The sequence below is a fragment of the Coenobita brevimanus genome, chromosome 78 (genome assembly GCF_032717465.1).
Source record: "Coenobita brevimanus isolate Jiangsu-jjx chromosome 78, ASM3271746v2, whole genome shotgun sequence".
In the NCBI taxonomy this organism is placed as follows: domain Eukaryota; kingdom Metazoa; phylum Arthropoda; class Malacostraca; order Decapoda; family Coenobitidae; genus Coenobita; species Coenobita brevimanus.
Genome location: NC_137031.1, coordinates 45,968,730 through 46,040,818, shown reverse-complemented (window position 1 = coordinate 46,040,818; position 72,089 = coordinate 45,968,730). Strand labels below are relative to the sequence as shown.

Sequence of the window (72,089 nt, the reverse complement as noted above, 5' to 3'; positions counted from 1 at the left end):
GTGTTCTAAGAGTCCAGTGCCCTCCCCCATCCTGTTATTTTGGGTTTTCGATATCCTCTTTCTAGTGCTGCATTGTTTACGAGCATCATGAAGCTTGCAGAAGCCTCCAAAGGTCGAGGCTGTGGTTCGTGTGTCTACCAGTCTTCCTGTCTTCCCTCCTGCGTCTCTGTCCATGGCCTTCAGTTAGTCTGGTGAATTGGCAGCAAACAACGTTGATAGAACTGATAACTTTATTTGGCCAGGGATCAGTGTTATCAGTGTTGGTTTCTGTGTATTCACAAGATGATTTTAAATATTAAGTTCATGGAGAGAAGAATGAGAGGCGACAGGATTTTTTTTTTTTTTTTTTTATCCGCTATATCCCTCTCATCCCTTGCTATCAAAGTCTATCCCTCACTGATCCTAGGCTGTGAATTCCGTACCGCTCTTACAGATATCCATCTGAGAAGAAATTGGTTACCACATAATCAACGCAGGATTCTTTCTCATCTCTTACCAAAAACTCGGCCATTTGCAAGATATCCAATTTATCCTCAGTGTTTACATCGCAGAAAAAGCTGTATTGCATCCGTTCACACATTTTAAAATAATTGTTTTCTACTTCCTTCTATTTTTTTTTTTTCTTTTTTTTTCACGCCTGAGTTCCGCGTAGTAAAGCTTGTCATTTTGTCTTCTTGTCTCCTTATTTTTAATGGAGTTTATTTATCAGTTTTAGACTGTACTGCCCAGGGCGGTCCACAGTTTCTATATTTTTTTGTGTGGTTTCTGATACTGAATAGTGATTTCATTTTTATTCTCTTATATCCACGTCATCCAAAGCTAAAGCAAAAAATAATAACGTAAGCACTGTGTTATTTTTCTTTCATTAATGGCAGATTCCTTGATCACGATGATACCATCATTAATCACCATTATTATCGTCAGCAGCAGCAGCATTGTAATAATCATAATATCAGAGGAGCGAGTTGCATCTACTCACACACGTCAGCAGCAGCAGCATTGTCTGTCTATCTATCTATTGCCAGACGCCTTAATGCCGTAGGGATTGGCCACAAACAAATCGCCTGCATGTCGCCCTGTCCCCCGCCATTTCGTTGCCCTGCTCCCATCACACACACACCCCTCTCTCTCATATACCTCTCCACTCCATCCCTCCATCTCATCCTTGGCCTCCCTCTCCCTCTCCCCCACTCCACCTCACACACATACACTCTCCTCGTCAGCCTCTCACTCTCCATCCGCTCCACATGTCCAAACCACTTCAGTGTGTTTCTCCTAACGCTTCCTATCACATCCACAGCCACACCACAACTCTCCTTCACTTCCTCATTTGTCAGTCTGTTTCTTCATGTGACTCCACATGCTCCTTTCAAATAACTCATTTCCACTGCTCTCACTCCTGACTTCTGACCCTCCAACAAGGTCCAAGCTTCACTTCCATATGTATCTACCCACACACGTCAGCAGCAGCAGCATTGTAATAATTATATCAAAGGAGCCAGTTGTATCTACACACACACACACACACACACACACACACACACACACACACACACACACACCGCTCGCTGGTGCAGTGGTAACGTTCTCGCTTGCCAACTGGTGGACTGGAGTTCGCGCCTCGCTCAGGTTGCGAAAAGTTTCACTGACGAAGAGGGTGATTACTGTCCCCCTTGAGCAAGGGGATGGGTGTGTGCGTGTGTGAAGGTCACAGCCTTGCCCTTAGATCGGACTATATGAGCTCTCAGCTCCCTTCCGGGAGGGTAAAAGCTGACGATCACGACCATCAAGTGATCCTGACCGACCCGGTTAATTACTGTACACACGCGAATGTAAACCACTATATTAGCACTCACCGAAAACGCACCACACTCATGCGCTCGTCATTTAATACTTCAGTATTATCGGCTTCGCCTTACGTTACGGTAATTTACCTCAGCCCATGAGGAGAAAATAAAGAACTCCAATATTCTTACAACAGTCTGTCCTATCATAACCATCCTCTTTGATACGGCTTTAATAGAAAACGTATGTACTCCGGTTTCAAAGGACTGGCTTAGCAAGAAGTCAGTTGGTGGCTGTTCTCTTATTTTCCAAGGCTGTACGCATCAAAAACGAATCTAGCATAATAGTATAATATAGTATAATAATAGTATAACAGAGGTCAAGTGTATTTCACACACTAGTGATTAATGTTCAGTCCATGGAATCCATGTCATCCAAGAATATACAGAATAATATATTGCAGGTTATTTATTATTTAGCCATACCAACAAGTAAAAGCTACTATTATTATTTTCTTTCTAGTAGCTAACGAAAATATATGGCAAGGCTGAAAAAAGGGGACAATCAGAATATCCTGGTCATCCTTCCCCCCTCCCGTCCGCCTTTGCCTATTATACAGAGAGAGCATAACGGGGGGTCATATTTTACGTGGCTCTGGAGATTTCGTAGCACCTGTTCCTTAGCAATTTGTTCTTCACATTGTACCTTAATGCCTTCTTGTATGTTATCGATGTAAAGTAGATATTAAAACGATACACAGTAAGTGACGTACAAGAGAAGGTTAAGGTTAATGTAAAGTAAATCGCTAAGGAAGAGGTGCATGCTACGAAGCCTCCGTAAAATGGGCAGTATGCTTTGTTGTGTTTGCATTTTTACCCTTACCTATTTCGTCACATCCTTGAGTGATTTCTTAACTCTTACAGTCTTCGGCCCTTTTGCTCACTGCTTCCTTTCTTTCCTCTCTTCCGTCTGCCATTTATTCTTTCCTTCCTTCCCTCCTTCTCTGTTTCCTTCCTTCCTTCCCTCCTCTGTTTCCTTCCTTCCTTCCTTCTTTCCTTCCATATTGTTTCTCCCTCCCTCCCCGATGCCATTCTAATTATTGTATTCTTGCTACAACCAGAAATTTACGTTCATCTTCCCTGAGACTTTTCGCACTGGAGAGGTTAAACGCTGTTCCCATTAACCCCCTTACTACAGAACCTCTCCCTGAAGCTGAGAAAAAAAAAAATCGCTTGAAAGTAACGAGAATAATAAAGTAATAAGGAATCGTGTTTAAGTAAAAGGTTCCCAGAGAGTCGGAAATTAAAGAGCGAATTTACATAACGGAATATAAACAGGTGCATCGGGGACAGAAGTTTGCCTGATATTTGTGTGTTACGTACAGAGAATAGATGTGTGCAAATGGAGTGTGTTGCGCCGCAGCAGATGAGAGATTGGTGTTTGCTTAGTTTCACATCTTCTCTGCTTTTTTATAAGTCAACTGGTATATATGTGTAGTAAACGCAGTCAGTTAAGAAAAAAATAAAAAGTATACACACATACGTTCACACACACACACATTTTGCAGCACTATAATATACTGTATATATTGACACTTACACACACAGCACACAATGGCAAACACACACACACACACGCACAGAGGGAGGGAGAGAGAGAGAGGTACTAGCTGCAGACGGCTTTTTACCTCGTGCGTCTGACCTGTCAGCCTACATCCTTTACATCTCCTCTTATCTCTTTCCTCACAACCCCCCCTCCCTACCTACTGACATCCCCACCTCCTCCACTTGTCGTCTCACCTCCCTCTACACTGCCACCCTCTAACCTCCCCTCCTTCTCCTTCCGTCCCCACCTCCTCTCCTACTCCTCAGTCCTCAAGCTCCCCTCCATTCCTCTCCTTCTTTCCCCTTCATTACTCACCCCACAGCCTCCCCACCCCTCTGATTGTCGGCTTCCATCCCCTGTCTTCTCTACACCCCTCCCTTCCTCATCTCCTCCAATCTCCATCTCCTCTACTCTTTACATCCCCGACCCTTCTTCTTCACAACCTTTTTATTTACTTCCTATATCCTCCCTGTCCTCTTTCAGCACTTGTCTCCCTTACGCTAACCTTCCCTAACCTCCACACCCCTATTTCCGTAATCCCTCCTCTTCCTCACTACTTCCTTTCTCCTCCTTACTCCTATATCCTTTCCCCTCTTTCATTCTGACTACTTCCACCATACCATCACCACCACCATCATCTCATCTTCCCCAGCCTCCTCATCCCATTCTCTTGCCTCTCCATTCTCTTCCAAGGTCGACGTTTATTTACCTCATGCCCCTGTTTACCCAGCTCTGTAATTAGGGACCTGGATGCAAACCGGCCACTGTGCTTTGTATCCTGAGGGAAGTCGGGCAAAAATTTTATTGTCTGCTTTCATGGTCCTCCAATAGTCGATAAGTATTAACCTAAGTTGTCTGTTTGTCTTTCTTCCATTCTTTCTTTCTTCCTTCTTCTTATTCCTCTTCTTCTCCTTCTTCTTCATATCATCAGTATCATCATCAACATCAACATCATCATCAACATCATCATCATCATCATCATCGTCGTCGTCGTCGTCCTCATCCACATCCTCCTTCTCTCTCGCTATCACACGACATTTTAAGCTTTCCAGTTTTCATTTTTTTTTAAATCTCATCCTTCGTCGTCCTCGTCTCTCACCCCCACTCCTCCTCCTCCTCCATCTCCTTCTCCTTCTCCTCCTCCTCCTCCTCCTCCTCCTCCTCCTCCTTCTCTCTCTTGTCCCCATATTTCTCTTACGCATTTCATTTCTTCCTCCTCCATCCATTCTTCTAGTCTACCTCACCTTTTTCTTTCCCTCCGTCCCAAACCTTCCACCTCCCCCTTCCCCTCACCATCAACCATAGTCTCTCCCTCCGTTCCCCTCTTCCCATACTTCCCCCTTCTCCCTTTCTCCCCATCTCCCTCACCTGCTTCTCCCTCAGTCCCCTTCTCTCCCCTCCCTCCCTCTCTGCCATACTTTCTTCCCCTCTTTTATATCCTCTTCCTTCTCTCTCCTACAGCTTCCATCCCCCCCCCCTCTCTCATCCCTCACTCCTCCTCCCTCCCTCGCCCCCTTCCCCTCCTCTGATATTTCACACCTTTCTCCCACCCCTTTTCCTCCTCTCTTCCCACTTTGTATCCATTTTCTTCTTCCCCACTCTCGTCCCTTCGCCCTCCTTATCGTTCTTCTCATTCCCTTCTTACCTCCTCCTCCGCCTTCCTCCGACCTTCCTTCTTATCCTTCCATTCCCCTCCGCCACAGTCCTCCCCCCTCTATTCCATTGTTTCTTACTCCCTCCTCTTCCACCCCAAACCTCATTCACCTTCTCCCTGTCCTTAGCCATCTTTTTACCCTTTCCTGGTTTCCCCTTCACTCTCCCTCGCCTTTCCTATCCCTTTCCCTCATTTTAATCCCCTTTTTCCGTTCATGTTCCCTCTCTTCCCTATCTTTTTCATCTCCTTCCTCCTCTCACCCCATAGCCTCTCCCAACTCCCTCCCCTGCCCCCCTGCCCGTGATGGATTCTTTCCCCGCAGCAAAAACAGGAACTTCACCTTGTATTTTATTTCTGTTTACCTTCCTTACTTCCTTCTCTACTTCCTTCTTTCCTCCTTATTTCTTTTCACATTTCCTTCCCTCTTTATATTTCATCCTCTTGACCTTCCTGTTGTGTGTGTGTGTGTGTGTGTGTGTGTGTGTGTGTACGATATATATATATATATATATATATATATATATATATATATATATATATATATATTATATATATATATATATATTCATTTATTTGTTTATTTATTTATTTATTTGTCTTCACTTAACTTTCTACCGCTTTCGCTTTGAATAATCGTTTTTTTTTCTTTTCTTTGTTAATTTACCTTCCTCTTTTTCTTCATTAGTACCTTTATTGTAGCTGCTTTGTAGTATCCTTCAGTACTTACCCTCTTGTCTTGTATCTTTCTCCCCTCGCTTCTTCCATTTTTAAATCCTGCCCTCTTTGTTTCCTTTCCTCGGTAATTAATTTATGTACTTCTCTTTTCTTCCTAAATTCGTTACCTTTATGTTTGGGTTCTTGGCAAAATAATTTTTAGTTTTATTCATCTTACCTTATATCTTCCTTCGCGCTTTCCCATCTTATATATATTACTCTTTTTGTGTCCTTTCCCCTTCGTTACTCTTTTTCCACCTCCTCTCCTTCCTATTTCTCTTCCATACCTGTGTGTTTACCTTCTTTTCATTATAGTCTTACCCTAATTTATCTCTCATACATCAGTACCTACGTAGATCCTGCTCTCGCTGTTTCCTATTCTTTTAATTTCTTTGCCTTCCCCTTTTTATGACTCCAAAAAATCAGCACTGTTGTTCTAATGGATTCTGAGAGATAAAGCTCAGGATTATCAGATCCTTTTTGGTCCAATTGACTGAATCCAGTAAAAACAGCTTGCTTATTCCATGTCTTTTCCTTGTATGTATTTGGTTTCGTTACGGTAGTTTTTCTTTATTAGTCTTCCCTGTTCTTAATTGTAGCTTTCCCAGTCACCTTCCTCTCGGTTTTAAGTCTTACCCATTTTGTTTCCTTCTTTCCTCAGCATTTGTTCCCTTCACCTAGCTTCCTTCTTCTTTCATTCTTGTTACCTCCCTTCATCTCTCCTTCCCTGCTTCCTCCCTTCTTCCTATCATCCTGTCTTACATCCGCCTTCCCTCTGCAGTTTGCAATCTGCACCTCTCTCCTCTCCTCTCCTTTCTTGTCCTTTCCCTTCCTTTCCACTCATTTTCTTTCATATCCTATACATTCCTTTCCTTGCCCTTTCTTCCTCTCCTTTCCTTTCTTTTCTTTTCCCTTCCATTCCTTTCCTTTTCTTTCCCTTCCCTTCCTTTCATTTTCTTTCCCATCCATTCCTTTTCTTTGCCTTCCATTCCTCTCCTTTCCATCCTTTTCCTTTCTTTTCCACTTCTTTCTCACCGTTCTTTCCTTTCCTTCCCTTTCCTTTCTTTTCCTGTCCTTTCCCTCCTTTTCTTTCCTTTCTATTCTTTCCTTACCTTTCTTATTTTCTGCTTTCCTTTCCTCTCCTTCACCCTTCTCTGTTTTTCCCTCCTCGTTTCTCCTTCTTTTGGTCCGTTCCTCCTCCCTCCTCCATTCTCTCTTCATTTCTTTCTCCCCTCCGATCTTCCCTCTTTCTCACTGCCCTGATCCCTCATTACACGTAATCTCCCTCCGTCTCTCCCTGCATCCACTCGTGTTCTCTCTCTCTCTTTCTCTCTCTCAATCTCTCTACCCTTCCCTCCCTCCCTCCCTCCCCCAATCCTTTCTCCATCTTCCCCCACCATGTTGTTTTTCCCTCTCTTCTTCATCCCCCCAATTAGACCAAGACACCAAGTGAAGCATTAAGCACACAGTATATCACCGCACACCAACATACACCATTTTCCTGTTTTCTTTCTGGGGATGTCTGGGGTGCGTTTAGTGTAATTTCGAGCAGTCAGCCTCTCATTTGAGCTCACGTCATTTCTGTTGTAAGAATGATGATAGATGTGTGTGTCTGGGTACGGTTTATACGTCTCACTGCTTCAAGCTGACGTTAACCCTTCAGCCAGAGGACGTATCTTATGCCGCACCCACAAGGCCGGCCTGATAGTGTTTGTTCCCTGCTGTCACTCGCTGAGTTATTGTACAGTTTTCAAGGATGGGGGTCCAGGTCTAATGAGGGAGAGGGGCAGGAACACGAATTTTTACAAACTGGGAGCACCCCATCTCGAACCAGGTTTCACAAGGATGGTACCCCCGAGGGCCGCCCTTCACGTTCCGGTCATCCCCAGTATGTGCAGCCATATATATATATATATATATATATATATATATATATGAACTCGAAATTTTTCACAGTGGTAGACCCCGACTTGGATCCGCTTTTAAGCAGAGTGTAGCGTCCGAAAGCCACCCCCTGTGGGGGCGGCCTGGTGGGGGGATGAAAGTGAATAGTACCGTAGTGTTTTACCTACGGTAACGAAATTTTCCCCAGTGCTAAACCTAATCCCAGACCAGATTTTAGGCAGGTTAGGTCCCCATTGGGCTGCCCCTCACGGGGAAGCGTCCCTAGAGGATCCACGGCAACGTCGGTATGCATGGCCATATTTCTGTTTATTTTGTAGGAAAACGAGATTTTGTGCAGTGGTAGACGTCCACGCGAACCAGGTTTAAGGCAGGGTTGAACTCCCTTCTTCCCCACAAGGGGTGGCCACTGGAGGGGGGAGGAGGTCAACACCGGTGTACACGTCCATTGCTTTTTATTTTGGAAAATGAAATTTTGCACCCTGGTAGATCTCCACCCAGACTATGTTTTAATCAGGGTAGTGCCTCGGAGATCCTCCTCCCGTAAATGATTATTTCTTTCTCCATAGGAAATTGGGATGGCTGCGTTTATCGGAGGTACCCTTTGCCTTTGTTCAGTTTATTCTTGCTCTTTCAAAGCTATTTATTCAACTCTGGAAAGGTCTCTCGTATTGAAGGAGCCCAGGAAAGCTATTCCTAACTTTTCTAGCTCAAAAGGTCCTTGCAATGGTGAGTGGCAGCGTCAGGAGAAAACTGTACTAAATTATGAAAGACATTATGACAGAGAAGAGGATCAAGGTTTGTGTCAAAAAGGTGGGCCAAAGCTGTGAGTTGAGCCTTGAGATGAAAAACTGAAGGTTATCTGTAGTGTTATTAGAACCTGGATTGAAGGGAGGGAGGGGTGGGGTGCGGGGTGAGGGGTTTGGGGTGTGGTGTGTGATGGTGTGAAGTGTGAGGGGTACAAGGGGCGTGAGGTGTGGGATGTTGGGTGTGAGGTCGTGAGTGGAATGTGATGTGAGTGTGGTTTGGTGTGAGTGGATTGGGGTGTTTGTGGTTTGATGTGACTGGAGTAAGGTATGAGTGTGGTTTGGTATGAATGAAGTGGTGTGTGAGTGTGGTTTGGTGTGAGTGGAGTGGAGTGTAAGGGTGATTTGGAGTGAATGAAGTGGTATGTGAATGCGGTTTGGTGTTACCGGAATGGGGTGTGAGTGTTGCTTAGTGTGAGATGAATGTGGTGTGTGAGGGATGCGTTGTTGGATTAGTGCTGTTTGTACTTGTGTGTGTTTGTTTACAAGGTGGTGTGTGTGGTGGGCGCGTGGGGAGTTTGATTGGTTGGTGGTGGGCGGTGTGACAAGCTCCCCTTTATGTGTTTTAAAGAGGACCGACCCCGCCTCTCACCCCACGCACACTCACGCCTCACCAGCCACACTCAACCCAAATATAATAACAACAACAGCAACAACAACAACAACAACAACAACACACTGACGGGATATACAGAAAAAACATATTACAGACATTCAAACACATCTCGTAAAATACCACATCCAACCAACGATAACAAATATAGCAGTAACAATAAACTAAATAAGAATGCATTCCCTTAGAATAAACACACAAATCACTCGACACCTTATAAAACACACACACACACACACACACACACACACACACACACACACACACACACACACACACACACACACACTGACAAAATATAGGACAAAACATTCACATAACACACTACAGAAATTCTAATCAGTTTCAAATACCATCATTCTCTCGCTGCTGTAACAGGAGCAGCAGCATATATTGACAAGAAACAGTACACTAACATATACTTACACACATACATACACATATACATCCATGTATTATACACGGATTAAAAATAATGCACATATCGTATAAACACAAACGCATGTACCTGGAACAAACACAAAGCACAAACTCAAGCATATCTCGTATAAACACAAACACACAAAGTAAACAAAAAAAATAAAAAATTTAGCACGGATCGTAAAGACACAAGCTCTTCAACTTGCCCTAAAATTGTCATCTCATCTTGAATACTGAGCCGTAACATTAGATTAACAAGAGAAGATAACTCTGGTCAAGAAGAAACGCTATGGAAAGGATGTCGAGTCGTACTATTGTCTCTTTCTGACACTGTGCCACTTGACACATGTTACAAAAGGACGAAAATCAAGGCCAAGTTAAAATTAAAATCCTATGGTGAAGGGCTTGAGAAATATATATGTTCAGAAGCCTCTATCATGGTAACAGCAAATCCATATAATAACAGAAACAATTGAGCAATTACATTTCACGCATTTTTTCATCAAGCTCTCGTTAAACTAATTCAGACACAAATGTATTCAGCAATTACACATTACATAAATCCCAGAAAGCCTCGCACACACACACACACACACACACACACACACACACACACACACACACACACACACACACACACACACACACACACACACACACACACACACACACACACACACACACAGAGAGAAGAAAAACAACAACAACAATAGCAACAACAACAACAACAACAACAACTACTACTACTACTACTACTACTACTACTACAGACACAGTGTTGAGGTAGGTTCTCTATTGGCCACCCATATCTCAAGGCTATGGCGTCAATAAATTCTTGTTTGTTGAAGTGGAAGCCTTTTGCCTTGAGAGGCAGGGTTGTGAGCCAGTTCGATGCCCCAGCCTCCTGTGCAATTTCAACTCTTCTGCACTGATCCGGTGTTAGATGTTCGATTATGTGCTGCAGTTGGTCTTTTTGTCTTGCTTCACGCTCCTTGCTTATCTGTGTCTTTATGTCTTTCTGCCTTTGGTGGTCGATTTCACTCGTCTCAACCTGGGCACAGATCTTCTGTGACAAGGATTCGGTGAGCCTGAGTGAATTTCTGTGTTCATAGCTTGCCACGGCTACTGGATTTATAATGCCAAGGCCTCCCAACCTGGGTAAAAAGCCGTCTCATCATGCAAACCAACGACGGACTCACCAACAACCGCAATAAGAGACGAAAAGAGAGATATAAAGAAGGAAATAAACAATGCAGTAACGAAGACAATAAACAGGATTTTATTTACACTTTAACGCACCGACATTCCTCATACGATTATTCTCTCTCTCTCTCTCTCTCTCTCTCTCTCTCTCTCAAGATATTACAGAAATATGATGAAGTATTAAAAAAAATGGAATATATGGAACGAAATTCAGACTTGTAAAAATACAGTAAGGCAACACACACACACACACACACACACACACACACAGAGCGAGAACCTGGCTCCCTTATCATGTAAATCCAGCGGACACTTAGCGCTATCACACAATCTCGTTTCGCTGTATATCCGGGATGCTGAGGGCGCGGTGTGGTGGATGCAAGCTTGGCGCTGCTAATGTGATCACCCTCAGTGTTTAATGAGGACGCGTAATTAACCCAAGTGCCTGCGAAAATTATAATGGGATCGCTGTGTAGGTGGCATAACTGTATTAAGTGGTAGAGCTGCATATTAAGTGATATGGCTGTATATTACTTGGCACAACTGTATATTAAGTGGCATAACTGTATATTATTAAGTGGCATAACTGTATATTATTAAGTGGCATAACTGTAACATAACTGTGTATTAAGTGCCATTACTGAAATAAGCGATATAAGTGTATATTAAGTGGCACAACTGTATATTAAAAGATTTGATTAAATTAAGTGGTATAGGTGTATTATTAAGTGGCATTTGATAATATGATTTATGCATTAAGTGAAAAACCATGTGTTAAGTGGCGTTTGATATTAAAATTGTGTATTAAGTGGTATATACGTATATAAAGTGGCATTTGATAGTATGATAATTGTGTTTTAAGTGACATAACATCACGTTTAGTTTGATAGTAAACTGTATATGAAGTGGCATAGCTGTATCTTAAGCAGTGTTGACTGTCTGACAACCTTTTAAAGTGTTATAACGATTTTAAGTTGCATTTCGATATGATAACTATATTAAGTGGCATAACTATAGTAAATGGAGTCTGATATGATAGCTTTATATCGTGGCCTACCTGTAAAATAAGTGGCGTTTGATAATACAATAGCCGTGTGTTAAGTGCAATAGCCATATATAAAGTGGCAATGATCAGTGTCATTTAATCCCTTCACTACAAGAGGGTTCGTGGTGACATGGATATAATTTTTTTTTTTAATGCACTATTGCAGTGAAAAGGTTAAACCATTCACACCGAAGACGTCTGTTTATTTTTTAGTTTGGCAAGCGTCACACAATTATAGGCTAAAGTCAGAGGATTGTATTCACATTTCGACAGACGCTTCCGGGCTGAAGAGGTTAATTTAGATGCCTCTCTTGTTCTCATCCCTGTTTTCAGAATCTGTCAGGTCAGTACTAAAAATAAATACCCTAAACTTTGCTTCATTTCAGTTAATATTACTGGAAGAGTTTGCTCATAGACGTGTCACAGAGTTGAACTGGTGTTATTGTTTTGTGTGTGTTTCAGGAGGTGGATAAAGAATAAACACAGATGCAGTATTTTGGAACCATTTCTCAGTTTTAATACGGATCAATATGTCACAGATAGTAGCTACTGATAATTCATAGACAGTGATTATTCGTACAACCCGCCTAAGAAAACATAGTGCCTGACACAGAAAGAAGAACTGCTGAAATATCTGACACCCAATAAAGATCATCGAATCGTCTTTCTTCAGCATCATCATCATCTTCTTCTCCTTCATCTTCTTCAACTACGTCGCCATGTTTGCCTAGGCCTGCTGCACAATCCACGAAGGACTATGTACACTTGGCAAGATCAAATAGAAAAATAAACATAGGTCATATCTCTGGGTAAAGTTGATAGCACAGTAACCCACAAAATCTATAGGTATCTCTCCTGCGTATCTCCTTGTGTGTGTGTCCCTCTCTTGGTCTTCCCTTTGAGTTATATGCTGTGTTATTTCCTTTTCTTGTGTCTCTGTGATTCCCATCGAGTTATTTGTTCTGTCTCTGTCTTACCTGTTTCACTGCTTATATTTCTGTTATTCCCGTTGGGTCATTTGCTGTTTCTCTTATTTCCTTCTGGTTATTTGCTGTCTCTCTCTTCTTTACTCCCAGGTAATTGATGTGTTGCTCTAATTCCCTTCGAGTTGTCTGCTGTGTCTCTTGTTATTTTCACTGAGTTACTTGGTTATGCACAACTCGAGTTATTTGTTGCTTCTTTTATTCCCCTTCAGGTATTTTTCTGTGTCTTTGTCACACCTGATTCACTGTATTTCTTTGCCTCATCCACTGACACTGCTCCATCGGTTTTGCCTGCATCTTTTTCTTATAGTTTTCCAACGACTGTTTCACATTTCCTAGCTTATTTTGCTTTTATTTTCAGGTGATGATCTGATCAGTCATATCCTCATTGCCTCCGTTTTCTTTATCTGTTCCAGAACTTCTCAGTCAGTTTGTTATAATGTTTTCATTTTTTTTTTCAACTCTCACTTAGAATCCATTAACGCTAAATCATTCCATCAATTTCGTCTGTTTCATATAAACTGTATTATTCGTTCATACATATTTTACTATTCCATCAGGATCATAAGGCCTCGAGGCTTAGATCCTCAGTCCATACCATTTTTTTTTTTTCCAAAAAGTTTAGTGTTTTCCAGTATCTGCCTTCATATTCCTGCTTTGGCCTCAGCATCTCACCCCTCTCATCTCTCAGCCGCACCATCTAGTCCACCAGGCTCCTGATTCACTAACAGTCTTACGGCCTGATCCCAGTCATAACTATTATTTTGTAGCAAGGACTAGGAAAGCACAGCGGCTACTTGTTCCACATCTAGTTCTTCCTGCAGTTACACATCTTAAGTTGCGACAGTAAGTAGATAGTAAATATGTTGGAGAATATCACCCCAGTGTTTGTTGTGTCGTGTGGGGCTGCAGATCAGTGGGAGGTGGATTATATATTGATGGCTTAAAATCGAAATGTGGTTGAAACGTTAATTTGCCCCCAACTGAAAAGGTGTGTGTGTGTGTGTGTGTGTGTGTGTTCAGATCTGTATGAGAGCATATGATTGTAAGCGTGATTTGTGTGTGTGTGTGTGTGTGTGTGTGTGTGTGTGTGTGTGTGTGTGTGTGTGTGTGTGTGTGTGTGTGTGTGTGTGTGTGTAGAACATAAATATCTACAAGGACGGCTAATCCTTACAAAAGTACATGGCAGGAGTAAGACATTGAGAAGCTTAAACATTATGGTACACGCCATTAGTTCTCTTACACTGTACCTCTTCTCTGTCACCACATCAGTAACATGAATCATTTCCATAAACACAAGTGCCTTGGTTTCATTTTTCTCTGCCACGGTTTATCCCTTACTAAAGCCGATACGCCAAACTTCTGACCATGTGATACGATATTCCCACCAACACGACCCTCACCATGAATCAGGGCAGCGTGGATTCAAGCTTTAGGTAGCGTGGAGTTAGCTGAGAATGTAATCGCTCTTTTAATTAAACGTTTACAGTACATGGCAAATAGTGGTATCAAAAATTTGGTGCATACTTGACCTCTGTTGAGTACCTTATTTTCCTCAGCCTGTTTAGTCCGGAGATGTGTATGTCAGTTTGTTCATGCTGTCCCTAAACGACTCTGCTCAACTTGGGAGATATTATTTCCAACTGAAGGGGTTAGATTTAGCTTTCATTAATCCTCAGAATACGATACATCTCTTCTAAGCTAAATAAAATCGTCTGTATACAGCAAGAACAAAACGGTACAAGACATCATCGGACAGAAGAGATTAAGTGGTCTGTCTCTGCATTGCTTTAAAAGTTGAAGCTATAGATTTAGTAAATGTGTTATCATCATCAAGGCAAGGACGTCTTTTCATACTGTAGAACAGAAAGTCATCTGGCATTAACCAGAAGAAATCAGAAAAGTCGTTCTCGGATTGAAAGGGATGTCCAGTGATTATTGAAACCTTTCATCTCTGTTTTGCCCTTGGATGTCAGGCTGTTTATTTTGACTGAAACATAAAGTCATCGACGAAAACTACGTGAGAGGTAGAAAGTTATATGGTTGCAAACTTGGTAGGAGGATGTAGGGAACTTTGGTGCACCCAGACGTTGAAGGTTTGTTAGCTGTAGTGGTTAAAGCTTCAACCTTCAGGGATGATGTTGTCGGTAGAAGACACTACACTGACATAAAAATATATATACATGTTATATGTATTGTCGCCTAGTGTAACACCTAGAGGAACGAGAGTATATTATGCAAATACGGGAAAAATATCTGCTATATTTATATATATATTCATTTATTTATTTATTTATACGAAAAATAGAGAAATCTTGTCTATGTTACACCCTCTGATTGCGTCGTATGATTTGACAACTTTAGGAAGGTAGTAAATATCTTATGTACATCGCTGAATTATCTGCTATGGGGAAAGGAGAATATAGGAGTTTTTCCGCAGTGAGATCTATTTCCAAACTAAGGAGTATATAAGTCTAGTCTCTGAATTCACGAAATATCTGGAGAGACTTGCGATGAGACAGACCTGGAATCTGCCTCTTTATATTTCATCGTACGTATTAATTCTACCATTTGATAAGCCCATCATTTTCCTCGTGTGCCACAGAATTTGATAATCTTTTTTTTGCTATTTACCTTTCAGAATTTTTTTTTCCCTCGTGTCTTAACATCTCATTCTTCTCTTCACATTGCTATTGTGTGTCTGTCCTTACTTAGCGGAGATTTTCGTTCTTTTGCAGCTTATTTCGTGTAACACAGTGGAAGGATAAGATAGTAATAAGGCTCTCCGTCCCTTCCACAAAACTATATCTTTTACAACTAGAACACTATTCTAGTGTCACTCCCTTGTTACAGCTCAGCATTCAGAATGGAGAGGGGGGGGGCTATTTTAGGTCAAGTTAAAGTGGAGAGAGTATCGTTTCATGCTTCTCTCCCTCTTTCCCTCTGCCTTCACCCCTCACATCTCTTTCCCAACACCTGATTCCTGTCTTTGCATCAACTTTATTCACACGTTTTTTTCTCATCCTTTCACCACTCTCATTTCTGTGTCCTCACACTTCACCTCGAAGAGTCTGTACGATTTTTTTTTTTTTACCTTCCAACCTGCCTTCTCCTCTATTACATGGCTTGCATGACTTCTTCCTCTGTATCCTCCTTATGGTAAATTCCTTTCTTCTTCACTGCCATAAATAAGGCCAAGCAAGCGACCATCTTTTTAACATAAATCTCATAAGTTTGTGTTCTTTACCATCCTTCATAATCGCTCGAAGTCTCTCACAGGTATTTACAGTAAAATGGCGAAAGTCATCCAACTGACATTTACCGTGAGTGTGTGTGTGTGTGTGTGTGTGTGTGTGTGTGTGTGTGTGTGTGTGTGTGTGTGTGTGTGTGTGAATCCCTGGAAGAAACAGGTGAGAAATGCAGGAAAAACTACACTTTGACAACTTTAACTTTGCTGGAAATTGCCTCATCACCTTGAATGCCGAACTGTATCAAGGCATTACCCTGTACCACTTAGACGTTGATGCTGGTCTTGGAGAAGTGTTATGGGAAGGATGTAGAGCCGTAGTATTGTCTTATTCTGCCAATGGACTACGGGGAATAAGCCAAAAAAATTACGAGAATCACCACCAAGTTAAAATGGACGACCTATGCAAGATCATACGACAGCTTCAGATTAACACTCACTGCAATGACGACTTTAGCCAATTTATTCATGCTACTTGACTAATTTATTCTGGTACGGAGAGCCCAAATTTAGTGAAAGAACTAACGTACGTGCATCGCTTTTAGTTCGGTAAAGTTTCTCTCAAAGCTGAATGCAATTGTCTGAGGGTAGCAAGAGCATAAAGGAAAGTACGTCATGTGGCTGAAGGAGTCAACGCCGATTATTAAAAGATCCTCATGAACTATTTCCGAATCCCGAAAGATCGACCGTTTTCTCAGTGCGAGAGTATTACATAAGGTTAAGTACTCGTAACTCAACAGTATGGCAAAGTACAGCAAGCTTCAGTTACTTAAGTTATACTAGTCCGAAACGAGATTAATTTTCTTATATAAGTCTCCTCACACTCGTAGAGCATAATTCTTTCCAAGATATTTTTAATGTCCGTGGTTCCCTAGATGATTTGTTTCTTGAAGCATTAAGTGGCTGAATTTATAATCATTAAACTATATATAATCCATGGTCTGTCTTGGTATTAAAGTAGTATATTTGTGCATGGCATCAATTCCCTCACGACGAGAGGCCTATCAAACCTGTATGAATTCATCTGGGGGTTAGAATACAGGGTTGTCCCTAAATAACGCCCTTCTTCCATTCCGTCGGCGATTTCTCGTGTGTTTCGGGAACTGCTCAGTTGGCAGAAACAACGTCTGTCCTGCATCTTGTATTCATTCCCTACTCCAACTGCCACATCCATCCTACATATTAGCAGACTGAACCGTCCCCACAACGCTTAAGATTCTGCCAGGTGTCTCTCTAGTGGGACGCTATTTATGTACCACCCTGCACATTAAGCAGTTGCCATTGCGCTGAACGAGTTAAAGCGAGGAATGTAACGGACTTGAGAATTTTTTGGTTCCTAATGTACTTGTAGCGTTAGGTTTTGAGATTCCGTAAAAAGCGTTGTACGTTAAGAAAAGGATTGCCAGTGTTTTTAGGGGCTAGTATGTGAGTGTGATGTGTGCAAGGGCAACGTCTGTGGGAGGTCAGTGAAGCTGGTGGTGGTGGATGACTCAGTAACTGATAAGGAAGCCATGTTAGGTGCGGTTGATGAAAGAGTGGAATTTTTAATGTTGACATGTGTGGGCCCCATGTCAGGAACCACTGGAGATAGAGTGGGGTCTTGTGTTGTGGATTGTGTGACTTCTGATGCTGCTTTTAAGATATTTGTATCTGACTCGTTCTTCTCTGGGGAATCATATGGTGAATCTACAATGCTTACATCTGTCATATCATTTACATGTTTATCCACGAAGGAATCTTCATCTGTCTGTGAATTCGTCTCCGATTCTGTAATATTTACGACTGTAATATTATCCGCTTTTAAATTCAATACTAAATCTAATATTATTGGTATTAAACCTGATGTGGTATTTGCTATCGAGGGCGTAGCATTTAGATCTGTATTGTTATAGACATGTTGATCTGTTGATGAATTTAAAAAATTTATATCTGCTTTATTGACTGCACGTAAATGTGTCGCAGAGTCTGACTCCCCTTTTATATTTAAGATTTCGTCTGTTTGAGGTTTAGTTGTTGAATCAAACTTATTTATGTCTGACGTATTATTTAATTGTAAATATCTCACTGAATCTAAAGATTTTGAATCTGAAGTGTTCTCTACTGACGTATGTGTTCTTGAATTCAATTCATCTATATGTGGAACCTCATCTGTTTGAGCATTCGTTGCTGACTTTATATTTATCATGCCCGAGATATTTTTAGTGGATGTCGGCCAGCCCATGCTGTTCTTCTGGTCACCGCTGAACTGTACCGGGTAGTTCAGGAAGGCATCCCAGTCGTCCCCGTGACCTTGCTCTCCCGACTCACCAGAGGACGGTGACGACGTGAAAACCAGGATTTCTAACTGAAGAGATGAATCGTTTGTTGAAGATGCATTGAGGTTTTGAGAGTCTAGGGAATAATCATTAGAGTGAAAGGATACTATATCAGAATGATAATCGTCTGAAGCGAACTGAGACCTTTCCGTTTCAGATAGCCTGCTAGTGTTTGTGGCTCTGAAATCATAGGAAGAATCTGCCAATGAAAAGTGAGGTACTGATGTGCTGTCAGAAGATGAATTGTCTAAAGGATAAGATGTCATACTTTTGGCAGCAACTGAGGCATTAAAAGTAGTGTTATTGCTGTATTTTGCAGATGAATCACTAGTTACCTGATCACTTTGATCGAATGGAATGTAGTGAATTGATTCAGAGATATAACCATCAGAAGCAGACGTGTCATTCGTAGCTACAGAAGAAGAGTCACTGGCTGAATTAAGGTTTCCATCGGTAATGGAAAAACTGCCTGCGTGATGACTAGTGTTAGGAGAATGTTCAGCTGTAGAATCAGACTTTCCAGCACTAGAAGAGGAACCGTTAACGTGATAGGAACTGCCAATGAAAGGTGAACTATCAATCTGGGAACTATGATCAGAAAATTCGTCTGAGAACTGATTAGGAGAACTATCAACATGGGAACTATGACTATTAGGCTCTTCGGAGAGATCATAAGGCGAACTGTCAGTATGGGAACCATCATTGTTAGCTTCGTCCGTGAGCTCATAAGGTGAACTATCAGTGCGGGAATTATGATCATTAGGTTCATCGGAAAGTTGGTATGTCCGCTGCACACTGGCGATATAGGAGCTGGGTGGCTGTGACGGAGGGGCTGAAGTGGCATACATCCTCCTGAAGAGCGGTGGGACGGTGGTGGTGGTGGAAGGTTCATCACTGAGCTGGGCACGGTGGGCAGCGGACCTCCTGAAGGCACTGGGGTACCGACTGCGCTCAGGACGACGGCACAGGATCATGGCCAAGTTGGTTCTGGAAGATTATTAGCAGTTGGTAAGGAAAACCGATATCTCTAAATGCATGGATCTTACACTAACACTGCCTTTACTTGCCCCGCTGTGTGTGAAACATGAAGGCATGTTTGAGAATTTTTACAGGATGCAGTAAAGTACCATACAAAATCAGGAATGAAAATTATATGACAAGAATGTGGCTAGCTGTTATTGAATGCTGATGACCTTCCCATTTTACGTGAAGATTTACATCCATGACACAATAATGGTCCCAGTCTACCTGATGGCTACATTGATGATATCGTTGCTTCTGAAGAAATCCGAGGCAATAATGTTGGCTTTGTTGCCCCAGCGCTGTCGGAGCCACCTCGTTATGGCAAAGCTCACTCTGTCGGTCAGGCCTCGAACCCCAACATGGGAGCGGAGTAGCAGGTCCCAGAGTGTGGGCGTGAGGTGTGCCATGGCCGCCCAAAGCTGTGGCATAGTCTGGCGTTTGTTCATCTGGGCATCCAAGTATGTTCTGAGATCATCGAGGAGCTGTGCATTGGCCCAGGCTTGAGGGATAGGTGGCCACACCCACTCCACCCTATCTGCAACATTGTCATCCACGAAGGAGAACACCACCTGTTTCTTCAGACTGAGGACCTGACTTAGGGTGATCTGGGGCCCGAACCGGTTGTGAAGCAGATGCGGCCCCAACGTCGTGTTGACCAGCGATAACAGCAGCGGCAGCGCCTCCGGTAGGTCAAAACCAATGGGTGTGCGGTGGACGTCCAGGATGACAGGATCCGGGGAGATGGATATAAAACCTCTTACTCCATTGAGCACATCCACCAGCGGCCGCCACTGCACCAGGTCATGGTTGATCCACAGCAGTTCCGCAGTGTCAGGGTAGTACGCCACCCGCAGGTCCAGGTACCTGATGCACGATACAAGTGACACCATAAATCATACCGCGTATGAGGTGACCTAAATCCTGATGATAATTCACATTACTTTGAAATATACCATATCAGCATGTTTTAAAGGTGTTCACTTAAACATTATCTCTTTAATGCCAAGTTCTGTGTATACATCTAATTCAAGCTACATCTGGGATGGGGGACATGGTTTGGAGTTATTTCACATTATGAACAAAGTCAGTGCTCCATCAAACGCCACCACATTACATGTTATATAACTGTATATAACCTAAATATGGATGAGTGGGTTTACCTGATGCCGTAGAGGAGCTGTGAGATGATGTCCTCGTCCTGACACACTACCCATGTAGACACAACGTCGTCGGTGTCGGTGAGGGAGTAGGAACCAGCGTTGTGACTCCCGGGTAAAACCAGGTACCTCAGTGGTCGCAGCCCCAGCAAACGCCTGTCACAACCATAACCATTAGTGCACAGAGAATCGGAAATATACAGTCAGCACCAAAAGTCCCGTCACCTCTGTTGCTTCACTCTCCATGGACTTGGAAAAATAGGCTTGGAAAGCCTCATCAATCTACGTTACTAGTACCTATCCAAAATTTAATAAAGTATTTATTGTAGGTTGCTACAGACTCCTTTTACAGATTTTTCAAAGTCCATGGAGAGAGAAGCGGAAAAGGTGACAGTAATTTTGAAGCCAACTGTACCTACCAAGGCATGTGTGTACGCAGGGAAGCGTGTACAAAAATATATGTGCAAAATACCTGTGTAGCTAGGCCTGTGTGTGCAGAGAACCATAATTGTACAAAGGCGTATAAATACAAAATGACATGTATAGAAGAAGTTAACAGAGATAGGTATGTTCTGAGAAAGATATTTATTGTGTGTGTGTGTGGGGGGGAGGATGTACTGTACATAGATGTGTGTGCTATACAGAGGTGTATAACTAGAGGTAATCATGTAAGTACTTTGAGTGAGAGGAAGATGTGTACGCCCTCGCGCATTTCTACGTGTTACAGCTAGTGATGTCAGACATTCCTCTCCGCGAAATGCAAACCCCATGTCCATCAACTCTCTTTCCAAACCGCCACTGACAAGGGTACGAGGGTGGTTGGGGTAAGTCTAGAACTACGAGGATAGGGTTTAGGTTGAGGGAGTGGGGGACTGTCGAGGTACGGATGAGGAAAAGTAGGATTTAGCAATATATCTTTAAACGCGTGAGATTAACACAGTATCTAGTAAAGCGTTTCTAACACAATTAATTTACAAGTAGTTTACGAAATTTGGTAAAAATAAACCATTGCCCCTGCTTTCACACACACACACACACACACACACACACACACACACACACACACACACACACACACACACACACACACACACACACACACACACACACACACACACACACACACACACACACACACACACACACACTGCTAATAGAGAGACAGCTTGTCTTTTTTTTAATGTTATTGGCACAAGAATGGAAATGTGAGCTAATATGACAATAAGTAATGCATGCACATGTGTTCTGGTTTCTTTAGGAATCATGTTTTGGGCTACTATAAGCTACAGTGATTATATTCGCACTAAATCGAAGTCATTTATTTATCAGACATATGGAAGTGATAAGTCTCTTGGAAGTAGTACCACCAGTATCAAATCTATATTAGTCGTGCCTGGCTTTAATGCAATATAAAAGTTATGGTACCGACTTTCGTTTGATGTAAACTTCGGCGAATGCAGCACAACGCAGCGAAGTAACCAAACGACCACCTCAAATCAGCGTAATTTCCTCATCACTTACAGAACCCTTACACAAGCAGAATCGTCAGGGTCCGTGGAATTGCTTTGTTCTATGCACGTGGCTCATCAGGTGAAATTTGCAGTCTTGGTATAATGTTCTCTCCCTGCAGCGGCGACTTTTTCATCCCGCCCCCTGTTTTTTTTCTTTTTTTCTTTTTTCGCTGTTTTTTTTTTTTTTTTCGTGTCCGAGCTTTTTCCCCTCGCGTGTCAGTATTCCCCCGGCAAGCACGTTTTTCTCCTTTGTGCCTTTTTTTTCTTTTTTCATTTTCCAAGCGCTAGTAAAAGAATTTCGTCTGACGTTAGATGAAATGAAATACTCAAATTGTCTCAAGAACGAAAGTGCTAAATAGATTATTAGTTTGGTCAGTATAAAATAAGAGTAAGCTATGTGTCTTCAGCATACAGTCAAATTCGTTAACTGAACAGGATTTTACACACTCCAAAAGCTGCCCAGGTAAAATAATCACACGAGCTCGAAAGTCGCAACAAAAACATTACATCCAGGGAACCGGACATAATTTAATTCTTTTGGCGTGGTGTTTGTTCAGCTGACGAGGTTAACTTCCCCTCTCTCTCTCTCTCTCTCTCTCTCTCTCTCTCTCTCTCTCTCTGGTGATCTTACTTTTTATAAGTCACTATTATTATTATTATTATTGTTAAATTATTATCGTAATATTACAAGAACTAAGGCGCACATACTCCTATCTATCTGTCTATTTACCCATCTATCTGTTTCTTTCTTTTTCCCCATTCCACTCTGCCATTCGATGCACCCTATTCTTTCCTCCCCTTCTCTGCATATATTTCCCTCCTTACGTTTATCTCTCCCTGTCTTATTCCCCTTCCCTCTTGCTTACTTTTTATCCAACCTCTCTCATCCACTCTCTGCCTGACCTGTTCCTCCTCCACACCAATTACTCTTCTATATTTAGATATTGTCGGGCCTGTGGTATTTTCTCTTTGCAAGTGAAACATGCTTCAGTTCTCTTACGGAGTATAAACACTGCAAAGCAGGCATGAATTAGTGTGTGTGGGAGGTGTGTGTGTGTGTGTGTGTGTGTGTGTGTGTGTGTGTGTGTGTGTGTGTGTGGTTAATCCCCATGCTTCACTTGTTTCAATTAATGCTTCCCTCTGTGCAATAATCACGTACACTACATCGTTCTTTATTTTGCTTTGCCTTCGAGAATATGTTTGGACAAGAGAGAGTTGTTGGATAGTGATTTACAGTATCAATTAAATGTATATACAAATGAGCCGTTATGTGTTTTAACAAATTCTGTGCTTCCTAACTCTGTATGATTTAGAATTATCTTCACTGTGTTAGTCTCAACATTATTCTTTCTCTCTCTCTCTCTCTCTCTCTCTCCCTCCCTCCCTCCCTCCTAATCTTCTGCCTGTACCCTTTCTCTCTGCCCATTGTTTCTCTCTCCGTCCATCCAAATACATTAAAGTTTATCTCTCCAGTATTATGTATGTGTTTAAATTCCTGGCGAAAAGGTATTGATGCAAGGGTACATCAAATACGGTAACTTCACACCAGCCCCAGCACAGTAATCGACTTATGGCTCGAGGGATCAGTTGTCCAGGAGGTGTTTTCATTTTATCAGTCTGAAGGACGAAACATTTTTGTATTTTGTAACTAAATATTCTGACATTCAGTTTACTCCTGCTGCTAAAAGATAATTATATTCAGCATAGGAAACCTGCCATGATGTGAAGGATTAGTAGTAGTAGTAGTAGTAGCAGCGGTGGTGGTGGTGGTGGTGGTAGTAGTAGAAGTAGTTGTTGTTATAGCCCAGGTTCATCTGGAATGTGAACCTAGTGGACTTCAGGCTTAAATTGCTCTTCTGCAGTACACTATCCACATTTGGGGTGATAGGGAAGTAGCTGAGCAACGTTTGAATAAGCAGGCAGTTGATCCACCTGGTTATACCGGAGCCACCACATGAAGGCGTCCCTCTCCAGCTTGAAGAGGTATTGAAGGCTATATCTAACCCCTCCAATTAAGACATTTCCTCCCGAGCTATATAAAACTGTCTTATAAGAGCAGGAATATAACTTAAGACTCATACTAATGTGTTAATGTGGCTGTGGGCGTGAGTGTTGAATGCCTGTCGACCTTGCAAACTGAGCACTGTGTTTTCGTCAGTTTAGGGAGCATTCTCGTGAGCAGCGCCTCCACAGTGACTTATTTTTCTTGTTTACATCTTGATTTTTTCGTGCTTAACTTACCCTTTAGACACCAAACTGGACTGCGAATAAACTGTACAAGTTATCATTAACGTTCAGTATGGGTGCAGACAATAGCACAACTCCACATTTAGCCGAACAGTTACGTAAATCTTATATACAATTCTGAAAATCTCGTTGGGTTCCAAGGATAGCATCACTGAATTTCGTTAGTCGTTGTTCGCTTCTATCACAATGAAGCGAATCGATGTTTATGTCCGCGACTTTTATCGTATTCATAAGTGACACTGATCAGGAAGTAGAGAGAATCCTAATGTCACAAGAATACACTCCTGAGATGTGTATTTTTCGGTGTTCCCCTGTACCAGTGTCCCCCCGCTCCCTCCAAGGTAAGGCAGCTGGAAATGCTGGCCCTGGAGCGAGCAGTGGCTGTGATTGCGTCGATGGGGTTCCGTGCAAGGCCAGTTTGATTACCCCTGACTTGAATTAACCCATTGAATCCTCTGCGCCTCCCCTCTGCCCCTGTGTGTGTGTGTGTGTGTGTGTGTGTGGCTCCCTCCTCGCTAAAGTGGTTGGACTGACAGGAGTCTTTTACGTGAACTTGAAAAATCTATCAATCTATTGCCAGACGCCTCAATCCCGTTTGGGGTGGCCACAAGCAAATCGCCTCCAAGTCGCCCTGTCCCCTGCCATTTCACCGCCCTGCTCCCAACTCACACCCCCCTTTCTCATATACCTCTCCACCCCATCCCTCCATCTCATCCTCGGCCTCCCCCTCCCTCTTCCCCCCTCCACCTCACTTACATACACTCTCTTCGTCAGTCTTTCACCCTCCATCCTCTCCACATGGCCAAACCACCTCAGTGTGTTCCTCATAACTTGAAAAATAACTTTATATATTTCCACACGGACAGGTCATGTGTTCGTGTAAAGAGAGAGAGAGAGAGAGAGAGAGAGAGAGATTGGTCTGCCTAATCAACATCAACAAAACGAGCCTACGTACATGAGTGTCAGCCAGAGGTGGAGCAAAAGAAAATAAATACAAAGGGAATTATTCACCAAACTGAGATCGGATAAAATAGGCAGGTAACCCGATCTGTTTTTTAATACAAGTTTGGGGAAGCCTGAGGGGAAAAAATGATATAATCCCAGCCGCTGATGAGAGGCATGATGTTACTATGTTTTTACTTTTTTTTCACACATGACATCACAGAAATTATAGCAAGTGAAAGCTCTTCTGGGGTATAGTTAAGTGAAGAATGTGATCAGGTTTTTTTCCCGCATTCTTTACACTACAAAAAATGCTACTAGTCTAGTGTACTTTTTTTCAGACTGGCCTTATGAACAACAACAAACAGGTTTCCTTGTTGCATATCTATTTTCGTAAATGGGCTAAAACCTGTTTCGTCCTCATCATCCTAATCCATTTTCACACACACACACACACACACACACACACACACACACACACACACACACACACACACACACACACACACACACACACACACACACACACACACACACACACAGATGAAAACAAGAGTAGAAACTATTAACAAATGCCTGGTGAATCTGACCATTATTTTTTTCTTCTCTGTTCTTCCCTTTTCCATATGCCACCATGCTGTTTTTCTCCTGTTAACACACATCCTTGTAACACCAAACACACCTTAATCATTCCTAACCAGTTTTTCATCCAAACAGTCCATATTACTTTTATGCCTATTTGTTCACAGATCTTTATCACTACCTATTGATCATATTCCTCTGTGATTGCTTTGGGTCTCTCTCTCTCTCTCTCTCTCTCTCTCTCTCTCTCTCTCTCTCTCTCTCTCTCTCTCTCTCTCTCATTATAGCAGCACAACTCATTGAAACTTTGGGGAAAAATGGCTCATGACTAAACTTAAAGAAAACAAAAGAAAACTAAGATTAATGCCTACCAACTACACGAGAGTCATTAAGGCACACAACATTATTTTTCTAAGGCTAACTCTTCCTGCAGCCTACGACACGCAACAGTCGAATTTACAAACCATATCCCTAATCTGTTTTTAGGTAAGAGCAGGTTAGAGGAAAATAAGTTACCTTGAATGATTCTCTCTCTCTCTCTCTCTCTCTCTCTCTCTCTCGATCGTGAAAATATGTGTATGAAGCTCCGATGCTTATTATATGAAGGTTGGGAAATGCTTAAGTTTTTGGAGAGCAACAAATTTAATACAGTAGATTCACTCTCTCTCTTTCTCTCTCTCTCTCTCTCTCTCTCTCCAGTACCTTCCAAACTGCGCGCTAACCTCTTCAGCCTGGTGACATGTTTAAGTGGTTTATTCTATCTTCATATGATCTTATCAGCTCTGGGATATTTTTATTGAAGACTTTCTCTAACCTCTCCAATTCGAAAAATCTCTGAAGTTGAATGAAATTTCTGATGGTAACAAGAATGAACTAAAAACTGACCGGTCTGAAGGGTTAAGAACTACCTTAGCAACCACACTGTTTTCACTTTAACTTGGCCTAAAATTGCAATCTCTCCATCTTGAAAGCTGAGTTGTGGGTAAAGATGAACGCTAGAATACGATGCTAGACACGAAGAAGTGCTATGTAAAGGATGTAGAGCCATAGTATTGTCTTTTTCTGGCACTGAGCAACGTGAGATCAGCTGCAAAATGACGAAAATCAGGACCAAGTTAAAGTGAATGATGTATAGTAGAGCGAGATTATTTTCTGTCACTATCAGAAGTTCGCCGACACTTTCCTATGCACTCTGAGGTGTAGTTTCATTAATAATTTATATATGGGAGAGATAGCAATAGGAAATACACCATAAAAAAGTGTATCTGACGTTCGGGGAGGAATCAGAAATGTTTGTTTACGTGATACTGGCGGGGGATTGTCGGCGACTTTCATTCGTGACACTGTCCATGGTTGTTATTATTATTATTTTTTTTTTTCGTGATTGCATTGCTCATTTATCTTCCTACCTTAGGCGAAGATTAATATGTTGATAAGTATTTCGTATGTCAGGGAACGACTCTGAAAGGCACCGACCATACACTGAGAGGAAAATTGCGCCACATCATTAGAAGCATTCATGTGTACAGTAACCAGCGCTGCATTAAATAAAGCACAGAGCATTAATTCCTGAATGTCCTCTGTATGTAGTTATTACAGTCAATGTGGTATGAAAATCTGAGTTGTGAAAAATACCTGAACAGAATATCAGGTTATGACCATGTTTAGCTCCAATGAAGTTCATTGATGAGGCATATATAGGCATGAATGTGTGAGACTAAACATGCAAGAGAAATGCTAAAACTATAGTATTTGTTCGTATGTGCAAACACTGTTAGGTACTTGTGAGAGACGCCTTCATGCGTTGACACTGATATAACCGGGTGGCTCAACTGCCTGGTTATTGAGACATCCCTCAGCTACTTCCCAGCCCCCAGTGGAAAATAGCAATATACTGTAAGCCTGTAGTCCTTCGGCTTTACGTGTCAGATGAGCCTGGAGCCACAACAACTACATCACCGTGTTAAGAGTTCTGATGAATTAATGTGGTATTCCTCACCGTAACAAGGCATCCTGAACCAGGAGAACCTTGATTTTCCACTCCAACCTTTATTTTTACGTTCCACGAGGTCAATTTTGCAGCCACTTTCACCCTGAACTCTCACGTACACTCTCTAAAGACTTTTACCTTACCTGGCGTTCTGATTTTTGTGCACGAATTCTTTCCCAACTAACGTCTGCTGTAAGCTACAATCTGTTTCATACCAGAGCCTCCCAAACTTTACCTTCCATTGTCCTGTATCACACATCTGCCCTAACTCATTAACCATACATGTGACTGTAGTTTTAACTGTAATACAAGTATGAGGTTCCCCTTAAGACTGGACCGTCTACATGCAGGGTTAGCGATAGTTTTACCCATCCCAGTGCTGGCGAAATAGGAACAGAGGAGAAATGCCTTTAGTGAGAACAGTTCCTGTGAAAGTGGAAGTGCTGTAACGGCTAAGTTATGCGAATCAAAGGCTGTTTATGTCATGGATAAAGTAACTGGGTGCGAATATATTCAGGCATATGAAAGGACATGGCATTAGCAACCCATTTACATGTCAGTCACAGCTAGGATTTAGAAACCTAAACGCGGACCATACTTAGATTTCCAGGCACACACGAAATGTCTCCCAATCAAAATTATATCTCCCACAGGTTAGGAAAATGAAACGGCGTTAGGAGAATAAAAGAATCCATCATCCTGAAGTGATTATTTTTTTAAATTTTTGAACAACGAAAGGTCATTCCTAATCTCAGTTTAATCCCTTGCTGATTACAGGAATTAATACATTTTTTTTTTTTTTTGCGCCCTTGAACGGTTCGAGGAGATTACCTTTAACCTTTAGGTGACAAAGAACCACTTTTAATCTGATAAATTACCAATATGCTGGGAATCGAACCAGGGACTCTCAGGTGAGGAAATTGTCTACCAGCGGCAAAAATACTTTAGTTAAAATTCCTCAAGTCCTGAAAGGGTTAAGATTAGCGGTATAGAATCCAGTGTTGTTTCTTTGTTTGAATAATCTTACGTTTCTAATTTTTGTTGATGTGTGGTAGGGTGAGGAAATGTGATGGAAGGCAGTGACGAAATGTTATGGGACTATGAGATCTGACGAGGTGACGAGGGGAAAAGATCTGATGGGGTAGTGAGATCTGACGTATGGAATGACGAGATGTGACGTATGAAGATGGCAAGGAGCGACATATGAGGATGGCAGGATATGATGTACGAGGGCAGTGACGACATCAGCCAGGGTAAGGTGCGTATATGCAGATTACCTGTTATCGGCGAGCCAACTGGGGTGCGAAGACAGACACTCGGCCGCCACACACACTCCATTCCTCACGAACCCCACGTACACCCCCACGCACCCGCCCTTGGTTAGCACGCTCAGCTGGGGGCGGGAAGGACGTCAGATCGAAGTGGGGGGGAGAGGGTGAATTATCAGGATATTAGGGCGAAGGGGTAAGACATGGGTGGAGGGGTGAAAGGGCAAGAAATATAGTGCCGAGAAAATATATTGTACTGTCTACCTTAACTTTAGCCGGGAATTGTCATCTCGCCATCTTGCATGTTGGACTGTAGCAGAGATTTACACTAGAATACAGCACTACAGCTTGTTTAATCTAATCTGACAAAGATCCATTCCCTTTTTCAGCTTAGTTGATGGGGAAGTGTAGACACACAGGATGCTAAATCTGACTAGTACTCAAGGAAACTCACATCAGCATGACAAAGGCTCATAAAATTTCACGCAACCAAAGATACAATGAAAGACTGGTACAAAGAAGAGCAGAGTCTGACGCCAAGTCTAGTGCTTTCTTTTCTTGACTTGATACGCTTTCGACAGCACACCGATCATACGAAAGAGTAATGGTTTGTTGATGAACAATGAATAGCAGCATAGTGAATGCCATTCTGTTTTATTGACTGGTAGGTATTGACTAACAAATATGACGTCAATCAGAATCGACAGCAGTTAACTTTAATAAATAAGGTCACTCGCACAGTTATGTAAAATTATTCCATCAGTGATCATAATGCGCACCCCATGTTTACAACCATTCTAAGCTTCACTGTGTCTAGACTTAGAAATTGCACATGCAACTAAAATATCATAGATACACGGATTGGTGGGAACTTTTGTAGTTTGGGATAATTGCTGATAGCTGAGAGTAGCACACCCAAATAAACTGCTATGGCAATTTGTTAATTGATGGGCTATATCTATGCACAGGTAATGGCGTTACGAGTTTCGTCATACACTGTTCTATTTATTCCAAAAGCAGTCAAGCAACAAACCCATACATCATACACATTATGATTTTTACATGAATCTGATTTCAGCATTTAATATGTACCGTTAAAAAACTGTGCAAAGATAGTCTAACCCAACCCAACCGAACCCAACCTAACCAAACCACAACAACCCAACCCAGCTGAACCTAACCACACCAAACCTAACCCATCCCAACCCAGCCTAATCCAACCACACCTCACCTCGACCCTGGGCTGCGTCAGGTTGGTGGTGACGGTGCCCCTGGTGGCGTATGGGGTGTCCCAGTAGAGTGGGTGGGGCATCCTCCAGTAGTGGTGGTGGACGGGCGTAGCGGTGGCGTTGAGGGCGGAGGGAGGGGGCGGGGGACGCATGTGTGGGGGGCGGGGGTCCTGTCTGAACACACCCACCCAGTCACCCTCTTTCAACTCCTCAGCCTCCCAGTTGATCTTGAAAGGATAAAGTGTAATTACGTGTAAGTGTGCTGCGATTCCCATGGAGGGGTATAGTGAGTTATGCTATGTGCTGAGATTTCGCATGAGGGGAGAGAGTGTAGATTAACTTACGTTACTGTGTTGAGATTCACAGTGTAACACAATAATTTGTTTTGATTTCACAGTGATGTAAAGTTTTCAGAGGGAATAACTATACCCAGATATGGAAAGGTACTCATTAACCTCAGGCCGAAACTGTTGTATCTTTTGAATTAACGGTTTATAGAGTTTATAGATAGATAAATAGACACAGATATGTAGACAGATAAAGAGATAGATGAACATAATTTTTCTCAGTGATAATAATTTTCCTGAAGACTCCAAGATATGTTCATACAGAAAGGACGAGAGACACGAGGAGATTTTTTTCATTTTCTTCTTCCTTATTTTTTCCCCTTCCTGTAGAACAGTGGTTCTCAACCTTTTTGTTCCTATGTACCCCTTGAACATTTTCGGCAGTGGCCAAGTACCTCTCACCCATAACATGGAATACAATATAAAATGCATAGTTTGCTATTTTTATTTATCTGAGAATGTACTCGTATGTTACAGTTAAACTTATTCACTCTTCCCTGCAGCAATAGAATACTTGTTAGTATTATACATAATGGTGAAGATCATAATACGTTGAATGAAATAATGATGTATTTGTATAGCGCAAGTTCTCAGGAAATGATTCACATGCGCTACAAATCATAAAAAACAATAATATAAGAAAAACAAAAACAGAAGACCAATATACAATTATCCGTTACTGATGTAGGGAAGTTACTGTGACTGTGGTGCTAAAAACATTTGCTGAATTTGATGAGTTGGTTGAGCCTGCTTCTTTGCTACCAGCGAGTTAATCCTAGGCACAATCTCTCTAAAGGCAACTCTCAAGTCTTCCTGAAATGAGAGTCGTGCATGGTACTTGTTTTTAATCGTGCACATCGCTGAAAATGCCTGCTCACAGCGGTAAGTAGAAGGAAACACCAGAAGTTTCTCCACGCATTTCTTTGCCAAAAATGGGTAAGAAATACCCATTGCTGACCAGAATTTTGCCAGTGGCAAACTTTGAAAAGTATCTTTTGCAGATGAGTCATTGACAGGGTCCACGAATCCATCTTGCAATTCATCTGGAAGTGATCTTGTTACAGTTTTGAAGGGATTTCTAATGAGTTGACAGTCCAAGTCGCTGATATCTGGAAAACAGGAATTCAGTTCTTGACTGAGAGAAGTCAAGTGCTCCTGGATGAGAACACTGATCTCATTCACTTCATCTTCATTAAGTGCCACCAAGCTTTCAATCAGATTCTCAAACATGTCATACCGACACGTTTTTACTTTTTCTTGCCACAACTCAAGTTTCATCAGAAAAGCTCGTAGCTTGTCGACAAAGTCAATCACAGTTGCCGAGTTACCTTGGAGCGATTTGTTGATTGTGTTGTGGCGAGAAAATGTCATATAGATAAGCCAGCTTCGTGATCCACTTGTTATGTGACAGCTTATCTACAAACTTCCTTGTTTTACTCTTCTCGTTCCTGCCAAAGAATTCTTTCAATTCCTTTTTTAGTGTCGCAGCTCGAGCTACAACATTACCCCTTGACAGCCACCTTACTTCACTGTGGAAAAGAATTGACTCTTCCTCAGCATTAAGTTCTTGACACAGGAGATGCAGCATCCTTGTATTCTGAAGACTGGATTTGATGAAGTTCACCGTGACTACAACATCGTCAAGCACGGACTTTAGCTTAGGAGGCAGGGTAATTACAGATAAATCATATCGGTGAATCATACAGTGAAGCTTGCTTGCATTAGGGTTAGAAGCTGCAACCCGTCCTTGGAAACCAGACCGACATCCTAGCATTGCAGGGGCTCCATCTGTTGTAGATCCTACCATTTTTTTTTTTCCCACGAAAGCCCATCTTTTCCAAAGAAAGTGAATACTGCCTCATAAATGTCTACCCTTTTTGCTGTAGTTTCCAAGGGGTGACAAAACAAAAATTCTTCTTTAAAGTCAGAATTTGTTATATATCTGATGTAAACAAGCCGTTGGGCATATGATGATATTTCGGTCAACTCGTCAGGTTGAATGGCAAAGATTCCTAGAGGAGCTTCATTGATCTCCGAAATGACTTGATGCTTGATATCTTCAGATAAGTCGCACATTCTTCGATGCACAGTATCATTTAATAGTGATACTGTATTCAATTTCTTATCAGCATTTTCTCCCAATATGCAGCCAACAACATCTTTGCAGCATGGCAAGACCAAAGTTTCAGCTATTGTGTGGGGCTTTTTATTTTTTGCAACTCTCAGGGCAAGCATATATGAGGCACGCAGGCTTGCTTCATTTTGTTTATACACGTGACCACCACGGACAAGTCGTGCACGCTTGAGATGAAGCGCCTTCCTCTCAAATTAGGATAGGTCTTGGTCAGATAGTTCAGGATGGCAGCTAGAAAACTGCCGTTTGAGAAGACTGGGCTTCATGCAGCCCTCTGAAAGCGTTTTATGGCAGACTAAACATTGTGGCAAATCCTTGCCTTGCTTGCTCAGAACCGTGAAACCAAATTTAATGTAAGATTCACTCTAAGTTCTTTTCTTTCCAGATCTAGAGGATGCCATCATTACCTGTAAAAGCAGCAAAATAGAGATGAGCGCACACACACACACACACACACACACACACACACACACACACACACACACACACACACACACACGCACGCACGCACGCACGCACGCACACACGCACACACACACACACACACACACACACACACACACACACACACACACACACACACACACCTAATCCTAGACTAGATGTAGGCACACCATTAACACACACCACGCCATGAACATAGTCACAGTTCTTGATTATAACCCCAGTCTGTCGCAACACACACTTAGAATTAGATACACCACACAACAAAGACCACACTGTAGCCGTAACTGTCATTTAAGCGGCTAAAATTGTTCTGTAAATGTTTGGCTTAAATTTAGCCAAACTGTCACACTATATACAGTAAAAAGTGTATTACGTAAGACACCACTAACTTACCTGCGCAGCTACAAGCAAAATTTTGAATACCACTATATAAAAACAGTGGAAACCGTCAGATAGGTGTAAACAGAATGGAGGGTGTTGGAAGAATGGAAGTGAGAGAGAGCAGGGAGTTACCGTGGCATACAGTACGTGACGTGAACAAGACGCGTATAAACAGCCGCAATAGAAACCAGGCAAGTGTAACATATGTATTTTGGCTTCCCAGGGTATGTGACATAAACCTATTTCCTCATTAATTTAATCCTAGTTAATGCATACCCAGTCCTAAATCTGTAGATTCGAGGTTTACATTCTAGATGCTCATGTAATAGGATCAGTTTGGAACAGTGTTTACTGTATAATTATATACACAGGCGTTCCACTAATTAAAAACCCCAGTGTTTCGAAGCCTGTCGCGTACCCCAGAGATTCCCCTTGCGTATCCCAGGTTGAGAACCTCTGCTAGAAACACACCTTAATTACGATGAAACTGATCAATATTTTTTTTTTTTTTTTTTTATGTTGACACTTTCAGTATGGGTATTTCTTCAGACTCAGATAAAATCATCTAGCAGTCCTAAAACCAAATATTTTTGCAGCAACCCACTGTCACATTTGCAACAACTCGATAAAAGTTTTGCAACACCCCGGTATCACATTTGCAACAACCCGATGTCATTTGTGCAACTACCCAACGACATTTTTGCGACAACCCGATATCATTTGTGCATCACCCTATATAATTTTTGCAACTACCCGATGTCAGTCACGTTTGCAACAACCCGATATAATTTTTGCTACGACCCTATATCGCATTTGCTACAACCCGATATAATATTTGCAACAACCCGATATCACATTTGCAACAACCCGATATAATTTGCAACAACCCGATATCATGTTTGCAACCCGATATCGCAATTGCAACAGCCTGATATAATTTTTGCAACCCGATGAAAATTTTTACAACAGTCCGATATCACTTTTGCAAATATCCGATTACATTTGCAGCAACCCGATATAATTTTTGCAATCCGATATCACATTTGCAACAACTCGATAAAATTGTTGCAAGAACCAGATGTCAATTTTGCATATACCTGATTTTTTTGCAATTAACAAATAATTATCCTTTTTGCAACGACCCGATATAATTTCTGCAACAATCCCGATATAATATTTTCCCTCCGTCATTTATCACAGGCGACGGAATATCCCCCCCCACCCCCGTCGATTTTTATGCTGTTAAGTTGCCGCCTATCTCTCGAAGTTAACGCTTTTTTGGCTCGGAAATTCTTTACATTTCGCCGAAGTTAGGAATTTTTGTCCGGAGAGAAGGCGTGAGATGTTGCTTCAAGGGAGGACATTCTGCAGGAAAGAAAGAAAGGAAGGAAAAGGACGAAGGAAGAAAAGAACAAAGAAGGAAAGGAAGGAAGGAAGAAAGGAAGGTAGAGCGGTAGGAAGGAAGAAAGAAGGAAAAACTCACATTCTTGGGACATCTCTAGCATTCAATTCCTACAGATTCCGGACGATTTTACTCATTTGTGAGGGAGTTGTAGCCCGATAGCGACAACAGCCATCTCTCGACGTTCATTCTTCCTAAGACAGCAGAAAGTATTGATAGATAGACAGAGAGACAGATATAGGTTCTTTTACTGACGGGTGAATGGAGATTGTGTCTACCTCCTTCACTACGAGCTGGTTTCTTCAGCTGAATAAAATCGTCTGGCGGTGACAAGAATAAAAATAAAGCAGAAATCATAGTACTGAAGGGGTTAGGTACGCTGTAGCTTAAATAATGAACTTGCCATGACCAGACGTATATCACATTAGTACTCTCGTTCATTCATTCACAGAGGAAGAAGAGGAAAAGTATAAGAAGTAAGAGAAAAGGAAAAAAAAGGAAAGAGAAGAAGAATGGAGACTTTGGTGTAATCTGAAATAAAATACTTGAGTTCTTCCCACCCTGAGTGAGTTAATGGTTCCAGTATTAACACTCTGAGGCTTCTGTGACTCACATTTAGCTGAATAAAATAATCTGGCATGAGGTGAAACAGAATTTCAGAGCTGTCCCGACATTGAGAGAGTTAATAAGTTTTTTTTTTTTTTTTTCCAGAAAATTTTTATGTGGATTAAAGTCAGTTTGATGAACCTGCCATAATAGTATTAGCCATGTTCTGAACAGCAAAATTATGTTGATTAAATGTGCGCGCGTGTGTGTGTGTGTGTGTGTGTGTGTGTGTGTGTGTGTGTGTGTGTGTGTGTTTGTGTGTGTGTGTGTGTGTGTGAGAGAGAGAGAGAGAGAGAGAGAGAGAGAGAGAGAGAGAGATGGGAGGGTGAATCTGCAAGAAATTACGTACAGTCAAACATTAAATGAGACAGACAGACAGCATGGTTTTAATGGCAGTTCTTGAGATGGGGGTAAATAGAGAAAATTATTGGCTTATATAATGTCTGATCTACTGTTACGGTATTTTGCATCGAATTATCGCAAAATTCAATAGGAACAGTGACTTTTGAAAAAATACGTAAGCCATCTTTCTAAACAGGTAGCCGTATACATAGAAAGATAATTTTCTGGCTCTGGCGTATGTTAGGCCGAATATGAGTAAGTGTCGTACATTCGTGTCTGATGGGTTATGCTGTCACGAAAATCATAAGACTTGCAAGCACGAAAAGCCTGTTTTTTAGTGTCCCGAGCTAGAGTGTCTCAATTTATTTTCATCATTGAACAGGCGAACCCTGTATACAGCAATACGCACTAGTGACAGGGCACATAAAAACATTCAAGGTGGAAAGAGGTGACAGAGCAGGTGTTTGGTAACCTTCAGCAACACTGTTTTTCTGACAAGCTCACAAAAAGAAGAAATTCCGGTGAACCCTAAGCCCCGTCTCACCTTCAGTACAATAAGGAGTATCCTCTTCCCTTGTGTCTCCAGGAAGGTTTGATCGTTGTTATGGAGACTTAATTATCGTAGAAATTGACAGTAATGATAAATATGACCTCAGCTGTGCACCAGTAAGCACTACCTCTCTCTCTCCGGAGCCCAAACTTGCAGTAGCCTAAACAGTATCCTCTTCCCCTGTGTCTTTGTGAAGTCTTGATGCTTAACTCTTATGGAGAATTAATTATCGTAGAAATTGGCCAGGGTCCTTTATAAATGTGACCCCAGTAGAACACCAGTAAGCCCCGTGCCCTGTATCACCTGCAGTAGTGAAATCAATCTCACCTGCAGAAGCCTAAACAGTATCCTCATGCCGTGCGTCTCCGGGGAAGCCTTGATGGTTGGCCACACCCTCACACCCACGCCTCCAGCACCAACCAGGTCAGCACACACCGCGGCTGGGGGCAATATAGGCATGTTAGGTGTGGGGTACATGGCGAGAGAGTGAGAGAGACAGACAGAGAGAGGGAGAGAGGGAGGGAGAGGGAGCGAGGGAGGGAGGGAGGGAGAGAAAGTTTTGTAGACATTAACTGAGCACAACTGTGCTGAAGAACACGATACGCACACACGCGTCAAGTACCCTGCGTGTAGGCTACTGAGAGAGAGAGAGAGAGAGAGAATTACTGCCTAGATACAAAGATCACAAACCTTACAACTGCAGTGTGGGGAGAGGTGGAGATTTAACATAGAAAGGAAGGATACTGTAACACTAGTGGAGCAGAAAGTGTGCCCGCCAGGAATCTTGTGAGGGTGAAAATGGGAAGGATAACGCGCAGCACAATACATTTCAAATATTCAGGCTAAAAAATGACATTAAAGTAGGTAAATTTATGGCATTTGAAGTGAGTAAGCGCCCAATAATAAGCTGAGATATTTATGGTGCACCTACGACGTACGGTAAGTTCTTTTTTTCAACTTCCACGATAGGGGGGTGACTGAAATAATTGCTTCCATCTCCTTTCATGTTCCACAGTACATAAAAGAACAGTGACCGATATCTTCCTTACACCATGAGATACAAGGAATACAGGGTTGGAAAATAACGTTGCGGAGAGTGTAAATATAGAGATAGATATATCCATAAATGATAGATAGATAGATAGATAGATTGGTTGATTGATTGATTGATTGTTGGCTTGACTTATTACGTCATTGATTACACCCAGAGCAGTCGATATTATTTTACACCATTGCTTCGGGTTACAACGTCCAGAATATTATCACTGAGACATGTCCATCTTGAAAACGACCATATCAGTATCACTCACTCAAATATCGCTCACAAGATCGGTCAGGAAATATTTACTTAGGATTAAACTGAGAAACAGACAGGTTGGATGGTTGGGAGGCTGTGTAGATAGGTATGTGGGGAGGTAGGCTGGTTGAAGGTTGGAAGTTTATATGTTAATAGGCAAGCAGAAAGGTAGGACTGTAGGGAAGTAAGCAGGTAGGTAGGTATGTAGGGAAGGCAGATTGGGAGGCAGGTAAGTATGTATGTAGGAAGGTAAGCAGATAGGTAGGTTAGAAGGTATGTAGACTAGGAAGCAGATTAGTAGGTTAGAAGGCAGGTAAGTAGGCATGTAGGGAAGTAGACAAGAAAGTAGGTTGGAAGAAAGGCAGGTAGTAAATAGGGAGGTGGTTAGGTAGGTATGCAGGAGGAGGAGGAGGAGGAGGGAGGGTAGGAAAGTACAGTAGGTGTGCTGGGAGACGGGCAGGTACGTTGATAGACAGGCAGACATATCATTAAGTAGACCTTCGAAAATTGCCGACCCGGAGAGGAGCACAGAAGACGTGGTAGTTCGGTGTACTGTACTATCACGAGTTACAATTGGCTTACAACACGCTAGCACCATTGTACTTTGTCTTCAGTTCTTCTCATTCCTCACCTAACTTCGAAGAATATCCCTCCTTCACATACTTTTTAGTCGTGTGCTTCATATTACTATCACTCAGAATTTTTTCATGTAGCACCTTTCATAGCCAAGTCGTCAGGGAAGTGTTGGCAAATTCTTAATCGTGATCGTGCATAAACTCCATTTAAATAACTCAACCATGTCCACCAACCTCCCCGTACAACCTTCTCCATTTCCCCAACCTTCCGCTTCTTCCTCCATCTCCTCCAACCTCCCCACTGTCCACTTCCCGTTCTTTATTCATCTTCCAGCCTCCCAAAACTTCTTCCCACACTTTCCCTAACTTTCCCTTCGTCCTCCAACTTCTGCTTCTTTCAACCGTCCTACTACTGTACATGCTTCACACTCCCATACTCTTTTAACTTCCCAGACTACCACACCTAACGTAACCTTCCCTGCCTCTCCGAACTTCTCCCACTTCCCCTAACTCTCCTGCTTCTGTTAGCCTCCTATCCTTCTCACCAGACAAATAAAGCTACAATAATTATAACAGTGCAATATATCCGAATTAATAATATTTTCATCATTAGAATGCGTGCCATGACGGACATAAAATATAAGCACTATTATCAGAAAGTGTAGTCTTTCTTTGTACCGGTGTTTCTGAAGCTCCACTTTGGAATTCATCCCTTTAAAGTAATAAAACAACAAAATAAGAAATTATCATTGAATAACTGCGGTTAACTCCGTAGATAAGTGATTATTAGTGATCTTGAAGAGGGGAAATTAATCGTATCATGTTGTCGATAATTCTTGCTGGGTGTGGAGGCAACCTTGAAGAGATGGAAAGACGCGGGAATACTGAGTGAAATAATGATCGGTGTTGAATCATGGCTCATTTTATCTCGACATGGGATCCATTACAAGTTTAATTTTCATTCGGGTCCGACACCAACAATTGCAGACCAGCTATTAGCGGGTATTTTTTTTTTATATCCCTTTTGTCTTTTTTTTATGTTCAATTGTATGTAGTATAATTGCATTTACAGGTACTAAATTAATAGGATTACTGGATTCTTCTGCATTCTCAAGGCAGGAAGGCAGGATATATTTATGAATAGTTCTGTCACTTCTCTTACGCCTCTCTGATATACTCTCAGCTGAATGAAATCGCCTGGCATGAGCTGGAATAGAGCGACAGAGTTGTCCCCATCGTGAGAGAATTTATATGGGGGTTCACATGTAAACTTACGATGTGCTAAACACTTCTCCCCAGCTGTTCATTGTGGTACACCTAGCACACGAACAGCACTTGTGGTCTAAGCTGCACCTCACACAACATTACGTGGAATCTCACAATAGCCGCAGTCTCATCGGCTCATGTGAGTATTCTTAACACCTCCTTCTGAGCAATTTATTTCGCCAACTATACCATATCATTGTCTGGTATGTTAATTATGGTTTAGTAATGTCGATCTTAGTGCGTAAACAACCCATTGATTATTAATGCGCCACATACAGAAATAAAAGAGTAACGAGGAGTTGCTAGTTAGCCTCCCTGAGTAACGAAAATACGATCTCAGGACATCTGTTCTTAGGGAAGGGTGGCCTTCTAGGTGACGAGGTTACCTTGGCAACCACCCAGACGGAGCACCCAACTTAACCTAAACATTTCCCGTTTAGTCATTAAGGTAAGAAAATGTGTGGGTCTTATTTTCCTTTGCGTCTTTTCCCAGAAGTGATTAAAACGCCCAGGCTTATTGAAAGTTAGGAGGCAGTGTGCTAGAAGAGGCTTATGTAACTACAGCAGTCTTATGTCATCGTGTTCCCGTTTGCGTTTACATACTGAAGATCTTACCAAGAAAATTATTCGTTTTATTCACAATTGCTGAAAACAATGATACATATATATATATATATATATATATATATATATATATATATATATATATATATATATAATGTATAGTGAGATAGAGATAGAGATATATAGTAGATAGATAGGAAGATATAGATGTACATATATGTATCGAATATCAAAACGAGGGGCTTAGAGACCAGTATGTAGGAAAAAAATAGAGCACAGTTTTACAGAATTTATATTCATCCTAATTATTTTAAATCTTTTATTTCTTGTAGATAGAAATGTTCCCACCTCACCTTGCTAAAAATATGTTTTCGTTCAAGGTCAGTTTTATGAAAGCGGCACCCTGATGCGAAGCTGACTGCAAATGATGATGCTGAGGGTAGCAAAGACGATGTAAGAGTCACTGTTGTATAAACTCGAAACGATAACCAAGCACTGTGTGAAACTTCCATATGGCGCTGTACTTGAGAGGTCGTGTTGATAGCAAGTATTTCCCACCGTTGGTATTGACAGGGGATAAACAGAGAACGAGTTACAGCATATGCCAGGCAGTACTACCGAATTTTAAAATATAAGGGATATATTTTTTTTTACCACAGCAACCAACGAGGAAATGGAAACTCTACTGTATGTTATTTGTGATCACAGTAATGAGCAAGGAAATTATTTAAACTGGATATTTTATACAGACTGTAATTACACCACTAGTGTGTGTGTGTGTGTGTGTGTGTGTGTGTGTGTGTGTGTGTGTGTGTGTGTTGACCATAAAGTATATGAAAGATTTTATTCAAAGTTTATATTAAAAATCAAACTTAATACGAGTTGCACTGGAGCACCTACTGTCAGTCATCAGCACGAAATGCCTTACATACATGATTTTCTATATTCCCGGCAGCTACTCGTCGGGGAAAATGTCAGGTTATATTCGTGAAAACCTTTGCTTCAGTGGGTATATAATCCGGTAACTCGGCTGTGTAGGATCCAGGAGCGAGATCAAAGACGGTCGTGCTATGGCGGAGGCAGTCAGGCGCGGCGGGGTCGGGGAAGTGGGAGGGGGACCTGGGGAAAGGGGGGAGACCGGGGAAGGAGGGAAGAGAGAGGTTGCGAGGGAAGAGAGAAAGAAAAACAAAAAAGTGAGGAGAGAGATTAGAGGGAGGAGGGAAAGGGAGGTAAAGAATATCAATAAAAACAAGCTGCTACAGACTTACTGATTCTTTTGAGACTGTTTGGTACAAGGCAGGTTATAACAACGGTAAATAGTTTGTGAGTTGAAGGCAGGGACAGCAGAGCAAGGAGAGGGATCGGCTGAGAAGAGAAAGGGAGGGAGGTAGGGAGAGGGATGAAGAGGAGTGGAGGGAGAGAGGTATGTTAAGGACTGAGAGAGATGAAGAGAAGTGGAGAGGGGTAGGTGGAGAGAGGGAGGGGAGAGGCTTGATTTCAGAGGAGAGAAATAGATGGCGGTGGGGGTAGACAGGGGAGGGGTCTAATGAAGGGGAGGAAAATACATGAGGGGAAGAAGGGAGGAAAAAACGAAGAGGAGTGAAGAGAAGTTACAAGGTAGGGGAGAGGAAGGAGCGGAAGAGCGGGAAGGGAGAGAGTCTGGCTGCAGGGAGGAAAGAGGTAGAGGACGACAGGGGGAAAGAGGCAGAAGGAAGCAGAGGGACGGGCAGAAGAGAAGAATGACGAGGGAGGAGGTAGAGGAAAGCAAAAAGATGGGCTAGGAGGGGAGAGGGGGAAAGGAGCAAAAAGATAGGACAGCAAGGAAGTGAAGGAAAGGGGTGGAGGGACAGGAGGACGAACAGTGGAGAAGGTAGTAATAAGATGGGAAGGGCTAGATCAAGATAGGAGAAGAGGCAGAGAAGAGACGAGGAAAGAGGAGGGAGCGGGATAGAAGGAAAGAGGTTGCTGGGAAGGAAGACTAATGGGTAAATGGGAGAGAGAGGTTGACTGGGAGAGGCTATGAAGGGAGAACCTGAGAAAGATGAAAAGAGGGAGTGAGACTGGTAGGATGAGGTGAGGGCAAGGGGATAAGGTGAGGGGAAGTGGGTGGGTGAAGGAAAGGGGATGAATGGAGGGGAGAAATGAAGGAGAGGGAGAAGGGAAAGGGAGGGGGGAATGGAGGGGAAGGAAGGAAAGGGAGGGAGAAATGGAGAGGGAGGAGGTGAAGGGAGGGAGGAATGGAGGGCAAGAAACGCGTTAGCTCAGCCTAGTGTTATGGAGATCAGAGGAAGTACGAGGCTGCTTCAACGTTAATATCTTTTCCTCGGTGTAACTTTAAATCATAATTAATTTAACTTTATTCCAGCATACTAAGTAAAGTGTTTGAATAAGACAAAAGGACTGGATTCGCAGTGAGAATAATTTGCTTCTGAGAACAATTTGCTTCTACAGTACATTAGTCTGAGTAATTTAGACACAGAATATAATATAACATGGACTATTGAAAGTTACAGTACAGGGAAAGACTGGGACTTAGCAGTAATTGGCTGTCTGCCTTAATGAACCTCGTGCAGTCGACAGGTATAAATCCTTAAGCCTTCATCTCTCTCTCTCTCTCTCTCTCTCTCTCTCTCTCTCTCTCTCTCTCTCTCTCTCAGTGTGATCGACCTATATATATTCATCACCAGCCTGCGTTAGTCCACTGCAGAACAACGATTGCTATTGCTTGTTAGCCTGTGTTATTGTACGTCTCATTTTATATCTGCTTCTGCATCACTTCACCTCTTGACTGGCACTTACCCGATATCCTCCCTGTCATCTGCCTTATGAAAGCCGTGGCTTGACCAAGACCATTTCGGCCTTTTAATTATGGTGATGTATTCTTTCATTTGATTCCATGCCCAGCAATCTCTCCTCTTATTCCACCAAATGATAATTAGTAATATGTTTTCTTTGCTTCTCTCACTGTTCCTCAAATTCATTCTAGGGACTTTCTCAAAACCTTAACGTCTGATGCAGAATTTAGAACAAGGAGTGCACGCAGATTTTCTTATTCAGTACATCGTTTTTGGGTAGAGACAAGTTACCTTCATGTCACTCTCATGCTATAAACTATCCTTTCTATTCCCAGTCCTTGTCAGATTTGGATGTCACCGGACCTGTCTAAACTGCCTACTCATAATATTAATATTCCTTGCCATATTCCAGTACTCTGTCCCCAGTTTACACTTGAAGCAACTGAACTCGACAATTTGGCTTTATCTGGAGTAGGATACGAGGTGTCCCCATCCTGAGAAGCTTAATGGTATCACTATTAACACTCTCAGGATAACATGACTTACGCTTACCTGAATAAAATCGACCGGCGCCAGCTGGAATACGGTACCAAAAAGACACGATATTGAGACGTTATACTATGCTCTTCATGTTCAGACCTACTTTCAGACGGTCCTGATTCACCTCACCTGATTCACTAAACAATTCATTATCAAATCCAAGAGTGTTTTAGACGATTACCGTGTTTGTGTGTGTGTGTACCTGCGTCAATCTAAATCTTACACGTTTCATTTCCCACTAGTTCCTGTTTTGTGTTCTCCCAGCATTACAATTAGGGACCTGGACGTAGCATTAATTATTACGCTTTTATCCAGCTTCGAGTGTCATTGGAGCCTGAGAGTTATCCCCTTTACCACGATTATCCCTTCTTTCGTCTTTATGGCAGTACCACCAAACGATTTCTGAATGGTGCTATTTCTTCACGATAAAGGATGTCATATATCTCTGAACAACTGAAAATCACTACGCACAGAGCTGGTTTTTCGGATGTAATAACTTCAGACTTCAGGTTAGCACTCGTGTGTTTAAGGCACATTCGTACATCATTACCACCAACAAGGATCCGATATATACACTTCATTCTTACTGCTACCAAACGACTTTAACTTATGAGAACACCCAGATTATGCAGACGATAGTAAAACCTGAATTCCCTATCTCGAAAAGTCTCTCCTAAGGTGGATAAAGTTGTGTAAAGATTGCAAGAAAAAAAAAATAAAAATGAACTTGACCTCAACATATAACTATAGACAATCAAAAATATACAGGTACCGAAACATACTTAATTGCACATATACATACACACACAGGTGCAGCCATACACACACGGACTTACATATACCCTCACTTACACTCACATAAAACATACATGGACTCGACTGTAAACAATTAGACACATATAATTTCAGACGCGTACCCACTTGCACACACACATACACATACGGATGCAGACATGTGTGCACGGGCACACACATAACCCCCTCACACACACACACACACACACACACACACACACACACACACACACACACACACACACACACACACACACACACACACACACACACACACACACACAAACGCCCTCCAATGCCTGAACTATATTTACATCGTTATTGCCAGCGAACAGTTTCCATGAAGTGGTTACGGTCTCCACAGAGTTCAAAGTGCAGTTTAATCGCTTAATTTCGTCAGGTGGCCGGTGGCAGGTCTTATTGCGAAGTAGCGTTTGTGTGCGATACCAATTTCACACTTGCGTAAATATTTAAGTGTTATTTTAGTATGTTTGAGTGTGTGTGTGTGTGTGTGTGTGTGTGTGTGTGTGTGTGTGTGTGTTCAGATATAGAGGTAGAAAGATACTTATATACGTATGTGTGTTTGAGTCAGACACAACTATTCAAACAAATGCGTTAGATGGATAGAAATGAAGGCACACAGATAGACAAACAGATAGATAGATAGATAGATCAGTAGACAAACAGATTGACAGATCAGTAGACAAACAAACAGATAGATAGATCAGTAGACAAACAAATAGATAGTGTGAGAGAGGTGTGTGTGTGTTATTGCTCCCAAAGCCTTTCTTTTTGAGTCCCCTTCCCTCATTATTCTGCCTCCCACTAATCTTGTTTGTGACCTCGCCCTCCCTTCCTTTGTCTTCCTCTTCCTTCCTCTTTCTCTCTTCCTCCTTCTTCGTCTTTCGCTCCTCCTCTTCCTCTTTCTGTTTTCGGTACCTGCCCCCACCCCCTCTTCGTGTTTTATTCGTTTATCCTGCTTTCTTCATCCTTGCTTCTCTCCTCTCTTGGCCTCCTCCTCCTCCTCCTCCTCCTCCTCCTCCTCCTCCTCCTCCTCCTCCTCCTCCTCCTTCACCACTTTCCTTTGTGCTCCTTTTCATCATCATCATCATCATCATCATTATCCACATTTCCTTCTTGTTCCTCCCACCCTTCCCCCTCATTCTGTTTTTCTTCCTCTTTCCTTTCTTCTCGTTACGTCTTTCAGTCTCCTCCTGTTTTCCTTCCTTCAGTCTTATTCTTCCCTTTTCTTTCCTCCTTTCTTCCCTGCTCACTTCCCTTTTCCTGTTTCTTGCCTTCTTTCCTGCCTTCTTCCTTCTCTCCTGCTTTTGTTTTATCTTTTTTTCCAGGCCTCCTCTCTCTTTTCCTCATTTCCATTCCACTCATATTGTTCTCCTCCTCCTGCTTTCCTTCCTCCTGTTCCTCCTCCTCTCCTTTGTCCTGTTCCTCCTCCTTTCCTTCCTTTTTCTCCTCTCCTCCAGTCATTTAATCATCTTTTTCCTCTGTTCCTCCCCTCCACCCTTTCTCTCCCTATCACGTTGTCCTCAGAGGAATAACAATAATTAATACACGGTCACTTACCATATAACCCTTCGTAATTTACAGCCACTAATGGACTAAAGTAAATGGCGTACTTGTGTCACACTTTTTTTTTTATTTATCTAAGAAGCAGTCTTGTGTAGTAGTAGTAGTAGTAGTAACAGTAGTAGTAGTAGTAGTAGTGGTGCTGGTAGTAGCAGTAGTAGTAGCAGTAGTAGTAATAGTATTTATTTTATTTTCGTTTTTTTTTTATATCATAGTGTTTCGCCTGTTTGTATTGGAAACATAAGCGATAGCAAAATATTTTCAGGTACATACATTGCCCCTCTCTCTCTCTCTCTCTCTCTCTCTCTCTCTCTCTCTCTCTCTCTCTCTACCAATGTGTCACCTAACGCCACATCCTGTAAGTAGTGACATCAATAAAATGTCTTCTATGTACATTTGTCGTGTACCCAATAGCGACCTCCCCTTCCCCTCCTCCCTCCCTTCCTCCTTCACACAGTTCCTCTCCTCCTCCCCTCTCTCCCTTCCTCACACATTTCCTGTCCTTCTCTCCCTTCCCTACCTTCCTCCAGTATATAGTTCCTTTCTCCTCTCCCTCTTTCATACATTTCCTCCCTTCCCTCCCTCACACATTTCCCCCCTTCCCTTCCTCCCTCATACATATCCTCCCCTCCCATAGAGGTAGGAGTAGGTGAATGTGAGAAAGAGTAAAGTGATGGTCTTTGAGAGAGGTGAAGCCAGTGAATGTACAGTGAGGTTGGATGGTGAGGAGATGGAAAATGTGAGTACGTTTAAGTACTTGGGGAGTGTGATGAGTAGGGATGGAGGTTTGGAGGGTGAAGTGCCTGAAAGGGTACAACAAGGAAGAAAGGTTGCTGGTTCCTTGAAAGCAGTGATAAGAAACAGGGAAGTGAGCAAGGAAGTGAAAAAGTTACTGGATGTCAGTATTGTGATACCAACTCTAACGTATGGAAGTGAAGCTTGGACGTTGCTGGAAGGACACAAGTCAAGAGTGAGAGAAGTGGAAATGAGTTATCTGAGAGGAGCCTGTGGAGTCGCATGGAGAGACAGGCTGACAAATGTGGATATAAAGGAGCATTGTGGTGTGGATGTGGATGTGATAGGAAGCGTTAGGAGGAACACACTGAGGTGGTTTGGCCATGTGGAGAGGATGGAGAGTGAGAGACTGACGAGGAGAGTGTATGTGAGTGAGGTGGAGGGGGGGGGAGGGGGAGGCCAAGGATGAGACGGAGGGATGGAATGGAGAGGTATATGAGAGAGGGGGGTGTGAGTTGGGAGCAGGGCAGTGAAATGGCGGGGGACAGGGCGACGTGCAGGCGATTTGTTTGTGGCCACCCCGTACGGGATTAAGGCGTCTGGCAATAGATAGACAGATAGATAGATCTGTATTTGCGTTCTCATAGGTGATTGTATGTTTTTTCAGGGATACTATATTATCATCATACAAATTTTTCCTATGATTGTGTGTACATTTGTATTCCTCTCTAACTACTGTATTATTTGGCTATTCGCCTCAGGTTGACCTCCATGGCGACCTCGACATAGTTGGCAGAGAGAACAAAGTCACACGAGATAATGCTTATCTGGTCCCACCACCTGGTTTGCAGCCACTGGGTCACATTCCTATTTACCTCATCTGCCATGATTCTCAAACTGCCCAGGTCATCTGTTATCACATCCTCAGCCAGGGGAGTCAGCTGGCCATTCAACTTCCAGGGCGCAGCTGGTGGGCCGTCCACCTCGAAGACATTATACATGTACTCCTCGAGCTGAGAGATTGACTGTGCATTGGCCCATTTACTAGATATCTCCGGCCAGAACAGAGGGTGTGAGTCTGCCTCGTGGTGATCATATATAACGATGAGGGATGCAGGTGTCTGGAGAAGATCAGCCAGTGTTGCATCCCAGGTTAGGTCCCTCGCTGCCATCACCTCCTCTACTACTTCGGTAATAAGCTCGATGCAGCCTGTATGGTGCTCACTGGTCTCAAAGAAAGTAAATCCACTGACCTCGGCAATGACCACTTCTCCGGTACTTTGCACAAATTCCAGAAGTTGCTGCAAGACTTCTCTGAAAGGCCGCCAGACAGTGAGGCCATGAACTACCCAGTAAGGCTCGTCTGGATCACCTGAGAAGTATCCTGCGCGTAAATCAATGTAGCGATTGCCGTACACCAGCTGGTTGTAGATACTCTCGTCCTGGGTGATGGCGTACTTCATAAGCGAGTTATCAGCCAGCTGGGAGTACGGAGTATAGGTCCCGGCGTCGTGAACACCAGGCCAAACAAGATTCCTGAGTGACACCGCACCAATCTGCTCCTTCAGCGCTGACATCCATCTGGGGTGAACCTTGAAGCAATCTATGGCAATGGGAGTATCATCTCGCACGTAAGCCACCCACCAGCCAAGACAAGCACCCTCCATTTGCTCGGTGCTGACAGGAAGGTGCGGGAGTGTGGCGTTAGTGATGAAGTACCCAAAGCTCTCCCTTGGGGTTCTCTGATCGACGGGATTGGACCAGTCTCCGCTCGGATCCTTATCAAAGATCCCTATCCAGTCTCCCTCCATGACGTCCACCACCTCCCAGTTCATCTCCATCTGCCTCTGAGTCGTCTGCCCCTCGGGAGAAGTGGAAGCCAGAGCAGAAACTGTCAGCCACGCACGTGCTTCACCTGTCATTACCAGTAAACATCATCATTATCATCGGTCATTGTCAAAAAAACATCATTGCTCCTTTGTTAACATATTAATCCCCTGAATTACGTGATATCTTTTGTAATTTTGCTCTTGTTTCCTCCAAACGATTTTGTTTAGCTTCGCAAAGGCCTCTCCTACTGAAGGGGCCAGTGCAAGCTATACTCGTATTTAACCTCTCAAGTTCGAAAAGTCTCTCCTAGCCTGAGTAAAAATATCTGACGGTAGCAAGAATGTACAACACTCAATGAATACTTCCTTAAAGCATAGGTGATAAACCTCAACATTTATTTATTTAATTATTTACTCTTTTTTTTTACATGACCCAGAACCCTATTGGCTGGGTCAGTCTCAAGACATCGAATGAGGCGGACGTGGTGGTGGGGTAGAGTTTGAGTGAAATAATATGCTCGGGTATTTTTGAGAAAAGTTTCCCTATTACTCCAATACGTCTGCTTCAAATTTAGGACATGTTTGTCACTTACCTCCCTGGTATAGTATAAAAGAACATCTTCTGTGGGAAAAAAACAGAAAAAATGTCCAGATTCTCTTAACTTAGAAATATTTTCCAACTGAAGAAAGTAAGAAGTATGAGATGTGAGATCTTGGGCAAACTTGTATCTGACTGTGCAGAGTAAAACAAACGTTACCTGCTTTGTGCCACGAAGCCACCAAAGGAATGTAAAGAAATGGGCGTGGTTAGCAAAGAATTGTGTGGTATAGGCTGGAATTTTGGTGGGCAAGAATGTATGCCGTGAAAATTGCTTTTGTAGGGTTCATGGTTTGAGAGCAACAATGATTTACTCAAATATCCTCTAGAAACGAAAGTGTCGGGAAGGGGAGGGTAGAAAGGGCGTGAGACGACAAAGTAATGAGTGGGACTAGCTGGAATAGTGGTTGGGAGGGAACAGGGGCCATGAAAGTATACCCTATGAAAATGAGTAATGGAATGAATGCAGTTAATGTTTATTTCAATGTTTTCTCCAACAAGAGGGACAAGAGACGCTCGCGTTGCTCTCACCTGCCAAACTTCAGCAGGTCGGGAGGAGTGGACAAAAGGCAGAATGAGGACAAATGTTCTTGAGGCCATCAAATAAAAGAAAGCTAGGAGAGCAAAAATATATAAATCAGCTTACTTGAAGAGACCCTTCAACTCCTCCACTACGATGACGTCTTTCATTTTAATCTTGTCCCAGAACGATTTTATTTGGTTTGGAATATTATTTTCGACCTGAATGGGTTACATTCATTTGCAGTTTTACTACCAGAGGATCTCCTGTGCTGAATAAAACTGTCTGGGAATGCATGAATAAACAAGAAAACTACGTCATTGTAAGGAGGAATTAAAAAGACGTGAAGCCTAGGCCAGTCATTACCTACTACAGTATATTGTTATTCGTATGTGACTGCAGGAGTTATCGCAGAGTTTGAAGTGATCGCCCGTTCCGGTCACTTGAATTTCCATGGCTGGTATCTTTTCCGAAACAGTTCTGTTTAACCGTGTCATTCACTTGTATTTTCTTGGGTCGCTTTAAATACAGAATGACAACATCATGATCTCAAGCATCAGCATATAAGATGGCCCCAAATGGCTAAACAGTCAGAGTAAGCAAGATGTCCCTAACAGTGCTTGAGTTTGATGCATGAAAGCTTGTTATTAGCTTGAATTTTTATATGTCGAGTTATTGCTTGAAAATACTGCCTTATTGTTGGTGGGGCACTGCAGAAGGCATCCATATTAAGAAAATAAGCAGGAACGTTTTAACGCCCAACAAGGTTATGTGAATATGTAACTATGTTTGCCTTGCTTCCCAGCCTTTTCGAGGATTCTTAAAATTATTCAAATTTGCTATGGACATAAGCACTGAAATACATCTTAAAGACCATTGAACTTACTCTTGGTGTTATAGGCTGTCACGTTTGAGCCTGAACTTGACCACCATCGCTTGGCTCGTTCAGATGCCCACTTCCACACGCACCTGCCCCTCATCTCGTTGGCTTCCACGGCAACAGAAATGACGTCCGAGGAGAGAAAGAAATCCATGGAGATAATGTTTACTTGATCCCACCAGTCGTGCCTGAACCACTGGGTGACAGGGGTGTTGGTGATGGCCGCCGCGCCCCTCAGTCCACCCCATCGGTTCAATGATACATCCAAAGCAGACGGTGTTAATTCAGTCATGGCCGACCACAGGGAGCCTCTGTTCGCCTGCTGTGGGATCCCCGTGTACATGTAGGATTCTAGGTCTTCGAGAGTGTTGACATCACCCCACAGGTGGTACACTGAAGGCCACAGATACACGGACTGTGACCCTTCCGATGATGGGTAAGTCACTATCAAGCGAGCACCCGTCGTCCATAGCTCGTCCATGATGGGGTCAGGATACAGGTCCTTAGGCGTCATCCAGTTAGCAAAATTCGTCTCCAGTACTTCAATCAGTTCCTTGTGGCGCTCTGGGAAGCCATCAAAACCGTGTGGCAGCCTGTGTATATCAAAAATAACCACCTCATTGGTCTGTCTCATGAAGGAAACGACGTCATCGATGTAGCCTTGCAGAGGAGCAATACGAACCTCCCCATGATTAACGAACAGTTTCTCTTCTGTTTCCGGATAGTAAGCAATTCTCATGTCAACATACCGGACTCCGAACACCAACTGCTCCCAAAGACTCTCATCTTGTGCGAACGTCCAGCGACCGACCACATCAGCAATCGTTCCTGCCGCATAATGATCTGAGGCTCCGGCATCGTGAGTGCCTGGTAATGCAACTTTAGTTAGGTGGGTGTAGCTCAAGTGCGCTTTTTGTGCCTCCAGCCATCGGGGTCTGATCATAAGGCAAGAGGAATAAATTAATACACCATCCCTCACATATCCAGCCCAATACGGCAAGCAGGAATCTCCCACTCCGTCTAGGGTGGTGGGAACAAGGGAACCATTCCACTCCTCGCTCGTCCGAAACATCCCGTCACTTCCCGATGCAGGATTTTGATGCAGCGGAGTTCCCAGCGACTCTGAAGGGTCCTCATTCCAAAGTCCGACAAAGTCCCCCTCCTGTGAGTCCGTTACATCATGCCAGTGCACCTCCAGCCAGCGAATGGTGTGGTTGCCTTCGCTGCCTTGGTCTGCCTCTGAACTAATGGCCACGTACACCCCAGGGTCTGCCAGTCTGCACTCTGTAACAAGGAAGACTACTACATGCAGTGTTACCGGCTTACTGGACGTTAAGAGGGACGGACATGGATACACACACACACACACACACACACACACACACACACACACACACACACACACACACACACACACACACACACACACACACACACACACACACACACACACACACACACACACACACACACACAGAGTAGCCAGATTTCGCCCCTGCATTAACACATCACTCTGCAGCTGACATACCATAATGCAAACTGTCCTGCCGCTGCGCCTGCATTTACATTAGGTAGTCATCACTGCTGTATTCCCAGTGCCAGAAACATGACCAACCTGTCTATTACCCACACACATTGTCACCTTCTTTGAAAAGCTTCAGCTGCCATATCGTCTTATTATCTCGGAGACTCTTCTGCATATGTTATTACGGTCATGAAGCAACATCAAGAACTAAATACACAGAAACACAGACAGTACATATTCCCCCCGTCCCCGTTACATGGTGCCACATTCTCTAATCACAGTCAACCATAATGCCTTCTTACTGTCAGAAAGATTATCCATCATATTTTCCTTTTCCTCCATGAAGCCAAACCATAAACGAATAATAATGACACAGCTAATAAATAATTCTCAAACACCTGTAAGACTTGCATATTGCCATATTAAATTTAAAAAAAATACACCCACTTAAGGAAATACTGCTTATTAATAAGGTATAACATTTTCGGCCTCACTTCGACCCAATTCAGGTATTCTTAGAGACGGAACATATCAGTGAATATATAAAGACAGGCGAGGAGGAGACAGAGGGAGGGGGAGAAAGGGAAAGATGAATAGATATGGAGGGAGAGAAGCAAGCAACGAGATTCCTATACATAGTTAGACAGTAAAGGCCTACGTTAACAGCTTTACAAAGCGGGGTGTCTGATATACTGAATAAAATCATCTCACCAAAAATGTAGCAAAAATAATTGGGGTGTAGAGTATAAACACACACACACACACACACACACACACACACACACACACACACACACACACACACACACACACACACACACACACACACACACACACACACACACATTTATTCCGTGGCAAACAAACACAGACAGACAATTCATATATATTTGTGCAGCACCTCCCCCTCACGCTACTGTCACGACCAGCATTATCAAGGGTGCATTAGGCTTTCCACAGCACTCGGCATAATTAATCAGTATATATTTGCATGGAATTATTCAGCTGATATTGCCTCCGGGTCCATTTGCGTATATCAGCCTCCACACAGCACCTTTTCCACCCTCTGTCTCTTCGTCTCATATGTTACTGTATGCATTAATAACCTAATCCAGCGTGATAATTTGTATTTAAAGACCGTATGCTGAACCTTTAATCGAGAAGTGGACTAAAAACTTTTAATTTATGACCGTCATTTATGGAACACCTGTGGATAGTAAGCACAGCCATGAGCAAAACTTTGCCTACAGTCGTCTGCCAACATCGTGTCCTGTCTAGCATATTTTTTATCACTAAACAACAGACTATCATTCCTTCTCATACTCTGTTGTCGTGTGGTTCATATCGCCAGCACATTGAAACAGTTCATATAGCACCTTCCATTACCACAGCTGGCAGAGAAGTGTCAGCAAACGTTTGCTATTGGCTGTACAGGTAGGCTGCATCTCACATAAGCAGAATGAGGTCAGCCACGACATATGACGGTCGGATACATTCCATCTTCGTCCTGAGCTTTAGAAATTATTGTTAGAAATTGGGAGCTTCCATTCCATGTTGCGATTTAAGGCCTATAATAACTAACCTAGAGTGATTTTTCAACTCCCTTTACATATCAACGCCTCCAACATTTCGGTCTTTATGCCAATAGATCTGGAAAATTACTGAGACTACTAAAACTTTCTCATTGTTAAGGTTACAAACCAGACTTCCCAGCCCCTTGCTATCACCTCTTTTTAGTTACTCGTTGCGAGTCTCAGAGTACGTGGGAGATACAGTATATTGGTATATTTTTCCTCTCTCTGTCTCTCTGTCTCCGTACCGGTATATATATATATATATTCCGACTCACTTTCTCCCTGCAGTGCCATAGTTTTTGTAGTCCTTTCCCCCGTCACTGATTTTAGTTTCTAAGATACTGTAGTTCTTTCACCTTAACTTGATCCAAATTTTCATTCTTTTGCAGGTTATTGCACATACCTCTTTGGCTGAAATAGGCAATACTGCATCTCTACATCCTTCCCATGGCACTTCTTCTTGACTGTCATCACATTCTGGTGTTTATTTTTACAATTCAGCATTCAGGATAGAGAAGATGGCAATATTACGCCAAGTCAAAGTGAAAAAGTATAGCCAGCGAAACATATCTTTCTCTGTCCGCTTCTTCAGTCCCCTTTGATAGTGATCTTGACGAGCGTACGAAATCTTTAATATTAGCATTATTAGATTGTTATCATGGAATCCTTATTGAGCTCCATATCTCTCCAGTGACGTTTACCGTGTTTGGGATTCTTTTGGCTGAGATGCAAACAATTATTTCCTAACAATTTCACTCTACAATAATGTGGTTTCTGTATATAATGTCCTTGTTGTGTGCTGAGATGTATTTCATAGATTTCTTATTAGGTTCTCGTTTTCAGTTACTTAGCTTTTCTTCTTCCATGTCTCCGATTCTGACCATAGACTTTATCATCCGTTGTCTGAGGTCCGCAGTCCTTTATGTGCTACACACCTTCACATGGCACCACATTGGCCCTAATATCCATTTTCCATGTTTATTGCATGGTTCTTTTTCATTCAGGATTGGTGTATCGATATTAGAGGAGATGTTTTTTTTATAAAATATCGGTGTGTTTTGTGAAAGATCAGTAAAGTGTGTTTTAACCACCCAGAGCGAGATAACTCGCATCCTTTCATAAAGCATTTTAACCTTCATATCCTGTATCAACTTGCTTTCAGTCTTCCATAACAAGTTTTTTTTTTTTCCCATATAATAACTATTACTTATTAAACGGTTTCATTTTAAACGCGAGGAGCATATGTAGGAGAGTCCCAACCCTTCTGTTGTTCACTAACGTTATTCGGACACGAAACGCAACGCTTCTGTAAATATTGGCGGTCATATTTATTTTCTGTAGTACTTTTTTACTTGTTCTGTCCACAGCCAGCTACGCATACACTGCCTCAGGCCCTATTCACACTGACCCGGTATTCACCCTGACCTGGTTCACATCCACATTTGCCTGGCGTCTATTCAGAAACCATCTGAAGCTCAGGTTGACTAATTAAGGCTCTCTCTCGCTGGTCTTTTCAGGATATTCTTATTGAAATTCAGGATACGTGGTGCGCACCCCAATCTCGTTAATTATTCACCCTGTATGGTTTAATTCTCTGCAACATATTTTTTTTATGTTGCTGTATATTGCTGGTTATGCTTTGAGCTGGGGAGAAGCGCTAACCATTTCACTGCAGCCATGTTCTTCATTGTTTATTCATGCCATCTACACGATTTTATTCATGTTATATACCCTTTTTGAAAAATCTGAGTTAAATGCTGTTATAACTTATCCATTTCGAAAAGTTTCTCTTGAGCTGAACGAAATGTGTAAATAGCAAAAAAATGAGAGGAGAAAAGAGGAGAAAAAAGAAAAATACATTATCGGGTTTACGAGGTTAATCACCTGTTACATGTGTACTTCTGTTACATGTAGATCTTGAAATTATTATGCTGGCTGCACATAGTACTGGGGGGAAGTGTTAACCGCTGTAGTAAAATGATGTATTCTGTATTTAATGTGGGTGTTTTAAAGGCATGTGAGTGTGTCTTGTAGAAGATCAGGCAGTGAAGAGACTCGAAATAAACTCCATTAACCACTGTCACTAGAAGAAGTCTCAAATGATGATAATAAATGCAAGTAATCGAAAGTAGCAATTTATAAGAGAAAGAAAGATCATTATCATTCAAGTAACAACAAAACACGTCAGAAAAAACATAATGAAACGAGTGAGTCTAGAAATAAGTTTTATATTTGCTCCCATCCATTTCGACAGACCTACCCACTGTCCTCTCAAGCCTCGGTTTTACATCTCTTTTTCCATATACTGTACACGTATTGTTAATCGTCTTTACCATATTACCATCACTATATTCAGTTCTCTTTAACTTGGCCGAAATTTCCCATCTCTCTGTCTTGAGTGCTGATGTATAAGAAAAGCGATCCACTAAAATATGATTGCTGGTCACGAAGATGTGCTATGAAAGCAAAACATTAACACTAAACTACGATTGCTTGCCACGAAAATCTGCAATGAAAAGGGTCTATGGCCATAACATGGTAGAGCGCATTCAGTGCAACATGATAAAAAATCCCTTACCCCTTTTAGCTCAGATGATGGCCAGGTGTAGTCTGGTTGGAGAGTGGATGTGACAAGTAACCAAGGGGACGCATTCTTACATCATTAGTTAAGCCTCATCGATTTTCGTGCAACCACGATTTAGGAAGATGCGGGAGTGGTCCAGTTCCACCAGGTGAACACAAACTGACCGTAGTGACACTGTTCATCGTCAGCGTCGTCATTAATGTTTTCTTAGTTATGTAAGTGGCCCAGTCCCATCAAATGAAAACAAACGGACTTCAGCGAGCGGGGTACAAGAAAAAAGTGAGAATTAATACATACCGTTGACGTGTACTGCCGCAGTGGATGTGATGACAGAGAGCAACACGGCCGCCCCCACCACCAGCCTTGCTAACCACATGGCTCTGGGGAAAGAAGGCAACATGGAGGCTCGTTAATTACACCTCTTTGTCATGTCGTCAAATTTTTATGCTGGACAATATAAACCAAGGCTGAAATAATGAATGGTTGCTAATTAACTTGTGTTGCCCTGCTTCTAAAGGCAATACTACCACTCTAGGGTAAGTGAGAGTAGGCATCTGTCTGCCTCTCCATAATGGGATAAGTAATTTATGACTGTGTATAGATCAAGCAACGAGATCTAACTGTTACTAACACTTTCAAATTGTTATTGACATCACAAAAGAACACCAACAGATAAAGCAGCATAAATTCACGTAAAATTTCACCGACAGAATCGTGCCATAGAAAATACATGAAAACACAGAAATCCCAATGGCAGACCTATATCGCTGTGCATAAAGAGCCTAATGTGTTAGAGTTTGTGGGTGAGCGAGGACTGAGGCACTGCTGAGGGTGGAGAATTTGAGAAACTTTTTTTACAGGGTGATCGTGTTTGTGTCACTTTTTTTGTCTAATGGCGGAACAGGGTAGTTTGGTGAGTGGGCTTTTTGTCCTAAGTGATCTGTCTACAGTTTGCTATACTCCTTTTACACAAACTTGGCCTAACACTGACATCTCTCCATCTTGAGTGCTGAGTCGTAGCAAAAGATTAACACTTGAATATGATGGTGATCATCAAGAAGTGCTGTTGGAAAATGCAGAGCTCTAGCATTGTCTTTTTGTGTGCCCTACGTGAAATAAGCCACAAAAGAAAGAAAATCTGAGCCAAGTTACGGTGAAAAAACTATAGATAAGACTCACAAATATCACTTTGTCCTCCCACACATGCAGTTTGTTTGATGATACACGTAGTGTATGGAGCCTGTCCCACCCTTGCTAAAATGCGATTAATTATTTGACGGCCTTCAATACCTAAACTATGCTCTTTTTACTTTAACTTGGCCGAAATTTTCGCCCATTTGCAGCTTATTTCACGTAACTCAGAGGTAGAAAAAGAGGACACTACAGCTTAACTTCCATTACCCATCATCTCTATGTGGGTAGCACCATAGTCTAGTGTTAAACAATTGTTTCAACTCAGCATTCAAAATAGATAACAGTTTTAGACCATGCTGGAATAAAAACAGTGTAGTGCCGGTGTAATTTAGACAGTAATTAGTTTTAGGGCTGTTTTAACTCAGTGAGGAGAAAAAGAGTATTCCCAGGCTTAATAACAATAGTCTGTTGTTAGCTGAAACAAAACAAAAGACAATCTGGGACCGAAGGGGACGAGTTAAAAGCGCGCACACACACACACACACACACACACACACACACACACACACACACACACACACACACACACACACACACACACACACACACACACACACACACACACACACACACACACACAGAGGCAGAGGTGGGCGTCGGTACTGTGCCTGAGGATGGGAAGTAAAGCTGCAGCCAAACCCAATTCTGCCCCACTTATGTAATTTCAGGATATGGATTCCGAAACACACCAAGCGAAGTATCTGATAGTGCAACGCCACCACCTGATACTCTTCCTTTCTACACCATTCCCTTACCTTATAGTCTGCCTCACCACACTATTCTCTGACATTATACCTTCTTTACCTCCTCATCCCACACCACACCACTCTCCCTCACACCATACCACTCTGCACCACTCTACCTCATGCCATACCGCACCACACTAATCTGGGCACATCAATCCACACCACTCTGACTCACATCATACCACACCACTCTGTCTTACTTCCTACCAAACCCCTCCGCCTCATCACGGTGCTCTCTGCCCCACTTTACTAACCTGCAATATTATGGTCACACACACACACACACACACACACACACACACACACACACACACACACACACACACACACACACACACACACACACACACACACACACACACACACACACACACACACACACACACACACACACACACACACACACACACACACACACACACACACACACACACACACACACACACACACACACACACACACACACACACACACACACACACACACACACACACACACACACACACACACACACACACACACACACACACACACACACACACACACACACACACACACACACACACACACACACACACACACACACACACACACACACACACACACACACACACACACACACACACACACACACACACACACACACACACACACACACACACACACACACACACACACACACACACACACACACACACACACACACACACACACACACACACACACACACACACACACACACACACACACACACACACACACACACACACACACACACAATACCAGCTTCGCCATCGCGGCTGGTAATCAGCATATGCTCGACAGGTCGGCGTGCATGATGAAGAAAAAGACAGCTTCTGGGGCGATCTGATACGTGTGATTGGTTGTATGGGGGATGGTGAGACTGTAATTTTGGGAGTGGATTTCAATGACCATGTGGGAACAGCAGCGCAATGATATGAGGGTGCGCACAGAGGATTTGCATACAGTTCAAGGAATCAAGAAGGTAAGTGAATACTAGAGTTCAGGGAAGAAATAAACATGGTTGTGTACAATACAGTTTTCAAGGAAAGGGAGAGTAGACTGAATACTGTACATGCGAGTGTGTGAGTAATGACCAGATGTCCTATTTTCCTTTCAAGAGGGTCGATATATATATATATATATATATATATATATATATATATATATATATATATATATATATATATATATATATATATATATGGGCCATCTCTGTCCACTTTATATGTTTTCATAAACATTATTCTGAAACTGTCCTCATTCATTAGCTCAGTATGCTTATTCTAAACACATAAGCTAACTTTGATACCTTTTCTCTTACAGGTAATAGGATTGGCTGCTGCTCCCAGTCATCAGAGAGTGAGTGTTACTTTGCTATTTATTTTTTTGTTGTCACTTCCTCTTTCGTTATTCTTTACAGTTACATATCTTAGGGTCATTTACGTGATTTGTTAGTAATGATTTTTGATGTAACCACTGATACTTTCGAAGCTAATTTCTTATGTTCCTTCGTCATATTAATCACCTTAAGACCTCTTATTTTTTTTCACCGACATCTCTCTCATCCTGGGAACTTATCTTAAAAAACCATAAATCAGTGTCACTTTCTTGTTTCCTACATATAATTGCAGAGAAATCACTCGTAAGGTATCTATAATGTACTAGGCAATTTTTTCTGACCATTGAATCGTTAAACATTTCCATTACTTCATCTTCACTGAATGATGTTGGAGCATATATTCTGATTGCCCTCACCATAAATCTCTTATATCTGAATTATTGGGCATGCTACGCTTTAAATTATACTTAATATTCTTCATTTATTCAGTAAGGTCTTTATTAACCTAAAACGTGTATCATATTCTCTCCTTTTTCGTTTGCCTTTGTTGCATATAGTACTCCTCTGTTAGGCAATGATTTTCTGGTACAACATAGCAGCATCACACTTTATGAGACTGTCTGAAAGTAGCATCATACTTTAGTGCATCATAGCAACACCATACTTCGTGGTATAGCAACACCACACATCAGTATATCGTAGTAGTATCACACATTCTCTCTCTCTCTCTCTCTCTCTCTCTCTCTCTCTCCACCCATTTCCTCTTTCCGGATCTTATTCTCGGGTCCGTCTCAGAACTTTAATTAGACCAGCCTCGCAATACAGCCAGACGTCTTGCAGCTTCTTCTCAATGGATTTATTTAACCCCTCTCTTTCTTTAATTCTCTCTCTCTCTCTCTCTCTCTCTCTCTCTCTCTCTCTCTCTCTCTCTCTCTCTCTCTCTCTCTCTCTCTCTCTCTCTCTCTCTCTCTCTCTCTCTCTCGAATCCCTGTGGTTCCTTCCCTCCACTTCCCTCCCTTTTTCTTCTTCCCTCCATCTTTTTCTTTTTTTCGTTCCACTCTTCTTCCCTCTACTTGTCTCTTTTTTTTTTTCCTTACCTCGACATCCATCCTTTTTCTTCTCCCTTCCTTCCTCCTTCCCTTTTTTCTCCCCCTTTCCTTCATCCCTCCCTTTCTTCTCCCCCCTTCCTTCTTCCCTTCATCCATCTTCTCTCCCTCCTTCCCTCGACTCCTCCCTTTTCTTCTCCCTCCATCCTTCCCTCTACTTCCCCCCTTTTTTTCTTCTCCCTCCTTCCCTCCTCCCACCTCCCTCCTTCCCTCGACCTCTCCCTTGTCTTCTCCCTCCATCCTTCCCTCTACTTCCCCCCTTTTTCTTCTCCCTCTTTCCCTCCCTTTTCTTCCTCCTCTCAGAATTTTACAGCGTTTTTTATTACACTCGTATTTCTAAGGACGGGACCGTAAACTTTTTATATCTAATTTCCCAGGCTAAGGTTGAGCTCGGTCCATCATAAGTGCACGCTCCCTGAGACACAAAATGGCGGACGTGACCAGGGGATGTTAATTTTGCTTTAGTTTTGGTCATAGTTCTCCTGATTTGTATTTTATCTTTCCTTGGTTCTGGATTCTGCCTTGCCCCTATTTAGATGTGAAAGAGGGTCAGGGTGATGATGATGATAAAAATGATTATGATGATGATGATGATGGAGAGCAGGAGGAGGAGGAGAAGGTGAAGAAAGACGAGGAGGAGGAGAAGGAGGAGGAGGAGGAGGAGGAGGAGAATATTAATAACGATAATGGTGATGACGATGAGGAGGATAAGCCATGCTCCCAGGATCCTAGCATTCATTCCAAAGACACATCGTATACTCCTAGCCATTATGGAATACTGGAGTTGTCCCCATCGTGAGAAGTATATAGTGACAGCATTCATTATCTTAGACACCAAGAACTCACTCTCAGCTGAATAAATTCATCTGGCGTTGGCATTAAGAAAATACTAGAGTTGTTCCGACATTGAGAGGGGTAATCTGCAGAGCCTTTGTCTAAGCACATTGTCTGACGTCGTATCCAGTGAGGGGTGAACCCGAACCCAAGACTTCAGGGATTTTCTCTGCCTACCCAGACGATTCCCTTTTCCCTCGACAAATCACTCCATCCTTCCTCCAATGATCCCCACCATTCCCATTCTTGCTCTTCTACTTTCTTCCTGGTCTGCTTCTCCATCTTCTTCCAGTCACCCCTACCATTCCTTCTCCCCCACCTTGTCTCTCTACTTTGCTCTTGGTCTACCTCTACCTCTCCCTCCAACCACCCCCTTCGTCTCTCAGTTACACTTCCACTCAGTCTCTGTTCTTGGTCTAGCTCTACTCTCTCTTTCAGCCACTCTCACCATCTCCCCTATTCCCCCATCTTGTCTCTTTGCCTTGCCTCTTGGTGAGTCTCAACCTCTCCTTCCAACCACCCCCACCGTTCCATATATATATTCTGTCCTCTCCATTGTATCTTTCTGCATAATTTCACTACCTCTTCTTCTCCCAGCCACGGTCACCATTCTTGCTTCTCCACCTTATCCCTCTACATTCAGTTTATTATTTTTTTTTTTTACACATTCTCTAATCCACCTTGACAAACATGGAACTCTCCTTAGCTGAATAAAACCATTTGGCGGTGGCACGAATAAAATGAATCCCTTCAGTCCGATAATATTTTTCCCATAATTCTTGATAATTAGCAGACGATTTTCTCGTAGCTTATGGAAGACGTCTGGTTCTGGGAGGGTTGATAGAGGGTACATCAAATCCCTCCAATTCATAGTCTCTCCTGAGCTGAATAAAATCGTCTGTTAGTTGCAAGGATAAAATAAAAGTATCATCTTAGTGAAAGACTTAAAAAAGGATGTCACCGTATGGAAGAGGTAAAGTAAAAACGAGGTGAATTTTTGGCGTCATTGGTTTTAAGGCCCAACTTCTTGCATAGCATCCCCTGTAAGTCTTATTTTTATACCTTGATTTATTGTACCGTAAAAAAATTAAGTTTTGAAATATAAAAAAAGGCCGAATTTTATGGGAGATGAGGTGCGGTTCGGAGGGACTGGAGTGATAATAAATATTTGGACTCTTTAACGTTTCCCAGCAATCCTTCACATTTTGTCTCCTCCAATTCCTATTTTTTTTTTTTTTTACTGCGTTTATTAAAATTTTGGCTGCCAATGCTCACTCAATGCCGAATAAACTGCTTGGCATTTGCTGGGATAAAACACTAGATTTGCCAACACTGTGAGAGGTTTAATGCTATTGGTATTAACACACATAGGCTCCTAAGCATCACTGGTAGCTGAGTAAAATCGTCTAGCACTAGATGGAAAAAATATGAGAGATCCCCTGACCATAAGAGAATTTAACCGCAAGTAAAAGAAATAATGCAGTATAGTTTATTTTTTATTATTCCCTTATTTTATTCATTTGGATATTGCTCTTACCTTTAAATCTTGCTGAATAAATGCTAGTGCTTGTGAAGTGAGTTATGTTTTATTGCTATTTATTCTTGCTACTTTACTGCTATATTATTCGACATAGACAAGCTCGTATGTACGGGAGGGGTTAATGAAGGCTGTATCTAACCCCATCAGTTCGAGAGACAAATATATTCTTTCTTTGCCCTCTGTTAAGACAAATATAATCGTCATCGGGTAGAACGAGAGAGAGAGAGAGAGAGAGAGAGAGAGAGAGAGGAGGGGGAGGGGACGGGGAGGCTTTATATCTCACGTGACATTTTCGGTTCCGCGTACCCAGAAAGTGGATGATAGGAGGAGAAGGAGACGGCGAAGGAAGGAAGAGGGGAGGGGGGGCTGAGTAAAGGAACGCAGTAGGTTTTTCCCTCTCGGTCATGGTAGAGACATCCAGCACCAAGGGAGAGAGAGGAAGGAAAAGAGAGCAGAAGACAAAGAAGGAAAAAGAGAGAGAGAGCCAAAGGAGACGAAAGAGTAAAGGGAAAGATGAGAAAGACGGGAAGGAGAGCAGAGGAAGGGAGAGAAGGATAGAGAGCAGAGGGAAACAAAGAGAGCAAAAGGAAGGTGAGAGAGAGAGAGTTGAGAGGAAAGAGACCCGATGGAGTGAGGGAGGGAAAGAGAGCAGAGGAAGTGAGGCAGGGAAAGAGAGCAGCGGAAGTGAGGGAGGGCAAGAGGGCAGAGAGAGGTAGGGAGGGAGATCGAGCAGAGGAAGTGAGGAAAGGAAAGGCATAGAGACAGAAACACTGATTCTTAGAACCAGAGGCACAGAGGGAAGGACTAGCCCATTTTTTGAGGGTCGTTTTTGGAACTTCTGTATTTATTGGATATAATCAGCCTACATTATCACATTCTGTAGCGTAGTCAGCAATGATGTAGGGAGACCGAACGCCCTCTTCGTCATGTGCTTCAAAATTTACGTAAATAAAAATATGGGTTTTGGCTTCCCCTGCCCGCTGTTTTAGCTTCTGCGTGCGACTGGAAGTGCAAATAGTCATGTTGAGGTCAGTGGATCATGCAGTCTAATACCGTGTCAAACCTTCACCCTTTCAGTATGATACTCATTTATGGTGGTGGTAGTAGTAGTACTAGTAGTAGAAGTAGTAGTGGTAGTAGTAGTACCATCATCATCATCATCTTTATTATTATTATTATTATTATTATTATTATTATTATTTACACCACCAGACGAATATTTTTATCCTCGGAGGTAGGGGGATGATGGAGATATTTTCTAATCCTTTCACCAACAGGTATTTCTCCTAACCAGAAAATAATAATAATCTTTATATATAATATTTGGGGGTAGCAAGAATACAATTAAAAAGACGTCATCGTAGTGAAGAGGCATTTAATTCTATCTAAACTTGTCCTTTATGTTCAAGCGGATTTTAGTTTCGATTCTCTTCGCAACCGCAGACCCGTAAAAAAAAATACCGTGACTACAGACTGGTTTATAATTATTTCACGACGGTGGCAGACGTGGAAAAAATTATCACTGTCAACTCTCGCATTACATTTCCACGAGTGAACCGTGATCTGGGCAAAGAATGTATCGTTAAGTTATCTTTTAACTCTCTTACTTTATTTATTTAGTTATTTATTATTGCTGCCTCTAGTCGCATTTATTGGCACAGGACAGACCTTTCACAGTGGAGGGGTTCTAAAAAATTTGTCTGTCTTCTTCTCTCTGAGACGTTCTTCCTGTAATTGCTAAATGTCTTTAAGTAGCAGGAAGGTAATGCACACCGATGTCCTGGTAATAAAAGTGCTACCCCATTAGCCCTAGGACGTTCTTTATACTTATTTTTGCTGTGTCGTGTCCATGTTATTCATGTTAAGAAGGGACCACAAATTGAAAAGGTTAAATACAGCTCTCATCAGCCCCTGCACCACTAGAGGGCTCTGCTAAGCTAAATTCAGTCATCAGGAACCAAAGAAGGCAGAGGAGGAGGAGGAGGAGAAGGAGGAGGAGGAGGACAAGGACGAGGACGAGGACGAGGACGAGGAGAGAAGACGAGGAAGAAGAAAGAGGAGGAGGAGATGAAGAATGAGAAAAAGAAGAAGTCATAGTACCGAAAAGATTGAGTGAAATGTAACCACCTTATCGACAAATACAGCACTATAAGTTAAAGACAGATGCAGAAGGAAGGAGTGACGGGGATTGAACGAGGAGAGAGAGAGAGAGAGAGAGAGAGAGAGAGAGAGAGAGAGAAAGGAGGAGTGAGCAAGAAGCATAGCAGAGAGGGAGAGGGAGACGAATGGGAATGGAAGGCGATGCGAGTGACAGCGAGAGGCAAAATTTGAAGATATATGGGCAGGGATGTGCAATAAACGAGGAGGATACACGGCACTGCAAGAGGCTGGCTAGGGGAGAGGAGACAGACAGACAAACAGACAGACAGACAGGCAAACAGAAAGAAGAATGAGTGAAAGAGAGAGGCAGACAGACAGGCAAACAGAAAGCTGAACGAGTGAAAGAGAAAGCCAGACAGAAAGAAGAATGAATACACACACACACACACACACACACACACACACACACACACACACACACACACACACACACACACACACACACACACACAGGTAGACAGTGACAAACAGTCAAGCATACAGACAGACAGTCTGACAGAAAATATGAATGAGAGAGAGAGAGAGAGAGATTGTGTAGGGAGAGACTTGGGGGGCAGATGGGATTAATGGAGGCGATTCCCCTGAGTAAAGAAAAACGATTTAGAGGAAAAAGCACAGACGTCGTTAGATGAGGGATGAGAGGGAAGGGGAAAATAACAGATGTGGAAGAAAAATATATAAATCTGTTTATAACCTTAATCCAGGAAGGGGGGACTAAGAACAAATTGCCTCCATGTCACCCTTTCCTACACCATCAGGCTGCTCTTCCAATTCTCACCACCCTCAGTAATAATTATGCCTCTCACTTCCGTCCCTCCTCCTCATCTTCGGTCTCTCCCTCCCTCTCCCTCTCCATCTCATTCATATACATTCTCCTAGACAATCTCTTCTCCATACTCTTCTCATCACCAAACCATCTTATGTTATAATCCTAACACCGTACAGCACATCCACATCAACACGACAGCACATTAGAAATTCCTTGATTGTGAGTCTGTCCCTCTACACAGCTCCACACACTCGTCTCAGATTGCTCACTTCAAACTCCTCACTCTCGACTTATATCGTTCCAACAAAGTACAGGTTCATTTTCATACATTAGAGTGGGATCACAGTACTGTTTAGCTATGATGTCTTTACTTCCATAATCAGCTCATTATTGACCTTATCGTACCTGCACCCTTCCTTCCTTGCAGTGCCCTTTCCTGTACTATTTTCATTCTATAAACTATTATGTTTGCTCATCACACGGCCTAGTTCAGTAATACTGTTGAGCAACGACTTATTTACTTCCATACTCGCCTCAATTTACTTCATCGTATCTGCACCCTTCTTTCGTTGTTGCACCCTTTCTTGTTTGTCATCCTGTAGACTCTTATGTTTGATTATATCACTGCCTGATTATCTGAAAGCAGTATCTATGTCCATTTCATGACCAAAAAATGCAGTGAAAATTACAAGAGAACGCGTATGTGTTGTTTTCCTAATGAGTGCAATAAACAAACTATGTTTTTCCACCTATGTTTATTTGAACACAAATTTTCAGCAAGAACATTATCTCTCTCTCCCTTTCCATCCCTCTCCTCTTCTGTCACTCTCTCCCTCATCCTTTCCCACTTCCTTTCCTTCTCCGTCTGTATAACCAACACATATCCAAAGAAGCAGCTAAAACAAGAAAGGAATGAAGAGAGATAATGCAAGGCGAGGGAGAGAACAGAAAAGTGAAGCAGAGTTGGCCAGGGGGAATGTAGAAGCGGAAAGAGGGGAGAGGGAGTGAGGAAGTTTTGGGGAGAGGCGAAGGTTGATAAGAGGGGAAGGGAGAGAAGAACATTCAGAAAAGAGTAAAGAAGTAAACAGAAGAGAAGTAATTGCAGACCTTCACTAAACTACGCTGAAGTTTCGTGATGAAGAGGAAAACTGTGTTAAGGGGAGGAGTGATTAATCCATTCATTTACGCCCTACGCCATCCACCTTCAGGTCATTTACACCCCATCAGGTGCATAGGGGACCTAGAGGCCTGGGACTAGACTACTCAGTCCAGACATTTAAGGCGAAAGATGAATGTTACAAGAATAATAAATAAAAGAAGAGATAGCATCGCAGAGTTAGGCGATTATTAAAACAAGAGAAAGAGAGCATATGGTTAATCTGTTCACCTCTGAAATATTCTGCAGCGCAGACCTCAGTGGTAAAACTCTATGATGTAAACAAACTTTCTCTCTCTCTCTCTCTCTCTCTCTCTCTCTCTCTCTGAAATGAGATCTTAGGTATATCCGGCAATTACAATCCCATCACAAAAAAAAAAAAAAAAAAGACAAGAAAAATCAATCGCCTTTGTAACCAAAGATTATGTTTTGCAGTTACAACAAGAAAAAGCAAATGTAGGATCTCCCCATACCTCTCGTTCCTCCTGCAGAAGAAAGAGTTAGGTTGAGTGCGAGAGGAAAATTATACTAAATTATGTGTCCCAATTTCATTATGCCTTGACATGAAGACTTATACCCGCCTAAGGAAACTGTGTGTGTGTGTGTGTGTGTGTGTGTGTGTGTGTGTGTGTGTGTGTGTGTGTAACAGTTTTGACCCGGGTTGTACTTAGATATTTTCACTTACTTCATGGTCATTGAGAGGGACGCCTTCACGTCGTGGCACCTATATTGCCGGGCGTCTCTCGTACCTGATAAAGCGAATATCCCTCACCCCCTTTCCTATCCCCCAAATGGGGGATGGTGGACGGCAGGAGACGGTCACATTCAGCCTGCAGTCCACTGGGTTCACATAGAGACCACCCCTGAGCCACAACAATAGCAAGACAGTTTGTGAATCCCCGGGAGACATATGACCCTATCCTTCTTGAGAGGACGCGGGACAGACACTTTGGCAGACAGAAGGAGATGGAGGGAGTCAGGGGTGGGTGAGAGAGACAGACAGACAGACAGATAGAGACAGAGACAGACAGACTAACAGACAGACAGACGCAGGGGAAATACAGAACACAAAGAGAAAGGTAATAAAAACACGGGAGGAGGAGGGAGAATACTAACGAGAGAGTAAGAGCGAAGAGAGAGCAAAACTTGGCACGACACAAAAAGAGTGTAAGAAGACAGAGAGGAGGACGAGGAGGTGGAGGAGGAAGAGGAGGAGGAGGAGGAAGGAAAAGTAAAAGGTGGACGAGAAAGATGAGGAGGAAGAAAGGAGGAAGGGGACGAGGACAAAGACAAGAATGAAGAGGATGAAGTAAAGAAAGAAGTGCAGAAGGAAGAAGAGGAAGAGGAGGAAGAAGAAGTTAAGAAGGAAGAAGAGGTAGAGGAAGAGAATGCTGGGAATTATAAAGGATAAAGGAAGAAAGGTGATATATAGGAGAGAGAGAGAGAGAGAGAGGAAGGGGGGGGGAGAAGAGTAGCAAACAGAGGGAGAGGACGAGGAGATAAAAGAGCAACTGAAGGAAGGTAAAGAAAGAAAGAAAAAATAATGGGCAAAGCGTATAGAATGATTTGAGAGAGAGAAGGGAGGGTGAAGGCGTAAAGGGAGAAGAAGAGGAAAGAAAAGGGAGAGATGAAGAAAAGGTTAAGGGAAGAAAAATAGGAGTTGAGCGAACAAAGGAGAGCGCAAGGAGGGTGGGATGGAGGGTGGAAATGATGAAAAGAATGAGAGAAATAGAGCAAAATTAGAGGGAACAGAGAGAGTGGAAGAGGGCAATGGAAGATGAGGAGACCAAAAGGAAGAAAATGAGAGCGAAAGGAGAGAAGGGAATGGGAGAGAAACAGAACAAAGTGAAGTAAACAGAGCAAATGGAGAAAAAGAGAAAACGGACCTAGACTACGGAAAGGGAAAAGATGTATGTAGCGCATCACCGCACATATTAATTCAAGTCATATTCATCATTCCAGTACTACACTATTTTTACCTGAAGTTGGCTCGGAATTGCGTCCTTCTGCAGCTATTTCACGTAACTCATTAGCAGAAAAAGACAGTACTTGGACTCTACATCCTTTTCACAGCAGTTCTTGGTGACTAACATCATATTTTAATGCTAGTCTGTTACAAGTCGGCATTCAGAACAGGGAGATGGTAATTTCAGTTCAGTTTAGGATCAAACGTGTGCAGCATCAGGTTTTAGTGTTAACCTATCATTAGAACTCAGTACTCAAGATGGAGATACGATTATTTTAGATGTTAGAATAAAAACTGTATTCACAGCCAGGTGGTCACATGCTAATACGCATGCTATTATCCTCCCAGGTACAGGTAGGGTCAGGCCTCCCATTAGAAAGTGATTAAGAAAAGCTGCTAATTCCCCTGAGCCGGATTAGACTCGCCGACCACCTCAACCAGGTGATGACAGAAAATACCGTGTGATCCGCAAACAGCGCCCCACTATTAAAAAAAATAAATAATAATAAAAATAATAAAATATCACCTGGCTCAGTCTGTTGGTGTGGTCTTGGGTGTGGTAGGAGCAGAATTAGGTGAAAAACTGATGCACGGCAAACACTGATAACGTTCACTGAGCTCTCCCCACAACGCACGAGAAATGCCCGGCGGAGTGGAAGGACAGCGCCATATGTGGACCATCCTGTACTTCTAGATAATAAACTCCAGCCTAAGCACAGAGGCCTACTACACCTTAGTTAATTCCTCTCATTCACTATACCCGTTTTACTCCGACCTGGCCGAAAATTGCCATATCGCCATCTTGAATACTGAGTTGTGACAAGAGATTAACGCTAGAATATGCTGCCAGTCACGAAGAAGTGCCTTAGAAAGGATGTAGATCTGCAGTATTGTCTTATTCTGCCACGAATTGAAATAAACTGCAAATAAAACGAAAATCCGAGTCAAATTAATTAAGAACACTAAAGTTACTATACACACACACACACACACACACACACACACACACACACACACACACACACACACACACACACACACACACACACACACACACACACACACACACACAACGATGCAGGCATATCCTATACTCTTTTTACTTTAACATGGCCTAAAGTTGCGCTCTGCCCTTTTGAATGCTGAGTGGTATCAATAGATTAACACTGGAATACGATGCTAGTCACCAGTAAATGCAATGGAAAGGATATAGAGTCGTAGATTTATTTTTCTTTTGCTAATGAACTACGTGAAATAGGCTACAGAACAACGATAATCTGGGCCAAGTTAGTATAGTACAGGAAAAAATATCTGATTTATATTATGGCGTATCCAGTATTATAGAAACTACCATATCTGTGTTTATCATTGTTGTCTTGTGTGGTGGATTAAGGACAAATTCTCTACACCAGGAAGGAGAGCAGAGGGAGGGAAGGAGAAACGGAGGAATGAGAGAGGCAGGGAGGGAGAAACGGAGGAATGAGAGGGAGGGAAGGAGAAACGGAGGAATGAGAGAGGGAGGAAAGAGATAAGATTAACGATAGGAGAGCAAAGGTAGGAAAAAAGGAAAAAGGAGGAGAATGAAAGCAGAGGGATGAAAAGAAAATAGAGGGAAGGAGGGAGAGAGAGAGAGAGAGAGAGAGAGAGAGAGAGAGAGAGGAAAGGACGCAAAAAAGATAGCAAGGGTATAGAAAGGGAGTAAAGAAAAAGAAAGGGAGCAAAGAAAGGGATGGAGAGCAAAGGGAGAGAAAGAGAGCATGGGGAAGGAAGAGAAGAGGGAGGGAGGGAGAGCAGAATGAGGGTGGGAGGGAGGGAAGGACAGCAGATGGAGGGAGGGGCAGGAAGAGAGCCATAAAGTAAACCTCAGTATCTTGTTATGATTGTTCCCTAGGCTCTCTCTCTCTCTCTCTCTCTCTCTCTCTCTCTCTCTCCCTCCATCCATCCATCCATCCATCCATCCATCCATCCATCCATCCATCCATCCTTTTCTCTGCGTCCCTCCCTCCCCCCATTCCTCTCTCTCCGTCCCTCCCTCCCTCCATCCCTCTCTCTCCTTCCCTCCCTACCTTCCTTCTTTCTACTTTCTCTACCCTTCCTCCCTCCCTCCCTCTTATCTTCATCGCTCCCTCCCTCCCTCCTATCTCCATCGCTCCCTCCCTTCCATCCTCCCTCCTATCTCCATCGCTCCCTCCCTTCCTCCCCCCCTCTCATCTACCTTCTCTCTCCATCCCTCCCTCCCTTTCACCCACCCCTATCATCCCCCCTTCCTTCCATCTGTCCCCTCCTTCCTTCCATTTGTCCCCTCCTTCAGCCCTCTCATTCCTCCGTCCCTCCTCCTTCATTTCCTTTTCTGATCTACTGCAATTGCTTCCTTCATTCTTCTTCATCATTCATCCCTCCATTTTCACCTCTTATTCCATCGTCTTCATTCCCTTTTTATACATCCTCTCCATCTTCTTCCCTCCCTCTTCATCCCCCCTTCCATCCTCTTCCCTCCCGTTTCATCTTCCCTCCCGTTTCATCTTCCATCCCATCATCCCTCCTCCCATTTCCGTTTCCATCTTCGTTCCTCCATATTCTGCCTTCTCCCTCTCCTCCCTCTTTCCTTCCCTCTTTCCCTCTCCTTCTCTTTCTCCCCGTCTTCCTCTCCGTCTCCTCCTCCCCTTTTTCCAGTTACTTCCCACACAGTCCCTGCACCATTGTCTTGTCGTCTCTCTCAATCTTCTCTCTCACTGTACCTCAGTTCAGATCGGTCTCCTTTATATTTTATTTGCTGGAAGAATATCAATATCTGAGCATAAGTGTCTAGTGTATGGCAGTAGAATTTATCTATGTAAGGAGCAAACCCTACAAGTAAAAAGAAAAAAATTAGATAGATAGATAGGTTAAGAGGTAGATAGACAGATAGATATAAAAATGATCCGTCAAATGAAAATATAGGACTGCATTTTGAATATTTCCTTATTACTGCTACTTTCAGTCTTTCCTATTAAATTTCCCAATGGCACTCTAAAACGAAGGTATACACTTCTCACCATTTTCTTGTACTGCACTGTTGGAGGGTCCGGAGGGTGTAGGAGAGCCTTCTGTATTATCCTTTTCTTATGTATTTGCGATAAGTATTCAAGTCATTTTATTAACATT

The 72,089-nt window shown here is 42.6% G+C and overlaps 3 protein-coding genes across 3 annotated transcripts; all 3 read right to left on the bottom strand.

Annotated features, from left to right (window-relative positions):
• Window positions 1-17,388: 17,388 nt before the first annotated feature.
• LOC145408831 (uncharacterized) lies at window positions 17,389-56,487 on the bottom strand. The gene is made up of 9 exons (XM_080279474.1): window positions 56,409-56,487; window positions 36,778-36,890; window positions 30,244-30,468; window positions 29,022-29,137; window positions 20,476-20,628; window positions 19,541-20,179; window positions 18,561-19,279; window positions 18,165-18,368; window positions 17,389-17,744 (listed from the first exon to the last, which is right to left on the bottom strand). Exons 1-9 carry the CDS (start codon window positions 56,485-56,487, stop codon window positions 17,389-17,391), a joined length of 2,604 nt encoding a protein of 867 aa, XP_080135600.1.
• On the bottom strand, window positions 47,342-48,523 carry LOC145408626 (PI-PLC X domain-containing protein 1-like). Its single transcript, XM_080279314.1, has one exon. The coding sequence runs from the start codon at window positions 48,521-48,523 to the stop codon at window positions 47,342-47,344; it is 1,182 nt and encodes a 393-aa protein (XP_080135440.1).
• Window positions 50,415-53,821, bottom strand: LOC145408625 (PI-PLC X domain-containing protein 2-like). The gene is made up of 2 exons (XM_080279313.1): window positions 53,803-53,821; window positions 50,415-51,712 (listed from the first exon to the last, which is right to left on the bottom strand). Exons 1-2 carry the CDS (start codon window positions 53,819-53,821, stop codon window positions 50,415-50,417), a joined length of 1,317 nt encoding a protein of 438 aa, XP_080135439.1.
• Window positions 56,488-72,089: the final 15,602 nt, after the last annotated feature.

Coding starts and splice junctions, on each gene's coding strand:
- LOC145408626 (XM_080279314.1), bottom strand. CDS start 48,523: ATGACAGGTGAAGCACGTGCGTGGCTGACAGTTTCTGCTCTGGCTTCC.
- LOC145408831 (XM_080279474.1), bottom strand. CDS start 56,487: ATGTGGTTAGCAAGGCTGGTGGTGGGGGCGGCCGTGTTGCTCTCTGTC. Junction 20,180..20,475: donor CAGCTCCTCTACGGCATCAG/GTAAACCCACTC, acceptor ATCGTGCATCAG/GTACCTGGACCTGCGGGTGG. Junction 19,280..19,540: donor ATCATCAATGTAGCCATCAG/GTAGACTGGGAC, acceptor ATAATCTTCCAG/AACCAACTTGGCCATGATCC.